This window comes from Syngnathus typhle, linkage group LG1, assembly GCF_033458585.1.
Source record: "Syngnathus typhle isolate RoL2023-S1 ecotype Sweden linkage group LG1, RoL_Styp_1.0, whole genome shotgun sequence".
Lineage (NCBI taxonomy): Eukaryota > Metazoa > Chordata > Actinopteri > Syngnathiformes > Syngnathidae > Syngnathus > Syngnathus typhle.
Window position 1 is genome coordinate 19,888,510 of NC_083738.1, and position 56,212 is coordinate 19,944,721.

At 41.9% G+C, this 56,212-nt stretch overlaps 3 protein-coding genes across 3 annotated transcripts; 2 read left to right on the forward strand and 1 right to left on the reverse strand.

Moving 5' to 3' along the window:
• The first annotated feature begins 7,336 nt into the window (after positions 1 to 7,336).
• Positions 7,337 to 11,438, forward strand: phox2bb (paired like homeobox 2Bb). Its single transcript, XM_061286156.1, has 3 exons — positions 7,337 to 7,685; positions 8,917 to 9,104; positions 9,502 to 11,438. Exons 1-3 carry the CDS (start codon positions 7,445 to 7,447, stop codon positions 9,949 to 9,951), a joined length of 879 nt encoding a protein of 292 aa, XP_061142140.1. The 5' UTR covers positions 7,337 to 7,444; the 3' UTR covers positions 9,952 to 11,438.
• A 1,091-nt stretch (positions 11,439 to 12,529) lies between these two features.
• On the reverse strand, positions 12,530 to 45,222 carry LOC133157562 (LIM and calponin homology domains-containing protein 1-like). Its single transcript, XM_061284198.1, has 25 exons — positions 44,923 to 45,222; positions 34,128 to 34,198; positions 33,203 to 33,272; positions 30,485 to 30,591; positions 28,941 to 28,971; positions 27,074 to 27,184; positions 26,103 to 26,301; positions 23,903 to 24,167; positions 22,167 to 22,299; positions 21,912 to 22,069; positions 21,127 to 21,598; positions 19,369 to 19,596; positions 19,064 to 19,172; positions 18,898 to 18,962; positions 18,740 to 18,827; positions 18,592 to 18,660; positions 18,371 to 18,399; positions 16,638 to 16,730; positions 16,382 to 16,519; positions 15,765 to 15,856; positions 15,383 to 15,514; positions 14,882 to 14,959; positions 14,464 to 14,572; positions 14,225 to 14,327; positions 12,530 to 13,973 (listed from the first exon to the last, which is right to left on the reverse strand). The coding sequence occupies exons 1-25, from the start codon at positions 45,010 to 45,012 to the stop codon at positions 13,948 to 13,950; spliced, it is 3,066 nt and encodes a 1,021-aa protein (XP_061140182.1). The 5' UTR covers positions 45,013 to 45,222; the 3' UTR covers positions 12,530 to 13,947.
• A 710-nt stretch (positions 45,223 to 45,932) lies between these two features.
• Positions 45,933 to 48,207, forward strand: LOC133163234 (transmembrane O-methyltransferase-like). The gene is made up of 4 exons (XM_061292926.1): positions 45,933 to 46,142; positions 46,961 to 47,247; positions 47,560 to 47,756; positions 47,839 to 48,207. Exons 2-4 carry the CDS (start codon positions 46,998 to 47,000, stop codon positions 48,166 to 48,168), a joined length of 777 nt encoding a protein of 258 aa, XP_061148910.1. The 5' UTR covers positions 45,933 to 46,142; positions 46,961 to 46,997; the 3' UTR covers positions 48,169 to 48,207.
• Positions 48,208 to 56,212: the final 8,005 nt, after the last annotated feature.

The following is a 56,212-nucleotide window of genomic DNA, read 5'->3' on the forward strand; positions in this document are numbered from 1 at the left end:
TTATACTGCATCTTGTATGCCGCCATTTTGGAGCAGAGCTCCCTGAGGAAATGTTTGCAGTCACACTGTTTTCCCCTACTACATGCACCCAGCTCCTTATTAGTGATGTGCCTGGTTCATGTCTTAACGGGCCTTAAGCAAATGAGCAGCGTGACGCCTTGTTGATGCAGGTGGAGGCCGCAGGCCAAATCAAGTGATCATATCCAAATATGAAAGTAATGCTGCTGGGGGTCACGCAGGTGCTTGCATATGATAATGCATCGCGCACGGAGGGAGGGCGTTCATACAAACATCACAAAGCGCCGAATAACACCCGACAACCTTGACATTTTATGATGGATGGCAAAAAACGAGGGGCTACTGTAATTGTGGCCTGCCCGGCTGCGCTTCCTCTTGGCGAGACCCCCCGCCTGCCCGCCCGCACAGCTCCATTAAAAAGCGCTCCATCATTCTCTGCGCCGCCTTGTCGCCTGCCGCTCAGATGACCATTAATCGCCTCATTCCAGTAAAGCCGGTCGCACGCACAAAAGGCCGCTGTCTGTCGCTTAATGCATGTGTGATTAAGCTTTTAGGCATTATTAGCCAGCAGGTCCTTGTATAGAGGGGCCACATGCCTTCAGGGGGCCCGCGGATCGGGTGGGAGGGAGGGGTGGGGTGCACGGCATGGAGAGGGAGGGAGCCAGTTAATGACACTGACCCTCACTTCCCCAACAGCTATTGAATTCAACAATAATAACGGGTCACGCGGCTGATTTATGAGGCCGCCGAGGCCTAATCGCTGTCGATTGCTCATGCGGAGGCGGGAGGGCGGTGCGCAATGGACGATAAAATATGCCTTGACCTCCCAGCGTAAAACTGATGATGCTTCAAGACGCTTTCAAAAACATTTGGGAGGGAATGTGTGGCAACAAGAAGGCAAACAGGACCCGCTGCCCTTCCCCATACATCAGCCCATATGCGCACCCCCTTCAGCATCCCCATGCAATGTCGTCAGCATCCCAACCAATTCATTTTAATGGGGCTTTCAAAATTAAATGTATTATTATTGTTATTGCTCACTTTATATCGTTATTCCTACAATTAGTACACCCCAGTCACTTAGGAAGCTATTTCAAACTGCGCACCACCATCTTAATGCAGTCGTTCAAAAACAGCAAAACAAAAATGTAAATATGTATGTAGTTAGTGATATTACAATTTGCGCACTTCCAAGGGTGCATGCACCAGTTGGTGAATTCTCGCAAGAGCGGAAAGTTTAAAGCCGTGCATCCCCTTCAGAATCCTGAAACAGTTCTTGAAAACAACAGCACAAATAAAAATGTGTCTTCCTATGTCCCGATTCTCATTCCAGAAAAATCGTTAAAAAATGCACGGCCTTCTACATCTTGGCACATAAATACAAATGAAAAGAAAAACTTTCTATCCTGTATAATTCATATTAGAATTTGCTCATTTCCAATAAAACAACAAGAAAAAAATAACACCAAGTAATATTGTTACCTCACTCCAAGTGGTGCGTGCATTAGTATGCGAGTCCCTTTTCCAAATGTTTCAAACTTTTTGTGTTCTTATTCTTCTCATATTGAATTATCATCATCATCTGTATCATTATCTTTGTCATTATTATTATCATTATCACAATGAGAGTTTCAAATAATCATTATTCAATTTGACGCACCATCAGTGGTGCACACACCCGTTTGTAATTCATGCTCTGAAGCAGTCTTTTAAAATTTTGACAGATGGTGCATGCACACTGCTTATTAAAAAAATAAATATCATTAAATTTGTACTCTTGTGCACCCCCTGAAGAATATTCATGCAGCCCTGTTGTGCTCGCACCACTTTGGGAATCATGGACAAAGGGTTCAGCCTTCAATACCCCAGCCAAAACATTCACCCCCCCAACAAAGAGCCACACTAACAGAACCGAGATTTTATAAAGGTCAAATATGTACGAGCTTAATCTTCTCAATTTGTGTATAAAATCACAAGGTGTGCACCCACCATGTCTGCGCCTCCCTGCACAGTACGACTATGCAGCAAACAAGGCACGGTTGTGGTGGAGCAGCCAGGATTGAATTACGAGTTTATTTACAAGCCGAAATCTTATGAAGGCCATCGAGCAGTCGCGTTAAGCAGCTGCCCGACCAAAACGATGACAAGCGCTCCCGATAAGAATTTAATCCCGACGATTTTATGAATCAAATTCCTGAACGCCGGGCAAAGAGATTTAATGATCACGTCTTTTTTTCCTCCGTCCAAATCGGATTTGGACGTCGGGTCGATGGGTATTTGCCTGCGTTAATGTCCACGTGGAGGTTGGAGTCATTTAGGGATTGATCCCCTCGGCCGTGCCAAGGCCACGTCGGAGGCTCGTACATTTCCTGATCTCATCCCTGGAATGAGATTTCTATGCTAATGCAGCAACCACGGGTCTTCTGCCTGGTCACTTAAAGGCTGATGGAGGGACAGATGCGCTTAGGAGGCTCCTGCTTCTTGGCCCTCGCACCCTCACCGCCTTTTTTATGGCCAATCCTTCGTATGGTCAGACCACTTCGATGAACCAAACCAAAATGGCCGACTTTCTTTTCAATTTTGTTTGTTGGTGCTTGAGACTTTTTCATGCGCGCTTTGGACAGCTATGTCCAGCTAATTTAGTGTTGATGGATAAAACTGGTGTCTTTTTTTTTTTTTTACATACAAAGCGCCGCAATTTGCCCGTAGAAAATTGGCAGAAATGATGGCTTCAATATTAAATGGCTGACTTCTTGTCTTGTATCGGTTCTTGAGACATTTTTTGTGTGTCCGATTATAATAACCATGTTTACCAAGTTTCATGTTGACAGCTGAAATTGTCTTCAGGCACTTTTTTTTCTCCCCACTGGAATTTTCCCGAAATAGCTGCTAAAAATGCCTGATTTCCTGGACATTTTGATTTGTGAAAGGGATTGTTTTTTCTGTTTTTTGTTTTTCCAAAGCTCTGGAATTTGCCTAAAATGCCTGCTTCAAACAAAAATAGCTGACTATCTGCTCAAGATATGAATCCCTAAAATTTTGACATATGACATATAAAGACATATAACATTCTAACAGGCTCGTTGCACCACCTGCCGCCTATGAGTGCATCTCTGCCATATTTTTATGCTGGTGTATGCACACACACTTATATACACACACACACACGCACACACGCACTTACACACACACACTCACACACACGCACACTAATTGAATTTTGGTCTTCTCCAGATGTCACGTTCCATCTGCATGCCGAGAAACACGACGTTTCTCGAACACAACTCGCAGCTACTTTGTTGTCACATTTGTCACTGAGTCTGAAACAAGACATTTTGTGTAGCTGTTGAGGGGATTTGTGGCATTAAAAAGCACATTTCCAATCAAATATGCAATATTTTATAGTGTGTGTGTGTGTGTGTGTGCAACCTACTATCAAAGACTGCCTTCTTGCTCTCTATGTGTGTACCAGGGCCTAAAAATTTGATTGTATGTCAAGTGGACTTGATACATGGACTATCTATCTATTTATTTATTCATTTATTTATTGTTTTTGCGCAAATAATGTAACCCTTTTTTTTGCTTGGTGTCCAATTGAGACATCAAGCTTAAACGTTGCTATAAACACACATGCACACAGATAGTGAATGGGAGGCCTTATCAATGATGACAATGAAGAGTGACAGAACGACCCCTCCCATCACTCGTTACCACCTCCCCAAAACATACACACATACACACACACGCACACACACACACACAACGGCATTCCTATGCGGCGGGCGGACAACGAGGATGCAGCATCAGAGTGCACCTCGGTCAAATTGAGGGGAGGTGCCAAGCATTGTGCTGTGATTTATTGAAGTGAGGAACATATTCGCGGGGCCGCCTTCCCTTTGACGAGGACTTGAATGTGAAACTTTAATGGCCACTACATAGACTCACTTTTCATGAGTTGCTTAATTAATGACTGACTGATGTCGAACATGACTATTCACTGTTTTTATGTTTTTCTTGTCCTTCTTTTTTGTACTATTCACATGGGGAAAGAAATCCTTTTATTCTTGAGCATTTTTGGTGGGGGTGCATTCCCCCGTTTTTCAGAATAGCTTTTCTGTTTTTTTCTATAAGATAAAAGATCTGTTTGTTGGAAATATTTTTTCTATTTTTCTAAATTTCTTCCCAGTTTTTTTTTTACCACGTTTTTTGGATTTCTTTCTGCTTTTCGACCCCCTATGGTTTCCTATTTTCCACGTTAATATTATTTAAAAACCGACAAAATCTTAAGACATAAAATTGCAAAAAGCACGATGACAAATAAAACAATCTGTATTTATTTATCGTTTTGAATGACAAAATATGAAAGCTAGACATTTGTTACTTGTTTTGACGTTTTTGTATTTCAGAATATAAACGATACACTATGTAGATTTTTTTTTAATTATTTGCTTTATATTACATTTTACTATAAACCGTCTCATTGTTTGTAATTTAAAGTACCGTAGTATTGACATTGAATATTTTTCTGTTCATTCAAATAATAAATATTAAGGTACAGTATACTTACATCTATATTCATTTACTCCAAATATTTTAGAAAGGCTATATTATCAATTGAAGCAATGACATCAACATGATATTGATCAATCTCGACAGACGAACACGTAAATACATCAAAGCCCCGTTTTTTGTTTTGTTTTGTTCATTGTGTGCCTTGTGCCGGTGTCCCTAATATTATGTATGACCAGTGTCCCTAATGTTATGACCAGTTCCTTGCAGCAGGCGTAAACATGGAAAAAGACGCTTTTTTTCTTTTTTTCAAAAAGAACAAAGAAAAAAAGAGCCGGTGGACTATAGACTGAAAGAATAAAAGAGAGAGAGAGCGAAAGAAAAGCAAGCTTTTAATTGCGTTTGGCCTTGTGCTTCCTTTTGAGCCTGATTCGATTATTTTTGGTGCTTTTCCCCCCTCTTTTTGCTGGACGCCAGACGCGTGGAGGGAGGGAGCTCGGTGTGCTCCATTCGGCCCTTTTGGCTTGCCGTAATTGAATTAGCTCACTTCTTGGCCATCAAGCACCAGCTTGTGTGCAGAAAAGCCAGAAAAAAAAAAGAACATTTCCATAATATGCTGTGCAAACAATAAAAAAAAAAAAAGCTAAAAAACCTACGCACAAAACCTACTGGGGGAGTTACGAGATAAATGACACACCCACACCCACACCCACACACACATACATACATACATATTACACATATATCTATATATCTATATATATACACATCTATCTATCTATCTATCTATCTATCTATCTATCTATCTATCTATCTATCTATCTATCTATCTATCTATCTATCTATCTATCTATCTATCTATCTATCTATCTATCTATCTATCTATCTATCTATCTATCTATCTATCTATCTATCTATCTATCTATCTATCTATCTATCTATCTATCTATCTATCTATCTATCTATCTATCTATCTATCTATCTATCAATCTATCAATCTATCAATCTATCAATCAATCAATCAATCAATCAATCAATCAATCAATCAATCAATCAATCAATCAATCAATCAATCAATCAATCAATCAATCAATCAATCAATCAATCAATCAATCAATCTATCTATCTATCTATCTATCTATCTATCTATCTATCTATCTATCTAATTATTGGATGGATGAATTAAATAGTACATTTAAAGCAAACAAACACGATGCACTTGAAATGCATTTGCACGACTGGCTTTTATGCGGGAAAGTGCTCTATTGAATTGATGGCGCATTTTAAGTGTTCGAACTTGCGTGAAGACAGTGAAATCTGTATTAATATACTCATGAAATGCGTGTCAGCATGATTATTGTTTGATTAGTGGGGTGACTGTTTACTGCAGCACGGGGACGCATAAAAGCAATAATAAAAGCAATTGAGACAATTTGGAAGTCGATTGAATCACAATGGAGACATTTTGATGTCTTTAACGACTATATAATTGGTCTTATAGTTGTTGTATGTTTTTTAAAATAATATATTAAACTTTTAAAGCATTCGTTGTTGTAATAGTTTCATCATTCACATTTCATGACAAAAAAATTGCACCAATGATAGACATTAACGAATTATGAAAGAATTGATAATAATAATAATTATTATCACTTGTAAATAGGCATGAATATTTCATGCCCCCCCCCCAAAAAAATGTACTAAAAATGTTCAAATAAAATTATACAAATAAATGAAATGCATTTACTACAAGTGTTGTTGGGGGATAGAATTGGTTTAGTGGACAAATAATGGAAAAGTAAAATTAATATTGATTTGAAAAACATCATGAAGTTTGTAGAACACTATAAATATTAATGATATTATTACTGGTGAAGATTTCAATAAGAATCTATTTGTATCCTTTTATTCATGAATGGTAATTGGGGTTCATAGATTGTAAATAAATCACTGGTGAAAAATGGCTCATTGACTGTCAGAATAGTGATGCCAAAGAAAAGCATGTACAATTCCTAAAATATGTTTCAGTATTTTTAATACCATGGCAATTACTCATATAGAATAGAATGCTAATATAATTCTATCCATGATCACAATATACACAGAAAAAATGGACTTTTGTGTCGCAACTCATGAAATATACACAAAACGACGACATGCTTGTGTGACACAACCTTGTTTTGTTTTTTGTTGGGGGGGGGGGGGGGGCAAAAACGTGACATTGAACATTTCAAGATGGAATCATGTGGACAAATATTCAGCAGATGAGCATCCTGTAATTCGCATTGGAGGCAAGAGAGAGAAAAATGGCGAAAGTGTGGCAAAAGGTTCTCAGGCTGCCTTTTAAAAGCTTGGGGCGAGCAAATTGCATCAGGGAGAATCGTCACCCAACTTTCATTATTTCCAAGTGCTGTGATTGAATTAAAGGGCAAAAGGAGGGCTGCTCTCCTTCTCTGCTATACTGCGGCGCTATTAAATTCTAATTAGAGATGCGGTGGGTGGGTGCGGTGTTGTGTGTGTGTGTGGGGGGGGGGGGGGGGGATCAATGATGCTGCAGCTCGGCCGGACGACGGGCCCAATAGACTGATGACTTATTGTCATGTAAAGCAGGGAGGCGGCAGTGGTAGCGGTGGAGGAAGAAGGAGGAAGGAAGGAGGCAGTGCGGCGTGCGCACGGCGCTGCTTTTGTTTCTGATGAGCTCGATATGCTCTGGAGACCTCCGGCAAGGCGGCTCTTAGGGGGCTTTTCACAAAACGCGCCTGGGCTGCTATAAAGGAGGCCACTTCTGGAGCGGCCGCCGAGCAGTCAACATCGAAAAAAAAAAATCCCTCCAACAACCTCCTCACACGTTCTCCTCCCTCTCACCCGCCATCATAAGCCGACCTGGGGTATCTTCAGCTTTTGGGTGCCTTCCCAAATGTATAAAATGGAGTATTCTTACCTTAACTCGTCCGCCTACGAGTCGTGCATGGCTGGCATGGACACGTCGAGCCTGGCGTCGGCCTACGCGGACTTCAGCTCGTGCAGTCAGGCCAGCGGCTTCCAGTACAACCCCATCCGGACCACGTTCGGGGCCACCAGCGGTTGCCCGTCGCTGGCGCCCGGTTCCTGCAGCCTGGGCACGCTGAGGGACCACCAGAGCAGCCCCTACGCGGCCGGTAAGGCGCATTTTCAAGCGTCACTGCTCACTCGCTCGCTCGCTCGGTACGGGGCCAAATTTGCGTACACAAATGAAGGAATTTATCGCGTTAGGAGCGGCTGCGTGCGTGTAATTTGGTTACGCGCGTGTCACACCCGAAAGCCTCCAACAGAATTAGCCCATAAGCTGCCGTAATGTGTTTACTTTGCGATGAGACGAATAATTAGATAACCAAAGAGCAAAACTCATTATTGGCGCTCAAATTGGGAGTCACTGTACTCGCGGAAGGCGACGAGTTTTGACAACTTACGCACGCTCTTGCGCACGGCGCAGCCACTCATTTTAGGACAGAGTTCAAGTACATTTACGATTAAAAGCGAACATAGACGATCACTGGACTCAGATTTGAACACACTTATTATTATCTATACTCCCTCAAAAAGTGGAATTAATATATTTACGTGGATGATTACGCACGGCATCGAGATTCATTTTGGACGCTATTAAACGACATTTACGAGCATGATCACGGACATAACCCCACTTCTGATGCTGTTTCATAACATTTAGCAACATCACAAGAGGTGATTACTCACGGTTTGAGGCAGAGCAACCGGACTCATTTGGAAGAGAATAAAATTCACCATTAAACTCTCTTTGATTATCACCACGCGGAGTTGAACATATATCAACACTATTACGCTGCTGAGTTAACGCACGGCAACCGGAACGATATCCGAAACAATTAAATTACATTTTTACAACTAAAAAAATACATGCAGATCCAAACAGAATCCAACTTTGGAGTATAGTTGAATCAATATCGCCACTTGACTATAACGCACGGTTATTACGCACAGAATGCAACCGAATTAACCTGCATTAACAATTAAAAATCCACTTAAGTGATCACATTCAAAGCAATTATATCACGTAAAGTCTCCGGTATTGTTTTTTTTTTTGGGCGCACAACAACCCGTATTGTTTGTAACGGATTTTAACTCTATATTCCCGATTGAAATCGAATCTTGATGACCACTCGACACAGAATTGAGTATAATCACATTTATAATGCAAGCAGTCAATTGAACAAATTGTCCACCATTTAGATGATGCTTAACGCACTAAACACTGTATTACACAAATGTTGCGAATTTTTTTTTTACAGAATCCCTGATATCACGATAGACCTACTGCAAAAAAAACAAAAAAAAAAACATGACGTCATTTTGTCCTCCTATTGTATGCAGTGCCCTACAAGCTGTTTACGGACCACGGGGGTCTGAACGAAAAGCGCAAGCAGAGGCGTATCCGGACCACCTTCACCAGCGCGCAGCTAAAGGAGCTGGAGAGGGTCTTTGCAGAGACCCACTACCCGGATATCTACACCCGTGAAGAGCTGGCACTCAAGATAGACTTGACCGAAGCCAGAGTGCAGGTAAACAATCACAAAGTCAAGAGCAGTAATGCATGCAAGTTAAAAATGCTCCAATTACGCAAGGTTTACTGCATACATTACGCGCAGGCATAAGACACATGCACCAATTCACTTTTTTATTTGATTTGATATAATTAACGATTAAAAACTCATGTTTTCATTGTATATTATTTAGCAAATGGGTTCCCAAACTGTTCAAGCTCAAACCACCAATTTGTTTTTTAAAAGACGCAAATATATTAAAATAAAGCACACACTTTTCTTTTTAAACGACGACCCCCCACTACCCCCCCCCCACACAAACACACAAATAATGTAAAGGTGCTTATAAATATTATTCCTATAAAACCCAACAACAAAACTACTGACTAATGACAAATTTGGGGCTGTTTTGAAGGTTTGGTTCCAGAACCGACGGGCCAAGTTTCGCAAGCAGGAGCGTGCTGCTGCAGCGGCCGCAGCCGCCGCCAAGTCCAATTCCGGCAAAAAGTCGGACCCGCGGGACGACGACAGCAAAGACGCCAAATCCACGGACCCGGACAGCACGGGGGGCCCCAACCCGGTGCCCACCTCTAATTGCGGTGGCCCCAGCCCCACCGGTGTGCAGGTGAACGGTGGGGGCGGCAATGGCGGACAGGCGGAGGCCGGCAAGGGCGTCGTGTCGTCCGGCATGGGGGTGGGGGTGACGGGCGTGGGGGTTACGGCACCGAGTCAAGGCTGGGCCACCGCCCCGGGGACCATCACCTCCATCCCGGACTCGCTGGGCGGGCCGTTCGCCAGCGTGCTGTCGTCCTTGCAGAGACAGAACGGAGCCAAGGCTGCTTTAGTAAAAAGCAGCATGTTCTAATTGACGTGCACACGCAGACTGATGGACACTGACAGTCAAAAGTGCTTTTGTTTTGTCTCCCTTTTGTGTGGCATTTGCTTGACAAAAATACATTTCATGGCACATTTGGCAAATTGTTGAAAGATTGGTGGGTCGAAAATAACACGACTGCACAAAACACCTTAAAATCTGGTTGTTTTGTACAAAAGAGCCCAAATTTGGATTGCTTAGTACGTGCACGCCCACGCGCACGAATTGGTTCCCTTTTTGACCCGTACTGGGTTATTTTTGACCCAACTGTTTTTGGACCGTTGGCGAGCTCACAGTATTGCATTATTCACAGATAATACAGTGCTTATACCCAACAAATGACAAACACGTGTCTGACCACGCAGCAGAGCAAAGTTTCATCAGGAGGCTGCATTTGGGAATTTTTGAGGCATTCAATTGACAGCTGCTTATTTTTAATAATATTTTGCATTTACTCGGGCTAGAGTTTACGACCAATACCGCATAATTTTTACCGCATTCATTTTTTCTGAGGTCGTGGACAGCTGCACAATTTAATGTCAATTGCATTTATCCGGGCTGGTTTACATTGTTGTATAATTTCAACGACCATGCAGTCACGTCGCTTTAGTTTAGCAAGAGCATGCATTTTGTCTGGACTATAATTTTGAGTCAACATTTAGGCTATTCAACAAACTGCGACCGATCCAGTTTAGCTGGACTATGCGGGCAGCCACATACTTGATCATTCATCTGGGCTGTTTTAAATTTTTGCAAGACTCACGGGCCAGCGCATAGAACGTGGACTTTACCTGTGATCAATTTCTGATGGGTTAATAAGTAAGTATGCGCCCAACGGCATAGTTTTTGCAAGAACCGCGACGACTATGCGGCCAACCACAAACTTTTCAAGAGCCTGCATTTCAGTGCAGGCCATTTTGATTTCTGTTATTTCTGACAGAATGAACTATGCGGCACGCAGGCTGCATAGCCTTATACAGTTTCCATGAATCTGAGCGAGGTTTGGACTTTTTGTGGGATTCAACCAGAAAGAAAATGATTTTTTTTTTTTTTTTAAACTTGATATTTCATCAAGTTTCTTTTATTGTCCACTATGAGAAAAAAAGGCACAATTACAGCAGCACCCCTCCAAATCCCCGCCCCGCCCATGGACATAAATCTATGTTTTGTGTGTCTTTCTATGACAGTGTGTTTGTGGCTCCAATTGTAAAGTGTTAATATGTATTCGCGTCTCCTAATAGTTGAATCATAGACACGTATAGTCTTCATTTTAAGTCGGATTCCCTAAGAATTTATTTTTGGTAAAAAGGGAATGTATGCAAATGTTGTATTTATTTGGATATAATTTGCATGTCTCTTTTTGTTTTTAAGTCTCCCACTTTGTTGTGAACATTGTTGTCTGGAAGGTTATTTATGTTATTAGGTTCTGGATGCTTATATTTAAGAAGGGAATATTTCTACATGTGCACATAGTTTTCCAAGGCATTGAAATGGTTGTTGATGATACAAAAAATAATAATAGGAAAAAAAATGGCTTGGTCATGTCTTTGTCAGCTTCTGTGGTGTGAAGAACGTACATGATAACAGTGGAAATGTTCAAGTTCCTGTAACAATTTGCGATGGGAAGTGATATTAGCGATATAACAGGTGGCGATTGTTCATTTTAGGTAAAGCGTTTTAATTAATGTAAAGGTTTAAGCTTGATTTTAGACAGAAATTAAATTCGGCCAGCAGCTATTGCATAACAAAGAAGCCAAAATTGATAAAAATCTGCAAAGGTTCACAATTTCATATTTCTATCAATAGGCTTGCAAAAATCAATATATATATATATATATATATATATATACATATATATATATATGTGTATATATATATATATTTTTTTAATTTAGAACAATCTCACATTTAAAAAGCATTTAACGTGATTATTACCCTTATCTGTGAGCTTGGTTCAACTGTGGTAGAAGCTAGGGGGTAAAATATACGAAATGATATATGATATATATCATATATATATATGATATATGATATATATCATATATATATATGATATATATGATATATATATATGATATATATATATATATGATATATATATATATATATATATATAATGATATATAACAATATATGAAATGATCTTACTAAAGGGAACAGTTTTAACTCAGGTAAAATTATGATATAATATGCAAACTGTGATGTAAAACATTGTAGAAACGAAATCAATTCAAAATTAAAATTACTTCGTTGAAAATGAAAGATTAACAAAGGTTCATATGGAGAAACAGGTTTTTGCACGACAGAAACTAGGGTAAGTTCAACAGGTTCTTTCCCGGCTGACCAAGACCTGATGGATGAATTAAAAATCAATTATGAAGAAAATAACTTTTTTTTTTAAATTAACCTTAAAAACTTGCCCCAAATGTGAAGAAAAAAACATTCAAAAAGACACCTCCTTGCACCCCATTAAAAACAAAGCGAATACTCACCTTTGGGAGAGCTGTTCCTAATAGTTTGCCTCTTGCTGAGAAATGCCTCAAAATCAGAAGAACATATCGACAGACAGTGACTTTGGATGGTTTTATTTATAAAGATACAGTCATTGCATTGACACAGTTAATGAAAAGATACATCGAAATATGGTGTTCAGGTGACTACTACAATAAATACACGAGAAAGCCTCTGCGCTAAAAAGAGAAAATGGAAAATGCTCAACAACTCCAGGAATTAAGCGCAGTGGCTATTGCTTTGATTTGTACATTTTTTTACAGTATCTTTTGGTTGTAGGCTTAAACGTGCAGTCTTTTTTGTTAAACATCGGCAGCACACTGCCCGACTCGCAAAATGCAAACCAAGCAAAAAATATATATATATTTAAAAAAATAAAATAAACAAAGTTGGCAAAGGTTCAATAGACTTTTCGCTCAGAGCCCCCTAGTTATTGTTGCTGAGATCAAAAAGTTTCACACAACATAAAGTCTGTGATGGTGGTTGACTGCATAGCGTAATGTATATTTTACATCTTTTTTTCTGGGCTAGTTTGGATTCTGTCTGCTTCTTTTATCTTTCATCAATTGAATATCTTCATTCATGTTTTTCATTACTCTGGGCAAGTTTCGACTTGTTTTTTTGTTTTTTTTGAGAGATGCAACCGACTGTGGACGACTACATATAGCTTTTTCCAGAGCCTAAAAAGAAAACATTTCCATTCAACCTATGTGTCACTATGCATTTACAAAAACTTCAGGAAAGCATTGTTCTTATTTGCTGCGCTCTGATTGGTCCCGCTACATTCCCGGGGACGCGGTTTAAGCGAAAGGTCGTATATTTTCCTCACGGACAAGAGCATTCTATCACTGCAAAATCAACGACGCGGAAAAGTGGACGACTTGCAATGAAGGAATGCGAGGACAATTTGGCCACTGATCGATCGCCTTCAAATGAAAATATTATGCTTTTTTTTTGTTTCTTTTTCTGTGTCGTTCTTTTGTTCCTAAGGCACATTAAAGTAGCGGATTCGGTTACTGCCCTCATGAATTACATTCAAAAAGTGTGTCAGTGGAAGCCTTGTGGATTATTATAACACATTTCCAACATAAGGTGTACAATTCAGTGCTGATCCAAAATAACAAATGCACCAATAGAGATCCAGTATTGTGCGTCGTGAAGGTTAATTTGCATCTCGTTTTGTCTGCTTTTGGGAGTGACATAAAATGGATGCCGCTTGGTGAAAAAGAAAAAAAAAAAAAAAGGAAACACCTAAACCAGATTAAATCCGATTAAAGTATGTATGAATAAAACCACACTTGATGAATGGTGATTCAAATAGATTGTGCTTCGTAAAAATGACAATATGAGTGAATGACTGTCCTGACTGTTGATACTCATATGGATGAAAAATCTTGGATTGACCCACGTGATGAATGGGGGTTGCACGGGAGGGCAGGGCTTGGCAGGTGATCAGGTTCAACTCGACTGGAGACGTCACAAGGTGGTCGGCTGACCGGCCGCTTGAGGGGGGAAGAGAGACCCACAAACATTCAGCATGCAGCAACAAACGGTGGAGACAGACGAGAAAAAGGAAACGGATGAATGCTAGCTAGACGACGGTGAATGTTTGTCAGTGATTCTCAAAATGTGGAGTGGTAGCATTTATTTTACAGGCACGTGTTCATGTTAGAGCTATTCGACTATGGTCGATGTAAATGTGGACAAAATCAAGTCATGTGTGTGTGAAGGATGTTTGGAGGGGGCAACTCACAGCGGGAGCGAATATAGCACTGGTGGCAGTTGAGCAGGCCGCTGCGGATCCGCACGTCGGTTCCTGTGGACATGTCTCCTAATTGCCCCTTGCAGACCCCGCACTGACCACAACAATAGTGAAATTAACATAATAAACACTCCCCAAAACTCGCTTTCTCAAAAAAACACATATATTTCTTTTTCACGTAGTTTGACCCTTCGCACATATGTTAACCTGGGGAAAATGTCTTCACTAACCTTAAAGCAGTCGATGTGGAAGTAGAGGCTGAGGGTCTCGATGATCATGGCGGCCCCTTTGCCTAGCGGCTGCCCGCAGCTGGAGCACAGCTTCTTGCCACTGACAGACCTATAAATCGCAATAACATCGGCAACAATGAGCCTACGTGCTGCTTCAGCAAGTCTAAAGACAAAGGCAGCTCGAGAGTTGGTACATTATTTGCTGGATTTCCACCAAGATGGTTTTGTAGGCATGTGTGTGTGTGGGCATGTTCTCTCACACCAAATCACCGAACATACCTCTCGGGCAGCGATATTTAATAATTAATGTATGTGTCCCAATACTTTTGTCCTCCTACAAACCTCATATTTGATCTCATGACAGCAAGCACAAGTACAGCACAAAACACAGGGTTGATGGGAGGCACAAAATGGATACCTGTTGGGTGGTGCGTCAACAGAAGGCGGAGGGGGCTTGGGTGGGCTGCGCCCAGCATTTACTGTGGCGGGTGCATTCCTGGAAAATGGACAGACTGTTGCGGCATTCAGCTGACAATGCGGCTGACTGCACAGCCTTGAAATGAGCCGCATTCATCTGGATCGCTTTGTAATTTTGAGAGATTCAAATCATAAATCATTATTATCTCGTGTTTCCAGAGCCTGCTGTTAAGTGGGTTGCTGAAAAATGAACTCGGACACGAGATGACGATAATCTAAGAGTGAGATGCTGCAATGATAAAAGCTTGAGGTGCCACCTACTGGCCAAACACAGTAACTGAAAGACTGCAGGTTACAATGAATGCCGAAAAAGCGCACTTCTGTTGCCATGGTTATACTCTCATCAATTTGTCAGACAGAAGGCAGAAAGCTTCTTTAAATGATAAGACTGAAGCTAATACATTTAAAGACCATTTAAACACACACGCACACACACACACACCTGCGTTCTCCTGCAGGCCGGACGGGCTTGCTGGCGTCAACGTCTTGCCGTTTCTTGACCGGGGCGGAGGTCTTGGCAGCCATTTGGTGAAGTTTTTGGCCATTTTTCACGCAGCTAGTCTGACTCACCGAGCTGTAGATGGCCCACATCCATGTTAGGGCTCTATTTTTAGGATGTTTCCTTCTACTCATTAGGTTGACAGATGAGCTGGATCTTAAACTTTGCATCAATATTACGTGTAAACTCGCAGATTTAAAATCCCTGGATGATTTGGTAGACAATCAGCTATGCATACCTTTAACAATGTCTCTTGTGAGTAAAGATCATGTTTACTGAGGAAAAGTAATGTTTTTTTGATGTATGCTTTGATGCGTCGACAAACCTCTTGGCTGTTCTGACGCTGTCGTCGGCGGTGCTGATGTCGCTCGTTTTGTCGTTCTCTCGCGGTCCACACTCAACCTCTCCACTCTCCAGCTGTGTTAGCCAATCAGAAGTAAAGACCGTTAGTTGGTGGACCAATCACAGGGGTTTTCAAATTGGGTTCAGGGGGGCTCAAAGATGCAAGTTTCGAGGCCCGCAAAACAAATAGCAATAAATGATGGGATTGTTTAAAAAAGCCCATACCTAACCTATGGGACAAATACTCCAGCCTACGTTAGTTTTTTGTCAATTGTGCTATCTGCAGCATACATGTATTTAGAACAAAAGGATCATCATTATTATAGGATTATGACTATTTGTAAAATTTATTGTCACAAGAGGGTGAGACTCCTCATCCCATCAAATCACGTCATTGTTCTTGAAAAGATTGATTTAAAAAAACACAATTGTTCTATTTTTCAACAAATATGTCATCATAAATTAATTTTTGGTAAGGCAAGACATTATAGTGTATATAGTGCATAGTATTTATATATAGTGCATTTCATACAGAAGGTATGCTTAATAATAACAAACTAATAATACATTTAAAACTAAAAAAGATGTAGATTTGATCACCGAATGTCTCTCCAGTTGCTCCTGTTTGCGTTCCCAGTCAGCAAGTGAGCGCACGATGGTGTCCTGGCACTCGGAAACCGACGTGGCGGACGATTGCGGAATCAGGCCTGTGACTGTCTCTTCCAGGATGAGACGTTCCTGACGTGAGGGTAGCGTTGGAACCGTTAAACAATCAAAGCCCATGACCACAGACAACGCGTCACATAAGGCTTGAGGAGGCAACTTTCATTTGGTATTGTCTAAAATGTGCACCCACCTCCTCATGGTAGCGCCTCTCCTCCTGCGCAACCTCCCTCTGGGCCGTCTCCCACTCCTCCTTGAGCTTCTTCTGCTCTCGCTGGTATTTCTCCTGTGTTACCGAGGTAACGCACCGCAAGCATATACAAATACAGGAAGAAAAGACATTGTAATTGATGTCGGAGGCATGCAAACATTGAATCAATTTTGGCTTGTCAGGAGTGAACGTAAAGAAAGAAAGAGGTGAAGAAGCAAGCAGGAGGTGGACATGCAAACAGGCCTCCGAGAAGAGTACCACTGTTGAAAATGTCGTCTTTTACAAAGTTAACATGGTGTCTGGAGGCTTAGAGGAGTTAAAGTGAAGATATTTCTGGGCACCTTTATCTCATTGATTTTTAAGACTTTGAATTTGAAACATTTCATTTAAGACACTTTAAGACTCCACTATAGACCCAGAAAAAAAGCTCCATTTTGAATCACACTGTCAGCTTTTCAAGAATCTATTCAAGAATTGATTGAAGTTTGAACTGCAGAGAGCGGTTTCAACTACTTGATTGTTAGCGAAAAAAAAGCATTATTATCAAAATTAGGAATTTACTCATTTTTTTCTATTAAGACTTGCATTGGAAGACAGAATCACAAAGAAAGAAAAACAATTACAGGGGATAACACAACCAGCACAGTAATGCACCACACATTCTTCCAATCATCCAAGGTCAGAAACCTTTCTCACTGAGCTGTGGAGGAGGGAGGGGGGCATTTAGCCAACAGAATCTCGCCCCCAAGCACAAGCCATGACAAAGCTCCTTGTGCTGCTCAAGGGCGCCCTCAACTGATGGCAGCGGCACATGAGCGGATGTTACGGTACAATAAACGTGCTGATCATCAAAATGGCGGCAAGCTTTTACAGGCGCAATGGAGTGTGGTTAACCAGCTTTATGACATATGACGCCTTTAAGATATAAACTGGTCTCACGGTTTAAAAGCAGCAGTGGGCAAATATAAATAATAAATTAATAATCATTAATTCTAGCAAAAACAAAACATCCCTGAGAGGGTAGCAGGTTTTTGAAAGTGTGACTCCCTTGTGCAAATAAAACCAAAACTGGCAATGAATCCTGACAGAGCTGGGGGTAGCCTCATGCGCCATGCGTTGCCTCGCTATCTATCCGTGTACCTGCAGCAGGCGCGCCTGCTCTTGCTGCCACCTTTCCTGCCGCTTTCGCTCCTCGGCCGGGTCCCAGGACCAGCGATCGGCCCGCCTGGTCTGAGGCGACACCGGCACTGAAACCTAACAGGATGCCCCCGCCCCAACCCACCACCGACAACACATGCATCCACAAAACCCAAAGCACCAAAATAGTCATGCACACGTCGAGCACCCTCACACAATCGGGAAATCACGCACACAGACATACAGAGAAAAAAATGGAGGGGAGAAGAGAGATAGTTGGTCTACCACAACAGCACTAGTCCAATGCTATCCAATCCACTCCTACTGAAGGAGAAAGACAGAAAAGGACAGCGGTGACCAGAGGTGGGAGGAAGTCACATATGTGCAAGTCAGAAGTAAGCTGAACCTTCATATTGCAGTCCCAAATTATTGGGGCAAAAATCAAATGGAGTCAAGTCATATCTCGAGTTAAGATAGTCTCAAGTCAAATCTCTTGATTTTGAAAAGCATCTGAGCACCATAAGAATCTGGACATGTCGACATAGAATTGTTAGAACAACAAAGTTGATTGTACTCACGTTGCCGTAGTGATCCTTCTCTCCCTTATCTGCAGATTGTAAATGTACAGCAACAATCAATGTGGCATATCACAATTTACATACATATAAACACAGCATCATTTGCAATTGAATACAAAAATAGCTCAGAATCATATAGATCTATATCATAATGCATTTAATAGTCAATTGTGTGTCCCAGCCCCTATAGTAAAAAAAAAAAAAAAAAGAAGTACAATTACCTGCAAAGAACTCGCAGCGTAAATTTGGGTTGCTGCTTGTCAGTGGAGAGCGAGTACTGTTTTCAACACCTTTGGGGAAATATATGGTTATAAAAGTAAAATGGACAAAAGCACTGATAGTTTAATGTATGTGCGTGTGTCGAGTAACCTTCTGTGGTTGTAGTTGGCAGTTCATGTCCAAAACTGGGACCCTCCTCTTTCTTCTGGTTTGTCCCCACGTGACTGTCTATGCCCGTCTAGCGATTTTACAGGATTATTAATCGGATAGATGGAGGTGTTGAATTTGGAAGGATTTTAATGGCTTACCACTGAGGTTACAGAGTTTGTGCCAAGCCCTGACTCACACGACGGTATAGTCTCTTGTTTGGCTTCTGCAAAGACACAGTAGTGATCATGCAAGTGTGATGTGTCTGCAATATGACAGAAACGCAAGTGTCCACATGGGGGCAGTAGAACAGCATGTGACTCAGACCTGCAGATGTTTGGAGGTGTGATGCTGATTGAGACTTTTTTTCCGCTAGAGCGACTGCTGACTGTCTTCCATTCTTTCTCTCAAAGCTCTCCTCTGGTTTCTGCAACTCCTAAAAAAAAGAAATATTTTTGCATCATTTAAAATGAGCATTGTAGTGAAGGAGAATTTACTGTAGCAGGCATTTTATTAGGTTGACAAAACAATCTAAATGTGCAGCCTAGCTTTTTAATATTAGTATTTGATGGGTATGATTAAATGTATTTATAGATTTTAAAATGGCTGGCAATTAATGTTTGTAAGTTTACCACTGGTAGCGAAGTAGGCCTGCTGGGTGGCGTTGAACACAGAGCGACTTCTTTGTCCTGGATGTCACCTAAAGCTGCCTCTACGTTGGTGGACGCCAGAATTCCTTTTGTCGCTGAGGCACATGGGTGGTGGGCGGTGGTTTGGGGCAAAGAGTACGGTAGGAAAACAGGAGAGGACTCTGATCCTTGACAATCCTCATTGCCGTTGACCCGCAGGAGTCCATCGGCCTACAACCAAATGGATGCTATGTTGAGAAACGTCTGTGCTAAGACGATACTTGGCAATGCATATAAAACACAATATAAAATGAAATGTGAATAAGCCCTACAAAATACAAATAGGTAGACACATATCAGTTGTTTTGGATAATGCAGCAATGTCACAAAGGTAATCTGAGTCAGATCTAGACGGAACTCAATATGAAACTACAACATCGGACCCAGCATACACAAAACAATCGACCGCTGCCAGTCTGAATTTGATCGATCCTTTGACAAATCACCTCGAAGGAGTTTGTTAAGTTCTTGAATTCATCCGACATGGCTGCACCAAACCAAAATGGCTGACCTTCCTGTTCAAGTTGGACATGGGTTTTGGAGCATATTGAGCGCCCCACCCCTCCAAAAAAAAAAAAAAAAAAAAAAGACATCATCTCATTAATAGCATTAAACAGTGGTTCCGAAAGGAGGTAATGAGAACTAGGACTGAAATGAATCTGTGGCTAAAACCCCACTTGTGCTTTCATTTGTGCTGGGCTCGGTACTATTATCTTAAGCATGCAAACCTTAGCAACAAGCGGGCCTCAAAGACAAAGAGACGCTAGTAATATATGTGTGAGGAGGCTCCTTGTGAACTTCCCAGTGAGTGCCCCCACTACCTCCCAATCCGCGCCCCCTATATACTACCTCCACCTTCTCATCCGTCTTCAAGCCGCTTGTGTGGGCCGTCTTTGTCCACTCCACACTGAGAGGGCCCGTTGCCGGCAACTTCTTAGGTCAATAGGGAACACAAGACTCCATTCAAAGTGGAACTGGGACGCTTGACAAGAAATTCCAGAGGAGCACTTGGCTTCATTTAGCTCAGTAGCGGCCATTGCTGCCTAACATTTTATCCAGAAAATGTTTCTTCCTGTTTTGAGTAAAGTAATAAATTCAGCAGGCCCGCAACCTTTGTGAGGATAAAACGGTTCAGAAAAACGATGGATGGATTTAAAAATTTTAGAGACACACGTTTGTCAAGTGTGAACACGTTTTCAACCTAAAACACTAATTTTAGAAAAAGATGTCTTACATCATTTTTGTCACCGAAACACCCACCTAAGCATTGTTTGCAAATCATAGCGATGGAAAATGAAATCATGTTCTACATTTGTCCCATGTCTGTAATGCTCTAAGATGCCACATGATAGCACCAAAGCCCTGAAAGATGAGTCAAAGTGTTGTCTGGGTGTTAGTGTACATTTAAGTGAGCTACAGAGGGAGGGTCTCTTGAATTCTTTCAATGTATGCATCAACCTCATAAAATGTAGTTTGGCGTCTCCTTCAACTAATACCACAATGATTTACAAATTTATAACGTTAAAGCATTCACGGTACAGGAAGGAAACATGAAACTTTGAATAACAGGTTCACCCTCCTAAGGCAGCAATATTCTTTTTGTGGTATTATTTTAAGCAGAATCTGTGTGGTTATTCCTGTGATTTAGATGGAAGAGACTTTATATTCACAAATCAAATGCTCTATTCATGTAAAACTAACCTTACTGGGACAGGGTTCCGGTGTAGCAGGCCAGGGCTGAAAGTAAGGCTCGGGCGTCAGCAAAGGCAGGGGCTTGGGCGACAGCGGCGGGCTGGACGGCGGCTCGGACGAGCGTGAGCGGATCTTTGGCCCTTGGCGCGGCGAATCTCTGGGCCACTCGTCGATTTGCGCCTCCACCGTGGACGTGAACCTGGGGGCTGGCGCAAACGGTTGCCGCAGATACTTCAGGAGGCCGTCTGGGTCGGCGTCCCACGGTTCAGAGGTGGTCGGCGAAGGTGTGAGGGAGATGGGGAAGCCGCAAAAAGACGGGTCTGCCGAGACGCTGCGGTCCAGGACCTTGGGCAGCTGCAGGCGCTCCATAACTGTCTCGCTGATGGAGAAGCGCTGGGCGTAACGCTGGAGGATGTAGGCCGCCTCCTCGGGGGTTTTGGCTCTCTGGTAAGCTGCCCGCAGCTCCTCCTCACGACGCTCCCTGTGGAGACCAATAGAGGGAAGCATGCTTGGAAGTCCCCGTTGTCGTGCAGAGCACAAGTTGATCACGAGACTAGTGTACAGTGTGGTCTGTTTGGTGTTTTCATAGACTGGCTGATTTGAAAACATGCGTTTGCGCCGTTGTGGGTGTGGACTTTGCCCATCCATGTGGCTCCCCTCACTCCCTTTAAATTGAGCGCTGGACAGGGGTGCCGTCTACATGGTGCAAGTAGAACATACTCGCTGGAATTTGGTGCGAAAGTACATTTATAGGGAACGGCAAGATCTTCGCTTGCTAATTATGTTGGACCTACTTGTCCTCCACAATCTCCTTGTAGGTCTTGATGCTCCTCCTCCTCTGCGAGATGCACTCTCCTCCGATCATCAGCTGCTCCATCAACTTCCTCTCTTCCTCCTTCTTGATCAAGTCCTGAGAAATGCTGCGTCGACGATTTTTCCACCGGGCCAGATCCTGCCGCACACGAATGATTATTGTTCACTTCATTTTGCTCCATGCGTGAAGGTCAGGTGTCCTGACACGACAGGGCAATGGCCAATATCTCACTCACATCTTGCCAGTGACTATCATCTTCCTTCATTTGGTTGTACTGATTGCGCATCAACTCATGACGCACGGGACTGTGCGGCGGCAAGATGGTGGTGTTGTTCACCTCGCCGCGCATGTCAATCATACTCATACTCCTGCGAAGGAACAAAAGAGAGACACACTTAAACAAACAAAAAATAGCACTTTTTCATAGTCTTTCCAGATTTCTCCCCAAACAGAGCATTTTTTTTCATTAGCATTTTGCAAGTTTTAATATTACTCATATTGTCTTGAATTGTAATAATGAACATAACCTTGAGCAAATAATTTCTATTTGATCATTATCATGGTACAGCTGCTATTTTGGGACCGAATGCATTCCTTCAATAAACAACAGGCTGGCAGATTTGACCACATGGAAACGCGATGACTTACTGTGGGTCATGTGACACGCTGGCAGGACACATGACAGCATGGAGAGACAAACAAACACAAATGTGGATTACTGAATGTTTGTCGAGTAGACAGTGACAAGAAATGGTCTGGGTGTCGAGATTTAGGGGGTTGAATGATGTTGCGGCAAACATTCACAGGGGGGCAGTATTATCCACGTGCAGACAACTGCTGCTGTTGTAAACGACAAGCATCACAAACCTTGGCAAAAAGGTCACAGCTTATGTTTGAAAGAGGGCACATGGAAATTTAAACACATAGTTGGGTCTTGAGTGCCTGTGCTCGCCCACTCATCAAATGTGAAAGTAAATAGACGATCAGGTCGGAGTCAAAAGGGAAGCAAATCTGCAGTCCTAGCTCAGATGAGTATACTCTATTGGCGTTAGATTCAGATAAGCGGCGACATGCACTCGATTGTTCGAGGTGGTACGATGTAAGCCCCCCTGCCTCCCTCCATGATGCGGCCACTGTCGTTTCCCGTCAGGCTACGGCCAACCTCCCAAGCTTATTTTGGACTTTCAGAGAGCTTTGCAGGTAGGCAGAAGGCCGGCTGGGAGAAAGTGCGCAGCTGTCCGGTTCAAGCATGGAGTGTGAACAGGGTCAGCAAAGGAAGCAGAGCTCATTTCCGTACATCCTGAGGGAGGGTCCCGTGTTCCCATTTCTGTGTGCACCGTAGTCCATGCATGTTATGCTGTGATTACCAAAACATTCCAACACACAGATTTGTATGATTACATTTGAATAAATATAAAGGGCCTTCACCATAAAAAAAACAAACATTTTTTTTCGTTGGATTGTTTTTTTTCCCGTATACAGGCAAGACTCTGAATTTTCTGCTGAGGCATAAAGTGTGACCAAAAAAAAAAAAGGAACTCTTTTGGGAGCTTCAAAACAGGTGGTGTAAAACTGGACTGTTATTCTTGATGCTTCATTTAAGCATTCCAACAACAAAGACACCCAGGAATGGTTTCAAAATGTTTTGTAAAGATGCCTAATTTGGGACTTCAAATAAGCCAAGCAGGTTCCTGACGTTACACTTTTGTAAAATGACACGTATTTGCTTGATGTGATACAACCGCATGATTGCATACACACATCACACTGTTTATGCAAGCAGCAGCTCATTTCAAAGGCAATCCCTACCATCTGTTCTGCAGACCGTGCCGGCGGGAAAAACGGGGCACATGGAACCACTGGCAATTTCAACAACAAGCCGCCGGTCAAACAAAGCGATACGTCTCATCTAAATACCGTCGATGACATCATCCGGGACGGTCACAAAGAAGCCTGTGAAGAAACACTCACCTCAAAGGTCTTTCTCCCCCTACAGGTGAGGTGGCCGTACTCCAGCTCTTGCGCTCGCCGTCATCCTTGTCGCCGCCGTTGTTCTTCTTGCGCAGCGGCGTCGGCACATAGTTGCCCTGGTTGCACTTGTTGGGCAGGTACTGGTTGAAGGGCATGGCGGTGCGCGGCTCGCTCACCGAGGTGCGGCGGGCTAACATGTCGTCCTTGTGGATGTCCGGGGTCTTGCGGTGCGGTGGGCCGTCTGACTCGGAGTCACTGCCCCGGCCTTGGGGAAGGGGGGGAGACAATCATGAGCAATGATCGGACATAAAGTATCAATACTTAGGTACAGTGGTTGACACCTTGATAGTAGATGAAACATTTCTTTCAAGTCAGTTCACAATATTGACAAAGCTATGGTAACATAGTTTTGATAGCATGAAGTCAATATCCAACTCTTAAAAAACATCAGACCTATTCTTCTCAGTACTATGACCTCATTTACAGTCACAAATTCCTTTGAAATCCAACAAATGTAAATATAAGTCTATGATATCATTTCATCCAACAAGATGAATCACATAAATCAGATAAATCACATTCTCACGTGGATCTCCTGCCCAAAGAGTATGATTACAAGCTCAACGTCTCCATCCCATTTTAGAAAAGGTAAATAAGACAGGTGACACCTAGATCGGCAGCAGGACTTTCCCTGCTTGTGTTAAAAGAAAGAAATCCTCCATGTTACATAAGAATCCTCAGCGTAAACATGGACCAGAGAATGTGGTGTTTACCATTCCTGTGGTGTGTGCTGGCATGCCTGAATATGCACAAGCAGCAGGTATCAAGAAAAGGTAAACATAGCGTGAACCAGACTTATTACTTATAAACTTATTACTTACACAAACAACTAGGCTTAAAGTTAACCCTGAAGCGTGGCGTTTTTTTCAATATTTTCTCAAAGTGACATCACATCTCTTGATTTAGTCTTTCCAAATGAAAGTATTGTGAGCACAAAGCATCTCATTCATAAATAGTATCAAATGACTACATAGGAGATTGAATGTCTTCCTTGAATTCAACTTTTCTTTCCATGCTCCTCTGAGGTTGCTTTACAGAGGCCAATTGTGAAGGAGCTTTGCTGCAAACGTTGGGACAAGGGAGGGGAACGTTGCCTCTTGCCTCCCAACCTGGACCGGATGTGTGTACACTAAACATGATGCTGTATATCGTCAGGTTGATGTTTGTGTTACCCAGCTACGAATGGGTTTGTTGTTCATCATCACGGTTCAAAGCCTTCCAGGAATGACTGCGTTCACTGTATCACTAAGAGTATTCAGCCTGGATTCTCATTCATTTTCCAGAGGTATCCAGTTGGCTGCATTCCATTTACAGTAGGTGGGCGCGTGCAGGTTGTCCGGCGATGCGTCGGCGGCTTGATGGAGGCAGAGCGTGCACGAGAGAAGAACTCCGAGTGGGTGTGAAACAACACTTCTTTCAACTGACTTGTTGTTTTATTGAAGTTAACATGGCACTGTTTAAGATGCTTTGTTGCTCATGGCTGTTATACTGTATGTGATTTAATAATTTAATAATTTAATAATTTAATAATTTAATAATTTAATAATTTAATAATTTAATAACTTAATAACTTAATAATTTAATAATTTAATAATTTAATAATTTAATAATTTAATAATTTAATAATTTAATTTTAATTCTATAAATTGCCTAGCACGTAATTAGACCTGTTTTAGCTTAGGTTTGTGTGACTAAAGTCGAAACAAAGATCTGAAATGAGCTGGTATTCTAAAAAAAAGCCCTTTGAAATTATTCAAAGGGCTTTTCGATTTAGCTGGGCGTTGTCCTGCAATAACACACAATGCAGAACAACGAGCCTCACAACGGCAGCGCAGCTGTGAAAGCACAATGGGCCTTCATTTATCTGCCTGAGGTACTGTATGAAAGCACCTTTCTACAGAGTTGGTGCTCTATTATAAATAGAGAAGTGGAAGCAAGTCACAATTCAAGTCCGCATTGTATTACTACTGTATCTTGAAAATGAAAATTCAAATGCAAAACATGTCAAGTCATGTTGTTGGAGTCGAAATTTTGTTGTGTCGCACGAACAGTAAGACCAAGTCAAGTTGAGTCTCAGCGCAAATGAAAATGATACGTAAATCGCTGCCTGTGAGACTTTGGGGTTTGTAGAGTTCCATACCATCGCTGCTGCCGCGGGCCACCAGGACATCCGGCGACGGGGTCTGTTGCGAGCGTGAGCCGAACGAGTCCAGGCTGTCGAAGGAGTCCTCGCGACAATGTCGTGGCGGGGAAAGCGAGTCGCTGCGCTCCGAGTCCCAGCAATCGATGTAGCCGCTGTCCCGAATGCTGCGTTGGGGGCTCTCTGCCTCCTCCGCCTCCTAAAATGTGCCAAGACCAAGATTTAGGGATGGGAATGCTAACATCAAGCGAGATAACAACAAACATGGAGCAAAAATGTTAATGAGGGAAGATCTTGACTCTCTGTGAACAGTTGCAGTGCGACTGAGTTCAACAGTTGCAAAGCGAACCTACAGCACAATGTACAACTGAATACAGATTCTAAAATGAAGTGCTAAAATTTGAACATACACACAAAATGGTCTCAATGTTGCCGCCAGAATACAGAAAACACAAATGCAGACCAAGAAGAATTTCACAATTGGACACTCTAATCAAGGACTTTTCCTATTGCTAAAAATATGCAATGAAATGTTACCTGGGCAAGCATTTTTTCTTTGACTATTTCGACACGTCCCACTGCGGCCATGTCGTCGTTCAAACCTCGACACCAGCTCTAATTCTCACTTTAACTTCACGTTCTAAAAATCTGCATTTGTCTTTTTGAAAAATGTCAAGCTGCTGATAGAAGGGGAGGAAAGGCCTTTCCTGTCCCACAAAAATCAAGAAAAGGGCCACGATTTGCTTTCTATTGTGCAACTGCAATTTGGTGCTTGAATAAAACTTCACATAAATCAAAAGCTAGCCACTAACGCGATGCAGTTTAAGCTGATTCAACAACCTGCACCAAATACAAATAAACCCAAAAGTAGCTACTCTTGATACCATCAAGGTTTTCAAGGAGGTCCAATCCAAACAAATATCATATCATTTTCAATGGCAAATCCCATTAAAAACAAGAGTATTCAATACCTTTCGCATCTGTGATAGCAGGCCCTCGAACTCCCTCAGGTCCAACGTGGGCCCGTTGTAGAAGGTACAGCTGTTGGCAGCCCGACCCAGCCAGTAGATAGTGATTAGAACCTGCACCAATCAAAACGGACATGGTTAAATTTATTGTATTGCCAGATGTGGCCTGCGAAGACAAATCAAATTCATGTCAGTACTAAAATTGAAAATTGCCTTCACTTTTAAAAAATAGAGCTATTGCTAGCATTTTTTTACCATTCATCTTCAAAACATTTTTTTTTCTTGTTTCAGATTTAAAAACTAGTTATTCACCAATTTGTTGTGCAGTCTATTATATAATATGAGGCGGTCATACATTTATTTGTGTTGTTCATAATGGCCCTCCTAAGAAAACTATGACGACGATGCGGCCTGCAACAAAAATCAGTTTGACGTCCCTGGTTTGTACCGTTGTTTGCTGGGGAAGGCATCAGAGCCCCAACACAAGTAGTAAGGATAAAAAAAAGCTTGGAATTTCTCTGGAAGTGCACACTGCTAAGCGGCAAAGACTCCAAGTGTGGGAGACCATATCAGCACGTAGTACGTACCAATACCGTGACGAGCCAAAACCAGGAAACAGTACAATATTGTGAGCTCGCTGTCCAGCTGCTTGTTTATGTTTCTGCCTGTCAAAATGACAGGAACGTGCTCTCGGGCAATATTTGCTGTCAGCCACAAAAAGCACGCTGGTGCTGGCTAAGTTCCAGCATGAGCTCATCGTGACGACCTAGTCATGTTTTCCGACAGAGATGCACTTAAAGACAAAACTGCCAATCGAGTGTAAGACGTCTGTATTTAGTTGCTCCCCACAAAGTGAATTTCACAAATATTCTATTCTAAAGTCATCATTTTGAAATCCTTTTAAAAACTCGTTCACTGACGGGGATGTATTTTCACCTCATTTAGGAACGAACTCAAGACATTCAAAGCCAGGTATGCATTTATATACTATGAAATAAATTCACGTGGTAGGTTATAGGGATGTTTGAAATTAGCTAGCAGTGAATCAGTACATAAAAAAACAATAAAGCAATTGTACAAATAAAGAGATGTTTTGTATTACTCATATACATCATGTTTATGTTTCCCGTGCCGATTGTTGCGTGTGACTAAAATAAGAATATAAAGCCACGCTGAGCTCTTATCAAGTGTGCTGTTGACGTGGACCGAAAAGATTGTGCCCATGTGTTTTTTTTGTTTTTGTTTTCCTTGGTTCATTTTGCACTGTCAAAGATATACATAGCTGCTCACATTGTTTTAGGTCTTACTTACAATGTGTTCTATTCTCTTCTAAATAATTGCGGAATCGGGTGCCAATAAGTCATTCAGGGTCCAGGAGCTTGTCGCGTTTCAGCGGCAAGGTTCCCGCCTCCCTTTTCAAGGCAGGAACAATGTCTTGGCCTTGTCGTGTTTGTGCAGGCGCTCTGTGGTAAACGCGACACGGCTTTGTATTGTCAAAAGTGAAAGGAGCGGGACCGCAAAAAGCATGTCTACCTTCCTTTAACCATTAGAAGGCCTTCAATATACTACACTGATTCAAAGTAAAAGACAATAACTGCTTAAGTGAAAATATATGATACATTTGACACTTTGAACGAGTCAATCTTTGAACACAACTGAAGCCTGAAATACACATACAGATATATACTTATTTTTTCTGTGACGTGACTTCACTGTTACTAACAGAATTGTTTTTCTTTTTTTTTTTTTTTTTACATTTCTCGTAAAAATAACAAAGACGTCACAGTTAAACCCTGGAGACGATGTTCCAATTGCATTGTTATGATGGTCATCAATCCTCATCATCTCAAAATCAAATGAAGTCACTTACATTTTTGATCTTTCGGCCGCAGTCGCTCCGCCTGTGGAGAATCACAAACAAAGTGTGAGAATGTGACTTCATATCAAATCAAATATAAAAGATCCAAAAAGTTGCGTGAATCGACGATCACTGTGAAAGAAACTGTAAGCACAGCTAATATTGTCATCTCTAACGTTATGTTTAGAACATTGGGAATGTTTTTTTCCAATCATGCTTTCCACTTTTCAGACCCTATTAGTTGGAACAAAACTCTGCGTGTGTGTGTGTGTGTGTGTGTGTGTGTGTGTGTGTGCGTGCGTGTGTGTGTAGAGGGCAATTAGAAAGAGGAAACTGTCACCTATCACAAAATGTATTTTGCCAGAGTGGCCCAAATTCTGTTTCCTTGAGTCTTCCCGGTAAAAGCTGTTTCCCCCGGCCTGTAAACACGCGAACGAAAAGCCTTCCTGTCATGACAGCTTCAACAAAAGCAGTGGAAACAACCCCGCAGTGATGTCCTCTTTTTAGGTTTGTTCTGTCCATTGAGACAATACAAACTTCTCATATGAGTCAAAATCTATTACCTGAACGGTGCGCTTTGTTTTCGTTTTGTTGAACTGTCTGCGTGTTTTTCAAAAAATAGATGGGTTCAAGGATGTTTTTTTTTTTTTTTTTTGTAAGGATAGTTAAGAAGCGTAGGCGAGGCTGTGAACAGAGACCGCCAGACCGGCACAAGTCAACAAGAAGTGAGCATTATCGTCACTCCCTGCAGCTTATCGCCGCTTATCAGCTGATTCTATTTATTTTGCCTTTATACAATCAAACAGGCAGGACAATGCTTACGAGCAAAGATAAAACAGAATCTACTTCCATGGGCATTCAAAAGGGAACTCAAAAGGGAAATACATTGTATGGCTTAACATAATATTTCAATTATTATTATAATTTTTTTTTTAATTCATCAATTCTTATCCCTCGAAGGAAGCAACCATGTTGGGCATCGTCCTGCTTCCACTTTTCCATAATCTTGACTAAAGCCTCAGTTGCAACATGATTCTGCCACAAATAGATTCCTACTAACGGATAAAATGTAATCTTATATCCAGGTGCATAAAAAGCGCAACGCCGGAAGCGTTTTGCTTTACCAATGCGTCTTCAACTTGATTGGAAACAAAACGAGTGACATGTTGAGCAAAAGAATTCCCCGTCTTGACAGAACAAGTCAGGCAGCACTCAACGTTGCACTGTTGCGTTAGGACATCTTTGCGGAATGACACCTTGTTGGCAAGTTTAATGACAACGCACGCACGCGCGCACCACTACATTCACAACTACAAACACAAGCTTTTGTCACTCGGCAACGCGATAGCGCGCACGGCTAAGTGAGCAGCGCGTGCAGTCGTTGTTATTCCATTGCATTGACTTGCACGGATGTATTTGTGTTGGCAGCCAACTGACTGATTGCCAGGAGGACACATCACTGACAGACCGACAGACTAAACTACTGCTAAAACAATTCAAGATACTGCTTGCTCTTGCTCAAAGTATTAAAATGGTGCACAAAGTGTCGGACTTACTTGGCAGCGGGGCGTGTAGACGTGTCCTGAAGGTCTCCGGGGTCAAAAAGTTGGCTTCCCTTCAGTCCCAACTCCTCACATCCGCGCAGAAACACACTCAAGTTGTCCTGTGTGTGGAGAGTAGACGTTCATGAAAGAGCTACTGTGCTGATTTGAACTCAGTCGTTCACCAAAACACTTGGCGCTGTATTGTGACAAGAAAGATGGCACACCAACACAAGCATGTGCATCAGTGCATCAACTTGCAGAACGGGGGATTGAAAGGGAAGCCACATTCATAATAAGTCACTGAAACCTATCAATTTTAATTTCCAATAAAGATATGTGACGTTTCGGCACGGCAGGGCGGCGCACTGGTTCGCCTCACAGTTTGAAGGTCCAAGGTTGAGCATGGCAAAGGGACGACTTACAAAAATAACTTTTATTTAAAATAATACAATACCCTTGCAAAAACTATTTTCTGTACGCATGGAAAGGTAGGCTAACTATGCGAAACATATGCAAGGAAAAATCTCTCCACCTTCGCCAATCTCGGACAGAATCTGTGTGGGACGCAACCTGAGCCGAGCTCTCCCTCCTTTTTCCCAGGTTCTCTCTCTCTCTCTCTCGCACGCCCTTGCTCTCTTTGTTTTCCTACTTTCTGTCAATCGCAGGGCTGCAGGCAAAGTCATTTCTCTCTCCATCTCAGGGTGTTACCGCTTCCTCTCCACCCTGATTTCTCCCAGACCGAAACGCAAATACAATGGCCTTACATTCAGAAGTCCGGAGTCAATTCGAGCGTGGAAGCTTTCTGATAATGTAAGTACACTTAAACAGGTGGAGAGGTTATCCACACAATCTCACGTACCTCCCTCCTTACTTTTACGGTAGTTTCGATGCCAGAACAAATAGATAATAAAATATAATGAGTGAAATGATGTGCGACTGATTTCACGGAGGTGTGATTTCAATTAGAAACACTCGCCACAAAACAAGGTGCAGCAGTCAAGAGCCACCTTCCCCGACCCCATCCCGCTAGTTTTCCCGAGCACGGTGACCTTCCAGACACCCGACTTGAAAAGATACACCTCTGTCTGTTTCCCGACTGCCGTTGCAGATTTTCAGGCCGCTGCGGCTCTACAGGAAACCGCAAAACTCCGATCGACAACTGAGCGTGTTTGGAGTAAGGATTGCCGAGCGTGAGGGGTCACACACACACACACATTCCGGCTCAGTAGGAATAGACTTGGACACAAGTTGGACTGTGTGCGAGTTGTAAACACAAGGCAGTGAGTGACCAACAGAAGTGGATTTGTTTTGCTTTTTCTATCAACTTAGTATTTGTTGTGTTTTTTCAGTGGAGCAGCGGTTGTCGCCTTCTCTGAGCCCTAAAAATACCACAAGGCAGTGCAAAATGAAATTAGTTATTGTGTGCAATATTAGGTGATACATCACCTTGTGAGTCAATGATTGTGGGCAAATTGGAGTGGATTTAATGTTAGTTACAGAGATTCTCCATCATAAGTACGTGCCCTGTATTCATGCACTTGTGGAGCATTTTTCCCCCCAAAACAAATAATCCGTAAACCAACAAACAACGGGCAACAAGCGACCTGAGGACGACGGCAGAGCTGCCAAGGCGCTGAGGTAGCTGCTCTAATTACAAAAAGTCCTCAGAGGCTTGTTTTGCCATTAGTCCCAAGCAGGAAGAGGAAAGGGGGAAGTTGCCTCTGTTTTATTATGACGGGGCCTGATAACGGCAGACCTTGTTTGTTTGTTTGTTTCTCACCTCCCTAATTGCAGCCCTGGACAGTGGAAAAAACAAACATGCCAAGGGATGTTAGGCATTATGATGCATTTTAAAGGGTGATATAATTATTGGTAGCGCGCTATATTATTACCTGCATGGAAACATGTAATCATTATGGTGACCCCGCTTGAGCAGACATCTCTGCGATAAACGTTACTACTGGTTAAGTTCAGCACCTTGCTCATTTCTTCCTATGACAGAGCAATAATGATGGATTCTATACAGAAAATGTCAACATAGAGTCACAAAGACAAAGTCTAAATACATCTACCGACTATACTCAACAAGAGTTGGTTAGTGGATGTGTTGTCGAGATTGAGCGCAACAGCATAATTGCTTGTTATGGTTGCAATGCACTAAACGCCTGTGGGGAATAAGGCCGGGTGTTTACCAGACACTCATAAAAAAAAAAACAGGGACGGCTCATTGACAGCCATTAGTGACGCCGCCAGATAAGACACTTCAGCCCAACCCAGATTTATTTGTCTACTGCATCATCACGGATCCAAATAACCAGGGCCCCCCTTGGGACATTTTTATTCAAACATTATTATTATTTCACAGGTGACCCCTTTTCACATCTAGATGGCAACATAGTCAAAACAAATCTCGGCGTCCTACAAAAGCAACAATAACCTTTGCAATGTGCATGCCAAGCCAGTAGTTGGGTGGCGGTGGCATTTTGTCTACAAACTGTCATTAGAGGACAATGTGGCTGTTCAATGAAACAAATGCATCTCCGCACATGCTATCGCAAATGCAACAAAACTTCTAAAAAAAAAAAAAAACAACACAAAATACCAAAAGAGGAACTAAACTTTGCCCAGATTAATTTTTTAAAATGTAACTATACCATCCCCTAAAATTGGTGGATTTTAAATCTAGCTATCTATCTTGCTACATCGAAGAATTGAGGGTGAATGACTTACCAGGCCAGCAATGGGTGTCGGGAGTCTGTTGATTTTTTTCACCAAGCCGGGTTTAATGGAGCTCAGTAACCTGATGAGGACAAGATGAAATGAATACAAATTCTGAACCGTGGAACCTCGCAGGATTTAGGATTTTTTTTTATTAATTCTGTCCAAGGAGATGAAAGTTGGTGCTCTGGCCCAGGGACCCCAATTTGAGAACCCCCTGCTCTCTCAGCCTAATGTTTCTTCGATGTGTTTTCACTGGAATGAATTGTGTCTCAGAGAGTCCTCTGATCCATCCATGGATAGCCTTGTGCTATTTGATATCGCTCATGGCATTCCGGCAAAGTTATTTTGTGATGAAAAGATGTCATTTTCTCATTAGGAAACTTCTTTTTCCCACCACATTAACTCATACAACTTCAATGGCTGGAAAGCCCTGATCGATTTCACTCTCCTTCAGCGGGGCCAGCAGAGGACTGTATAAAATGAAGGAGTGCAATGTCACAAATGTGCACTTTTTTTGCGTAGGGACTGCTTGATGATGCCGTTAGCCTCCTGTAAATGATGTGCGATGATGTTGTGAGAGGCCCTGTTTGAAGCACTGGCTAAGAATCAGTACAAGTTGTAGTAAAAGGTTTGATTTCTAAATGTATTAGTTACTTTACTTAGGTCAGGAGTGACTATGATCTTAAAAAAATTGCGCCTTCTTTTAAGTATTATATTTAAATGTTTCTAGATAAAAAAGAAAGGTCAAAATCTTGCATGGAAATGGAGATATGAAATATTGTCCACATCTTTCAGCCCTTTGGTCCACTATGAAAGACTTAGTACTGCTCTTAGAATTGGCAGTGGCTTCATAGTGCTAAGATTAAAACTAAACAGTGTTATCACACAAGGAGACATTTAAGCCTGACAAAAATGAAAAAGAACAACCACTTACTCGCATAGCAGGATTCCATTCTCCAATCCTCCCCTGAAATTCTTGTCACCGAAGCATCTGCCTGTCACCGCCTACGAGGGAAAACATCCGTGAGTCCAGTCCTTCAGCAAATATATTGGGCTATAAATCAAAAGCAATAAACATACTAAAATATGATTGATAACTTTAATTTCCGCTCTTTTGGAGATTTCGATTCCGGGAATGGCCATACGTCAAGTCCATCGCTGGAGAACGGTGCTGAACGCTAACGAGCTTGGCGTAAGCTCTAATCATCCTGACCAAATGGCCGTGGCGAGCTAATGTGTTGTGACAGCGGATTTATAAAAGGAAGGGGGAGAGTCCTCTTTGCAGGCATTTGAACTATATTCTCAAAAATGTGCAGATAAATAAAGAAAGAAATATTTTGATTTGTTTTTTTGCTATTTTGCAGAGACATTTTAAACCTCTTCAATGTGACTGTTGTCAGGTGAGCCACGCAGGCCGCTGGGAGGAATGTGCATGACTTGCTTGTTTTCACTGGAATGTCACTTGCATTGTTTCACAAACAAATAGTACGGGAACATTCTCCGCCTGACTTCCCTTTTAATTTCCTTCAATAGGAACGCTAACATGCTGAATTAAATCACAGAGAGGTCGAAGAGCACACCTCAAAAGTTGCACTATCAATATTGTCTTACAAGTCTCGGAGTACTGACTTGAAAACAAAAATAATAACTTTAACTCAAATATTTGTTCCACACAAATGCATTAAAACTTTATTTGGTTCATTTTGCAGCATTTCTAGTGGCTGCACATTTTCCACTGTAGCGCATGATGGATTTTTTTGGGCCAATCAGGTTTCAGGCTGTGTGTTGCCATATCAATCTAATCTGCTTGGAGGCCTGACATTCTATTTAGTGCTGGATCATCATCAAATCAAATTAGCAAATGCAAATCAACATTTTTTTGGTAACCAATGAGATTTTAGATTTGCCCAGTAGGAGTTCAAATGAGAGTATTTGTCATCTGTGGCCTTTGAAACATGTTTGTGATGAAGGGCAATATGCACACATTTATGCATTTAAAAATTAGCATCTCTGGTGAGAATTACATATGCACTTTATGTTAATATGTCATCATTGGCTAAATACAAATTTTGAGCTACTCCAGATGATATGTAGCACAAATGCATGCCAGTTAAATTGTTTTTTTTTTTTTATTGCATAGCGTTTTTAAAATTAAGGATGAGAATGGTGATGTTGGATTAGGTCGTGGAACTCTACAAACACTGTTAACGTTCAAAGCGTGGACTTTTACTTCGTATGTATTAATAACATATGTAGGCCATCAATAAAACATTCCAAAGCTCTAATACTAACTGAATAGCTTGCCTTTTAACAAACAAAAGTTGATGATGGTGACAAATTCGAAGAGATAAGACGGGATAAAAAGAATTCCTCACAAGTCAAATCATCCCTGGCAACGGATCACAAGCAACTTGACAAAATAACCTCCTGTTTTGGAACCAATGAAAACACAAGACTGTTTGAACTCAGTCAGCTCTGCCTTCCGGGCCCAGGGGCCTGGAGACGGAAAATTCTACCTGTCCCAAATTAACAAGCAATAAGTCAAGGTATGAAGGCAGGCGGATTGCCGGGCTAGCTAAAGCACTACTTGTTGAAGCCCAGAGGCGACGGACGCCTGACACACTCATTTAAAAGTTGACGGCTGGTAGTCGAGGATGGAGTAGACAAATAAAAGCCACGTGGCTGGCTTTTGTAGTTGGATGCATTCTTCTCTTACAGGATGTTTTCTCGAGCGGGTTATGTCATCATCAAGTTCAAAACACACGTGAGCCCGTCTTGCGGCTTCGCGTGCCAATAATCTTGTTAATACAATTTGGCAAGAGAGCTTAATCCGCAAATGCCTTTGGGTTCTGATTAGCGGGACGAAAACAACAATAGGGAAACAAGGTCCTTCAGCAAATATAAATATTGCGCCATATTTTTTAGGGCACAATACAGTGCGATTCAGAAACTACACATGACGATGAGAGATCTCTGGCCGGGGGTCCCGTCAGCAGGTTCAAGCTAAGGTCAGCGGTGGTATCTGCTGACAATACATCAATGCAGATCTTTTCATTAGCCATCACCACGGGGATCGCCTATTGTGCATCTATGAATTGTTACTTCAGCGGCTGGAGTGCTGGCATGCTGGCATGGCGGAGCGAGTGAATGCGGCAGCAAATATGCTGGACTTATTCAGCTTTAAAATACCAGGCACACGTAGGTTAAAAACTCATCTTAAGTCCTTGTCATAGGCTAGAAAGCAGGATGGCTTGAGAAGATTCTCTTTGCCTCATTCTTGAATTCCTCTTTAATTTTTTAACGAGTTTGCGCTTAATGTTGGACCGTGTACGTCTGGAGCCTGCAAGCCAGGTCACAACCTCACAAATCAGCACAATCAGTTCCAGACCCACCCATCATGTTCTGACTTTCACACACGGTTTATTTGGCAAGTTTTTGGAAGGAAGTCTTAAATCACTGACCTTTAACCGAGCCAAAGAACAAAAGACAGACAAATCATGGATGATCTCTGGTAATAACAGATAAGAGTATAATTGGCACCGCCTTACGCAGCGGAATCAAGAAAAAGACTAGCAATCCCGAAGTTGGACCACCGCCTCTGAGTTCTGTGTGAAAGACTGCAAGATGCAAGAGAGTTCTGAAGCTGATCCGTGAATTTCCTAGCCCCCGAGGTAGCATCAGAGGCCAAAGCGTTGTAGAAAGCCAGCACTGGTGTGTGAAATTTAACTAAGATTCACCTGTCCCCCCTTGATCAGCTCAGTTCAATCGAAGCGGATCGTCGTTAGACTACAGGCAAAGGAATTGTGGATTCGTTACGGCTTCTCATAAAAAGCTGAGATGGAATACTTTTGGTATGGGATAGAGTGTTACGCAATGTCTTTGGGCCCGCTAACAAAAGACTAATGCTGTTCTGAGAAAAAAAAAAGCTAAATCAGTTAGACAAGAGTGTTGGTCAAACCTTACACAACTACCCGATTAGTCATGCAGCCACCCTCTCACATGGACTTGTTTCATGGAAAACATCTCAATTAGCCTCTAGCTGCAAGCTTCCAGGTATGTACAACAAACTCATTGTTTGTGTTCAAGAATTCAGCGTTTTTCCTCGCTTAAACTCAAACGTTTATAGACCGAGTGTCTGGACTGCTGTGTTGCTGATGTTGTACAAATCAAATCATAAGTCGGAACCAGGCATAGTCCAACCCAAGGACTGACTTTCTGAATATATAAAAAATAAAAGATGCCTCTGAATTTGCTCAATATCATCATCTGACCACGGCATGAAAACAAACCGTGATAATAAGTGGCTGCTTTTTTCTTTTTTACTTACTTATTTTCCTAAGAGCTTTAAACGTTCAGAATTCCAACACTGGCTCCATTTTCTATCTCTGCCAATGCCCCCAAATTTCGATAAGCCACTCTGATTAAACAAGCCAAATTTCCCTAACCCTGAGCTAAATATTAGCGTTCCGACCAATCCTTCCTTTTTCCACCCGGATTAGACGATGGAACGATGTTTTTGGGCTGTGGATTAACCCCTCTCCTGGCCCGCCGAGTTCTGCTCACTTCCTCTGAACCCAAAAACGGGGAAAGGAAACAGTATTTGGCTCGACCACAAGCCTCGGCGGTTGTATTGGATTAAGTAGAGGGTGGCGACTTGTGCCAAAAAAGCCAGGGAAAAAGGGGCACAAACGCGGGGGGGGGGGACGATTAGATCCCTTTAAAATCGTCCGCCCAACGCACCCATCGAGGTCCTCTCAGCCTCTTTCTGCTGCATAAACGACGCCTCCTCAATTTAGCCAGCACAAATCCCCATCCTACTAACCCACATAGTCATCTTCCACTTACAGTACAGTTTATTTACAATCAATAGAGAGACAAAGCACAGCGTGAATATATATGAGAATATAGTCAAGGTGTGATTGCTATGCTAAAGCGTGGAGGCCCAGAAAAAGCAAAACAAAATATTGACTAGGTTGTTTCATTCACTCTCAGTTTCTCAGAGGTTTCTGAACACTTACATACAGCAGTTTCACATTCTGTTGGCTGTCATCTTTACACTACTTAACGTAAAGCTTAGCTGACTTAAACCATACCACAAAAGGTGAATAGTGACAACCCCCACCCCCAAAAAGCTTTGCGGGAACAGAAACAAAGAGCCTCCGTGTTGGCGGCAGCTTTTTCAGCTTAGCTTTCGAAGCAGAAGGACTTTTCAAGGGGGCTCCATGAGTCTCCAATATCCTGCTCGCTATGTTTTTTTGGGAGGGAACAACGAGCCACTGAGCACTCCAGAAGCCTCATTCAGAAAGACCGTGAGACGCCCCAACCTTGACTTGCTTCATCAGCCCCATTACCAACTCAGTCAGTGACCATAGACTGAAAAATATCAATTAACAAGATATGCTGTGATACTTAGAGGTTACTGAAGCAAAAAAAAAAAAAGTGTGTGTATGTGTCACACGTAAAGTACATTGAAATTGAAACTCGGATACAGGCATCCATTTTGCAGTGTAAATCCAACCAAAGGATCTGCCTCCAAATTCCAATTTTCTTTCTAATTTCTCTCTGTAACCAAGCGATGCCACTAATACAAATAAAATCCCAGCAATGGAGGGATCAGCAGATGTTAACGGCTAGATTCAACGTCGTGTCATCTAAAAGTAACAAAGACTCATGTAAACACGCCAAGTGATAGGATTGTGCTCTTTGGTCCTCACGTTCAGACTTGCTCTCCCCTCTCGTCACTACAAAGATGTGCCGTACTCGTCAGGGTTGAACGAGTTGGGAGATTCACTCACGTACTGTGTCAACACCATGGCGAAATGGGGGCTCACCAGCCTGTTTAAGGTGGCCTGATTGCATTGAAACAAATTCCATCATAACTTTGACAAATAGCGAATCTCCATTGTGTTTCTTTTTTTTTTTTTTTTCTAAATTGTATTCACCCGTATGAAAACGCTCCAAGCTTTGCGTTTCATGGCGAGTCATCAAACTTGCTGCCACAAGAAATAAGACAAATCAAAATGTTTCGGAATTAATCCATCTAATATGTCGTGGAAAAATATGACTATGTAAAGCGCAAAATGGTGATTTTACAATAGCAGTGTCAACGTTTTTATATTCTAAAAATGTGTTTGTAAAAATAAATGCCTCACCAGGGTCAATAGGCATGAGCAAACAAAGCACTGTAGTTTGTTTCCACCTTACCTGACACTGATTCCATGTGTCATTCCTGAGAATTTGGGCGTCCGTCAGTCCACGTTAGTGGTGAGGTCCCATTAAGAGACGGAAATGCTGCTTTCCCCACAAATGTACAGATATCCTTCCATTATGCCTCACCCTAGGGGGCTTCTGGATTTTAGGAGGAAAGGAATCCAAAAAGATCAACAGCAGTGCATTCTTAGAAGATTCAGTCAGGGTCAGTGCTTGTTGCTCACACTTTTCCCAAAGAGCTCAAATAAGATAAAAGTGAAATCTTTCCGTTTGCCAAGACAACAGTCTTCATGTTCGTGACGTCTTCATCGTGCTGTTTTCAAACATTCAAAGCATGTTCACCGTTATGCAAATAATGAAAGGGTAGGGAGGGTTTATTATTTACTCCACTGCAGATAGAGGGGAGCCTTTTATTTGTACAGATGCATAAAGACCCAACAGACCATTATATATTCTTGTACTCCCACAAAACGCAACAGAATAATGAAAACGCAATTGATAATATAAAATACCACATCGGGGTGAATTTCACTCATGGATTTGTTGCTCGATTCGATCTTGCTCGAGGATGCAGGCGGGCAACCTTAGGCTGTCACACTCGTGTCACGCACGCACGGACACCACCACAGCCCGCCCCCAAAAGAGGGAGGTGCAGCTAGATTAGTCAGGATTAGACGTTTATCCCCTTGCTACTAGCAAGAAGATGGCGATAACAGCGCACAAGAGGCCCACGCTTTAATGTAAGCCATTCCCCTCCGGGAGTTATTTGACACTCTCGACAAGAGGGAAGTGAGTGAGTGGGAAGTGAAAGTTATCCATTTGTCATGATCGCTTTCAGACTAGCGGTGCTATTCATATCACGGCGACAAAGAAAATCAATGTCTGTCATACTTGGTGTCATCATCAATGCTGTGGGTAAACCTAACTTGGAATTTAGCACAAAGAGAACTTTTGGAATTCTGTCCAAAGAGTTCATCATTGCTTTCACTACCCAATTTATCGGAGACTATTTGAATAAAAAATATAGGTGCCCAACCAGTTTTTAAACCAGGTCATGTGCTTAGCAAACTCTTGGCCATGGTGGACTTCCTAGTCAGGGTCAAGAGAGCTCAACCCGCGGATGTTGGCCCGCCTGAGAACAAGGTTGCTACTGTAGCAGGCCGACAAATACCGATGAGTGCATGCTTTTTGTTGTGGCTATCTCCGTGAGTGAGTTATTTTGTGCATGGATGAGCTTGGTGGAAAAGTGCCTCGCTCAGGCTGCCCAGCAAGTGTTGACAACTGAGAGATTTAAGCCACCGAGCAGGACGAGTCAGTACGCATTTCTATTAGTAAGACATCAATTAGTCAAAACATATCGTTGCATTCTTCAACAGGCTTCAATGGCGTACATGTACAGAATTTTACTAATATTATGCTAGGGGCAAAGCTAGACGAGCCTGCTGATTGGAGAACTGGCAATTGTCACCACTTCATAATACAAAACTGCAATGCTACAACGTTCCTGACTTTGTGGAGTATTTGGCGTCACTCTGTTTAAGTGGACTGAACTATGATCACACCGATCTTAAAAAAATAAAAATACACATCTAGGTTGGTCTACAGTGGGATGAGGGAAGTGTGCTATATTTGATTGAAGCACATCCGGAGTTGAATATTCTCAGATCGGAATCAGGCTTGGATAAAAATCTGATACAAATCTTGCAACAGCGTACAAACTCCAGACAGATCCATGTCAACAACTACTGTCTGAAGTCATTGTAAAACACAAAAGCGGTTGGAAGAAGAGCAGCTCAAAGCACAATCACTCACAGTCTAATCTCACACCGGTAGTGTGGCCTCCAGTGGGGTTGCATAAGCTCCCTTGGCAGACAAAAGAGTCCAGCTCCCCAGCGTCGCAGCTCAAAAAGTAGGAAACCAACTCAGCCTATGTGACCCAATTAGAAACATTCCCTGATGGGAGTCGGGAGCATCATCAGTCTCTGCCCTCGCTATCAAACAGCAAGAACTCATTTTGATCACGGTTTTATCAATCCGGCACCGACTCCTGGCTTCGTTCGACACGCGTCACTAAATGATGGTTGAGGAGTTGTTGATTGAAACCAAAACACAAGCAGTTTGTTACTTTTTCACCATCATTGCTTATTTGTGAAGGTGCAAACTGCCGAGCCCGTGACCTGCTCAGTACCGCTAAGCTATATCAACGGAATGGCAGTTTGATTCGGGAGTCACCCAAAGCGACCCACTCTTGCCTGAGAATGAGGGCGATCAATAGAGTGGAGGCGGATGGCGGGGGATTAGTTGAAGTGATAGAAAAAGGTGAGCCGCCCAGGAAAATGAAAGTGTTTACAGTGTACAGTGCTGCGAAAAAGCATTCCTGATTTCTGTATTTTTTGCATATTTATTGCTCATAAAGGTTTAATTTCATCAAACCAAAATTGATATCATACTGAGACAACCCAAATATTTGATTTTATTTACCAAGGGGATTTTTTTTTTTTAACCAAGTAATTGTCCCCTGGACCTAATACGAGTTGTGCCACACATGGCAGCAGTGACTTAAGTTATTTTATACAATCCTGATTTTGAAGGCTTTTGAGCTCAATGGAGGATTTTGGCACTGATGAAGGAGACATTCTCAACCTGGCCTAAAACATTGCCTGCTTGCAATTTGGGAGGGGAAATGTTCAACACTGTCCGTCCATCATCTTGGGGGGAAGAATGACAATGAACTGGGAATGACATCATGTGAGGATTCTGAAGTGACAGCAAAAGCAAGCTTGCTGGGATTTTCCGAGTCTCTTAATTGCAATTAAAACTTTTAAGAACCCTGCTTCAGATGATGCAAAGTGACAACATCAAAATAGTCATGTTCATGCAAGCCCTCGACGAGATGCTAATTGAGAAGTCAAGCGACGTAACCTGAAGGTCTTCCACCTCGCCTCATGCGCACTTTAGAAAAGACAAGACACTGCTACTGACAAGACGCTGACAGACAGCTACTTGAAGAAGAGAAATAGGTGTGCTGGATCACAGAACAAGTCCTCATTATTTAAGAATTCACCAATTTCCTTTTTTTCCCCCCCCTTCACAATTTATTCACTGAAAACCTCAACAGTTTTGGTATTCTTCCTGCAATGCCCTCGAATTCCACAAGCTACGAAAGCCTGCACAGGAATTGATATCCAGGAAGTATGTTGAAGTGATACATCTCAGCTCAGAGACAAGCTTTACTTGGTGGGATATTTACAGTTCAAAGTACAGATATGGGAAATTATAAACATTTTGGAGACGAGTGGTCCAAATACTTGACATGTTTTGCTAAATGCCGCACAGCTCGGCCTGTTTACAGTAGCACTGGTGCTAGCTATTGAAGACGCAACAGTTTTTGAGTGTAACCGAGGCGAGTGACGATGGAGCATCCGGAAAACGATCAACTATCGGGTCCTCATAAGATCCATGACACAACAGAGAGAAAATACTTGGCTGGAGCGACCGGCCCCTGAATGAGGAGGCCTCGTTACATTCATCTATTCATTCGTTTACAGCGACCTGCCTCCGATTCCCTCGGGTGAGCTAGCGAACGTTAGCAGGTGGCCATCGATACCGGCCCACTCCTTCCCTGAGGGGGGGACGAGCGGGAGAAGAACAACAACGTGGATTGCGCTATCAGTTACCCATTCAGCTGCGTGCACTGATCCCATTCTGAGTGCAGGTCAACAGATCCTTCCTTAGCTGTGGCCCCGCTTCATTGAGTCAATCACTGAAATGATGCATTTACCAGATATGTCAGCCTTTGTGTCATCCCACAAAGCTGCGGCTGCATTCCGCCCGACAAAAACAACAAAAAACAGATAACAAGCCATTCATCAGAGTCTTCATGCAATGCACTCACTGAGTGACAAGTCAAACGTGTTGAGTTGCTGTCACTAAAATTCTCCTCGGCGGGAAACAAAACGGCGCTTGTGTGCTGGCCTGGCAATGAAGCAAAAATCCATTCCACATGGTGCTCTCATTGTTTCGGCTGGCACACTTCAAATATGGATCATATCTCATTATCTTGGAGCCGCATCGCTCATTTGTGCTCCACTCTGGGATTATTTAAAAGCAGTGATGCACAAATTTAGGCTCCCGGACAAAATTGCAGTCTATTTTTATCGGGTCACGGAGGCTCTTTGAGTCATGTTTGTCCAGTGATGTTTATCCCTAATTTCTATGTAGATGTCATTATGTTGATAAAACATTTAATAAATCGCAAATTTACTGTGTGTAGTCCAGTGCTTCTCAAATAGTGGGGCGGGCCCCCCTGGGGGGGCGTAGTGCGATACCAAGGGGGGCGCGGGAACATGTTTTTCTTTTGGCTGTATTAGATTAAAGGGTAATTACACATCCACTGCAGTAGGTGGGGGTGGCGGTATCACTGGAAGAGTAATTGCTCTACAGCAGCACTTTGAATCTGTTCTGTTACAGACTAAAAAACACTGTTATTAATAAAGTTATTCTTTATTGTAAGTTGATCTCTCTTTTTTATTTATTTTTTGTTTTTCCTTTAATGTTAATAACATGGGGGGGGGGCGCAAAATGTTCTCTTCTTCCTAGGGGGGGCGTCACAAGAAATAATTGAGAAGCACTGGTGTAGTCTAATAAACCAAGTGTTGAATGTTAAATATTATGACTTAACCTATTATGACCCCTCCTGATAAACCAATTAGGCCAACATCCAAGTTTAGCTATTTTTAATGTTGTCCTCTATACCGCGATCAGTTTTCTTCAACTTTATACGCAAGTGATGCTGATTGATCGGTGGAACAATTACTTTCTCTTCCACTAGATGGCGGAAGGTACGATAAACTTGTTTCACCATCTTAACTTAGTGTTCAATTTAGTAATTTTGTGGGTAAATTGATACGAGCGCTTCATTATTTCAGTATGTATTCTTTTTATGATATTGATCAGATTTTAAGCCACATTTAGGAAAATGACTAACTCCTAAAATAAAGCTATCTGAATCAGTGTTGTTGTTTTTACCCATATCTGAATTGGGCCTCACATGAGCAAAACAAATTGGAATTTGGTCACTTGAATTGTACAGTGTAAAAAATCCTGCAAAACTCACCACAAAGAATAATAAGATCTACTTCTTGTACATATGAATTTTTGCCAAAAGTACACTTACCCTGTGCATGCACCTGTTGGCATTCATACAAAAGAATAATCTTTGTGTTCGACTGGGCCAGGTTTACCAATAAGTTAATGTGTACAACTAAACAAGATCATCATTAGTTCTATATTCTATACGTTTTGTGACATCATTTTTTGTAATGTAAATTTATGTGGCCTTGCTCAAATCAAGATATAAAATACGCGAGTTTTTTTTTCCCCAACAAATGTCAGCGTACGTAACCTTTCAACAGGTGACGAGGCGATGATGCTGCAAGGCGAGGTGATGCAAATTGCGAACAAAATATCAAACAATAAGCATAGCACGACACTTTGCCTGCGCCAAACGAGCAGCTCACCTCGATCCATTTCTGCGCCTCCCGGAAAGCGGACGCGGTGACCGGCTGATGATGATGCGACTGTCCGGTGTGTGCCACTGGACTTGCCATGCCCAAGCGTTGGTGTGACAGTTCTGTCAAAAAATATATAACAACCAAAAAATAAATCGAAGCTGGCCAACAGCGCCGTTATTCCAAATTCGTCGGCCTCCAACGGTAATGTCGCAGTAGCTGCACCGGCGAGACAGTCGAGCCACGGTGGCTCCCCTCCGGTTGAGCTCTAAGGAGACTGTGGTGGTGGGCCGAGCCGGCTGCAGAGGAGGAAAAGCAGGCGAGGGAGAGCACAAAGCTCGCCCCAGTCATCTAAAGTGGTTCCGGTAGGGCCGCGCACAAACCAAAGATAAAATAAAGCAACACGCAGGTGACCATTTAATGACCGTACTTCTTGGTGGGGTGACGTTTTAAAGACGTTAATAGCTGTTCACGGACAGGCTTAGGTCTTTGTAACGTGCAATTGGTATATTTATCGTGTGCTCTTGTGATGAAATTTAGAAAAGAGAATATAAATATGTTTCCGAGTGCAAAGAAACTTTGGAATCAACCAATTAGTTACGCTCGCCCTTTCCACGCGTCGTTAAGGATTCCCCCAAGCTGATTGGCTCACGATGGTCACCTGGTGTGGTCATGCGGTTTATCAATGTTTTGTTTTTTGTTTCTAGCAAAAGTGATTAGATTAGTTTTCACAGTTTCATTGAAATAATGACCCAAGCATGATGGTTGCATTCTTTTTTTTTTTTTTTTTAATGGCTGCGTAGTGCGTAATCTCAGGGATCAAAACGACACGCTCATTAGTGGCGTCTATTATTAAAATGACTCTTATTGTGAAATACAACCGGATTTGCCGGATCACTACCACCTCTTTCCGGCACCTTGATTCAGGTGGGCGCCGCAGTCTCCATTCTCCACACTCCAACTCCAACAAATAATAATGCAAAATTGTATTCAAGATCCTACGTTAATATTTGTGCCAATGCACAAAAATTGATTTTTTGATTATATGAAATGTCTCTGATATGTTCAATGGTGTTCATCTGCTCCACTAAGCGTACTGGATAACAGTAACAGCGTGTTCGTGTACGTTTGTAGGCGTGTGCGTGTGTCTGCGTGCGCGTGTGGTTACTTTTCCAGTCACCTGTTCCATCTGTGCTTGACAGGACACATACATACTCTGCACTAGCTTGGTAAGTGTATTGCAGCACTCGTATTTTACAGCTTTAAATGTATTTGAATGTGGATTTTTTCATGATTAATTGTATATGTAGCTCATAAAGTGTAAATGTGTTTGTTGATCAAAAAACGAACACATTTCCCTGAACCCTCTTAATTGAGATGGACAAATAGATAATTGATGGTTGTTTTACATTAATTGGAAAAACTACAGTAGCTGGTTTATTTAATACGTATCATTAATTTAATAAAATATGCATAAAAGTTTCTTTCTTTGCCTTAGAATTTAAAAATGGAATTGTTTGAAATTGTTCGTCGGCAGAGGGAGCCAAAGATGAATCTAATTCAAACAATTTAGCGCTTTAATTCCTCAGTTTTCATTTACTGTTTAATGTTTATTGTGTATGTATATTTTTCTATTTTAATACACTGACTGCACTTTATGCAATATACATTTTCAATATTAGTGTATTTAACAATGGAAAACAACCGCGACAAACTGCAAATTTCAAGCACCAACTTTCATTACAATCTTAAAATCTCCAATGACAAAAATAAGTCATACTAGAATTTTTGTTCATTATGATTGAAGTCATCCCGGGTCTTTCACAGAATTTCACAGTGCATTGGTGATATTCTGTAATATTGTTTTTGTGTTTTTCACAGATCTGAATATATGCCCCCGTGTATTATTGTATTGCTTTCTACATGTTTGCTGCATTGTTTGTGACTAATATAATAATATAATAAAATATTTGCACAGGGAACACTATAAACAAACAATAGAAAAGTCACTTCTCTGCACTATAGCTTGCCATTCATTCCATTGCAGGTTTTGGAGACAAAACACATTGCACAGTGCTGTCAAAATGGCCTCTTTACTGATGGCGGCATCCATGCCGCTGCTTCCCGCCATCATGTTGGCGTTGGATCGAGCGGCTAAATCATGTCGCGGCATAGTGGCTTGGGCACTTCGGCTGTTGCGGGGCCGCACCTGCGCCAAGGACACGCACGCTTTTGTCTTCTCCAAGTGCATCCACGGCAACGCCGCCAGCGTTCTGGAGACCTTTGACATCCATGCAGGAACGCATGCCTCTGCCGCGGTCGGCCCGCTGATTGGTCAGTGTGTGTCTACTAAAATGCTAATCCTAATTTCTGTTCTTGTGCTCAAGGTCTGTTGTATAAATATTGCTTTAGTGCCACCCCATGGCATCTTGGTGCCAATGGGGATAGTTGTGGAGCCTAATGTAGTGCTTTGGCGCCATCTTGTAACAACTATAGCCTATATTAAAATATCTCCGTTGGGGAAGATCTTCTTTGGCACTTGAACCCTGGCGAGAAGTACAAACTGCTACATTTTGTTAAAATTAACACATATATTGCAGTAGTGATTATGCCACACCCCTATTTTAAAACTAATCTTCTCTTCAGGGCAGGCCTTGGATGAAGTAGTCAAGCGCGTCCGTCCTTCTCGGGTGCTCGAACTGGGCACGCACTGTGGCTACAGTTCAGTGCGCTTACTGCGTCTACTGCCTCCTGATGGAAGGCTCCTCACGGTGGAGCAGGACCCCGCGGTGGCTGACCTCGGAGAGGAGATCATTATGGTGGCTGGCTTCCGTCACTCTCAGGTTGGAAATTCAATCTTTAAAACGGTAAAGGTCATGATTTGTCTTTATGAAGCAAAAAAAACAAAAAATGCCAACTATGTAGTTTCAGGTGTTGACAGGCAGCTCAGATGAGACCATCCCGACACTGCGCACATTTTTAGAAGCAGCTCCTGGGGCCAGCGACACCTTCAACCTAGTGCTCATGGACCACAATCCCCAGCAGTATCTTGTGGACCTTCTGGCTCTGGAGAGCCAGGATCTGCTCTGCCCCTCAGGCTGCACCATTGTTCTGATCATCAGGAACCAGAAAAATAAAAGTCTGGAGGAAGTGAGAGAACTGATTCGAACGAGACCAGACTGTTACACCATTAAGTCGCAGGTTCACGGGATGGTGGAGCTCTTCTTCCAGAAATCAAGCGCCCAATCACAATAATTGTCTCATCTAAAATGGCTAATAAAAATAAATGGTTTAGTTTCTTTCTTTCTGTTGCTGCAATAACACAAAACCTCCACCTGGCGACGCCCTCTGCCTTGACAAAACTACAACGTGTGCGTTTTGATTCGGTGATAGCCGAGCAGTAACTGAAACGTGAATGGCGTTTGTTTTGACAAATGTCTAAAACTATTCGTGGGGGAAACCATGTATTAAATGTTGTTATGCATACAAATACGTACAGACACTTAAAGACTTCCACATTGCATGCATATTACATGCATATGGACATACATGTATACTGTATAAGCATAAATGTACAGACAAACACATCAAATACACACTGCATATATACATAAACATCACATTCAGTGCGCATCAATTCCACACAGACGTGTACATGTAACTCACAATCGTGTTTGTCTCTATACACATTATCGCCACCTACAGGGCTGGAAGGAAGGACCACTTGTCACCTCGTGATTTCTCAATTAAACCGAGGTGGATGGGGTCTGCAAGTGCCATCTGCATGTTTGCTATTATAGAAAACTATTACTCCTATTATATATAGAGTGGACGTATATTGCTACTACTATTTGCTGTTTTAGTTGACGACAAAATGACTGCTCCTTCCTTTTTTCTTCTTATATGCATTCTACACACACCTGACGCATTGAAAAACATCCTGTACGTACATTAATAGAAAAATGTATGCGTACATGTGTGGGAGATGAACCGAGTGACCCTAAAAATCTCAACTCTCCTTGTGACCGCTTGATAAAAACGCTCGCTGGGTTCTCCTTTTTAATCTCGTGGAAAGATCTTACAACGTCAAGGAGCCCTACCACCCACCTCTGATCTCCGGCTTAAACCTGCACGCGCACACGCACACAAACGCACGCTCCCTGCGGAGCAAGGCAAGATGGAGAGAAAATAGACCTCCCACCACGCGGCATTTTAAGAGGGTTGAAACCTCTCCTATGTAAGACCTACGCCTCAACATATTCTTTTCTGTTTTTGAGGTCAGAAGCGGGATGTCGTCCATGTGTCATACTTTTGATCAAAATTGGACGAGCACCCATGCTGCCCTTGGACATTTCATTATCCAATACCAATATCAATCAAGTGGTTGACAACACAAGGGTAGTCTGAAAAAAACTCTCTAATATTCTTTTGGGTGTCGTAAGAAGGATGAATAGTTTTAACACACAAATCCTTCACTGATTACATTTTTTTTTTGCAGCATCTGGTCTTGCAGCAAAATGCAGCATCGTGTCTTAAAGAAGCACCTGAAAATATTGATTCGTGTCATTGTTTCCCATTTTTGTACAAGTTGTACTTCGGCTATTGCTCTGTTCTGCCAATTAGTTGGGGTGATTGACAGTTGGTGGCGCAGAGGGCTCTGCCCTACATGGGATCAGCGAGGGCTCTGTCTCAATTAAGCACTTGGTCGCACATGGGAACCTGATCCGATATTTATAGAATAACACAGAAGAGGCTAACACCCGACACGGGGGTCATCGTCAGGTTGTTTGCAGCTGCTGCTCAGGGACGAGGAAAGGGTCACCAAGTCCACAAACCGAGTAGTTTTAGGAATCTTGTTGGAAAGAAAATCAGACACCAGTTTGAATGGCTGATATTGGGCAGGCATGTCAATCATAACAAAAGTTTTTTTTTTTTTTTTTTGCCTACGATCATAGCATCAAAGGTTGATAATTACGAGGATTATTGGAAAGTAGGAACATTTTTGCCCCTGATCCCAGTTTGAACAATTGAAACGGGTGGACATGTTTACCATAAGAGCACGCATGAAAATTCTCAAGAACCCATGTCAAAAATGGATCAAAAGTTCAACCATTTTGGTCAGAATTATATGTAAAAAAAAACTAATCCTCTTGCACTTCATGGCCATAAATCAAAAGTTGTCATAATTAATGTTATTTTACATTCAATTAGCCCCTCCCCCTAAATGCCGTCTTGCCTCTTGGTGAATGCCACCTCCATCAGCGAAGCAGGTGACACAATGGTCATGTCCATACCTCCCCCAAACACCCCTCAGGTATTTTTCTTTCTTAGCCCCCTTCCTACAGCATCCCTGTGGGAGGGCTGTGCACAAATCCAATGAAAAGCAAAAGGCATTCATATTTGGCAGCGCTTTTGTTTCCTCTGACAGCCTAGTGAGGAAAAAGCCCCCCTCTGCAATAATGAATTGGATTAGATGTGCAAGGTATTAGGAAGATGGAAGGCGTGGGCAGCATTGGGGGGGGGGTTCTGAATTTGGACTAAGTGGTGTGGCTGATTAAAAAAATATTTTAAAAAACAGCATAAAAGTAGTAAATGTCTGAAAGCAACAGTGTGAGAAAACATTTGTAAGAAGAAATCTCTATTTATTTCATGTGTGTCTCTGTGTGAGCGCAGGATTATGCAACACAATTTCTTCTTTTGTGGTGTTTTGGTTGCTAATTGGCCTGTGTATGTATAGAAATACATGAATACAAAACAACCTAAAAACGTGTGTATTATAATAAAGTATAGCGGAATTGAATACAAACAAAGAACGTGAGCACTGACACCTAATGTGAAATACGACAAGTTACCGTCCTGGCTGGCCCCACCTTTCAAGAAATGATTTGTGGTTGCCGTGACAGCAAGAGAGCTGCCGTGGACCTCCTTCGAAGCCAACACATCGTCTCTGCGATGTAAAGCTCCTATTTTAAGGCTCAATTAGGACACAATCATAGCTATGCATCATAGTATATCCCACACACTGCATTGTATGTATGCTTGCATTATACGTAGCTTTAAATCCATATCTGAAATTGATTAAAAAACCTGATGACCAGTAGTCATCCTGATCCTCCCTCATTTCATTACGTTTCTTTTTTTTATTGCTGCACTTTTATATATTTGTGTTTGTTGTTGCGTTTTATGGGGTTCAAAATTGTCTTTAGACAATAATAACATGTTGTGTGCAGTGCAGTGGTTAGAAATTGATGATTTATTTACTACAACTAATCTGTGTTCATCTATTGCGACATACAGTATAGTGGCTAGAAGAACTATTAAATTCTCTTCCACTAGATGGCAAAAAAAGTACGTAATGGTTTTTATCAATTTACTACATTAATCAAAAATGATAATCACAATTTCCTAATTTTATACAGCATTTTTAAAAATGCATGTTTACAAAGTGCTTTGACAAAACAGGAAAATATACATATGTAAAACAAAATAACATACTCTTCTAAAAGCATGAAATCCCAAACAAACAAATACAGGAGCACTCTTTCAATTGACTCATTGATTGAAATAACAAAGTAGGCTGCATGTGGTCTCTGTGTTAGAGGTCAAACACCACTCCAAAAGCAAAAAAACACTTCTTTGTCCAAAGGAGACGCCAAAGACCTCCTTTTGGACTTGAGCCGAATGTCAAGATTTGACCCTCAGGATGCTCTCCTGAGGGGAGCGCCTCCTCTCTGTGAAATTCAAAAAGGTCACAGCGGCGGCAATAGAGAAGGCGAGCTGCTTCTCGCTCCTGAAAAGAACCCAGAAGAGACCAGGCGAGGGGCCCATATGGCATTCGAGCTTCTTGTGGTGAGAAGTGTCTTGAAGCAGGTGTAAAACACATTCTTCCAGCCTCCTCAAACAATTGTGTTTTACTTGACTTCTTGGCTCAGCTATTTAAAACAGTCACATTGACTTAATCATATTGCCCTTATGGAAGCCATAAATTCAAAAAGCAAATTTGCTTATTGGTGGGTATTTTCTAAGCATAAACTCACTTATACAACTTTTTGCCATTTTTTCCTCTCAGGTCATCAGCAAGAGAGAATCTGGTGGCATCTTGCTACTCAGCAAAGTGAGTTGAGGAACATCTTGTTGCATGTCTACACAAATCTTTTGTTTTTATGACATTCCCTGTAATATATATCTTCATGTGTAAACAAACAAAAAAGGCAAAACACATGGATTAATGGATTTGGACCCAACTTTTGTTACATCAGCTTCCACTACAAAAAAAACATTAGTGATGGAGTTCCTTATATTGCAACACTTGGAGGATGAAATGTGATTGGGCAAAAAATTCACGACATACATATAGTGAGAGCAGAGCATGAGAAACACGATTAGATGAAGAGAATGGACTGTTGGGAATACGTAAATAAATACAATCTCAAAGAACAAATAATGCAGCTTTGGTGCAGTTGGTGCTTTTTCTAGCGTTAAGGTCATCAGAGAAGTCCCTGAGTGCTTATCGCTGAAAAATGTGATCATGCATTCTGCAACAACCCCCGAGTCGCCCTGGGATAATGAGCTCCTCACCACTAGACGGTAGGATGAGATTCTGCTGGTTTTGTTGACAGTCAGCTGCTGTGGTGTGTTTCCCGCAGGGGCTGAGTTGTTACTGGGAAATAAATCCTTTAGGCATCACACTGAGAGCTTCAGGTTTGTTTTATATTTCACCTTCAAAAACAACTCACAGGGAAGGAAATCTTTGTAAAAGCCTTTACTTCTTTCTGTGCTTTATAGCCAAGCAGATCACGAGGCCTACTTTGCATTATAGAAACATTTCATGACGCGCCATCTAACACAGAAATGTCATAAAAAGTATTTTACTGGTCATTGCAGAGGTTGTGGGTTTGATTCCGATACAATGATTTCATTTTAAGAAATCCTTAACATACTGCAGTTGAATGTGCCATGAGGTCACTCATGTATAATATTGTAATTCTGCAGGCAGGCTAAACAAAACATTATGCAAATGCGTCGCAGCCTCATCCATTAATATACTCACACCATTAGACTGCACACACTGAACAAAAGCAAAGTGACCTTGGCTTTTTGTCAAAAAAGCTCTCATCAAAAAATTTGATTTTTGAAGAAACTACTTGACTCCTTTTTTTTTTTTACGTAGTATTTGTTTAAATCAGCCTCTGACTCCGTGTGTGCGTGCAAGCTCGCGCGTTGATGTGTATTTTGTCTGCACTTCCATTAAAATATTTATTGTATGCATGTTGGACCCTGAGGAAAGGGCTTGAAATTACCACACTCACCCGTTTAATTGCCAGAAAGGACATACACACGCACGCACACGCGCTTTGGGTTGGAGATGTTCCCTTTTTCTTATTATTAATGAGCCAACCGCAGTAGTTTGACATTTTAGGTTGGGCCTGCACATGCAAATGAGGCTGCAAGTTCCACAAATGAATGCAAAGCAATGTTAGGACTTAAAAAAACACATCAACGAATTGTATAGAACATTATATGTATATGGTCTAAATATAGTACATTAGAATTGAATAGAACATTAAAAAGTTAGTGTTGAAAGCAACATAAAATCTGATAATTATGATATGGTAGATTGGGGTTGTATGGATTTTATTAGATACCCTACAATGATGGTGAAAAAAACGAGATGAGGAGGATTGTGGTGAATGTAATAATATGTCAGCCGTCACGCGAGTGGTTAAGCTTGACGAACTGGCTGCTTCTGATCCGCCCTACTTTTTGGCTAAAGTAAATTGGCAATGCTGATAAGCTTTTCGACGTCAAATCAGCCGTTAAAAAACAGGATTTGGAGTCTTTTGTGTGCCTCCATCTCAAAAGAGGGAATTTGCTTGGCATGCTCCTAATGACCCCTCAGCATGCCAGCTCCTATCGATTTACTAGTTCTCGACTGATTTAGCTGCACGATAAACATGCGGGCCATAAAGCGGGACAATGTCCTTGAGTTGTACAGAACATTCAATATGGTGTCAATATTACATGTTCAAGTTGTATAAAAAGTAAATCACGCTGTAAACATGATTCATTGGAATTGTATTGACCATATTTAATAGAGTTGTTCAGAGCAGTAATTCTCAACTGGTCAAAGTGTCGATAAAGTGATTTGCATAAATGGTATTAAAAAATTAGTTAAAATTTGCCGGGGCTTCTTAAGCTAAACAGTACTGACATATGACATTTTATTGTTACAGTCATCCATGTTAACAATAACACGTGTATTTTAAAATGTTAAATCAGGTGGGAATCTGGCACAGTACAGTTCTGTAGAATGTTAAATGTAAATATGGCATATATATTTGCATATAGCATATGGCGTAAACACGATACGCTATACCACTGTTATCAAACATAAGGCCCGGGGGGCAGATCCGGCCTGCAACATAATTTTATGTGGCCCGCAAATGCAAATCATGTGTCAACTCAATGGTTCTTATTAAACTATCAGAACTGTAAATTGTCTTCCTTTTAATAACAGTGAGATATTGTAATATTTTTTGTCACAATCCCACTTTCAAAATAAATTAGAAAATTGTTGAACTTTTTATCTCTGGATTCTGTTGTGTGTATGTGCTAGTATGAGGGGCCATCCATTTTATTGGCTCCATGAAGGAAACCATAACTACGCTGTGGCCCACAACAAAAATGAGTTTGACACCCCTGCTCTAAATGGAGTTGTATCGAACGAAATATGGTAAATAATATTTGGGTTTTTAGGCCAATTAAATCCGTTTGAGTCACATGGTTTCACAACATCCTTGCTAGCAGTAGCCGGCTATCTATTTCCCAATTGACATGAGGTTTCAGTAGGTCATATCACTGCATGCTATTCCTCCATTTGAGACATGCTTCCCCTGATAAGCCTAATTGCCATCCTCAGCTTTCCCCCAAATTCTGCTGTGCCTGCCTGGATCCTCCATTTGTCTTTGTGTAATGAAATCCCCTGAGCCCCACAAGCTGCAGATCTACACCCCCACAATCCCCCCGCATTGCAGGAGCTATTAAACACAGAGACACAGGTCGGTGTTTCTCTCTTATCGCCAACCTTGTTAATCTCGGACCTTTTCCACTCTGTGGTCCCGTTGTGGCTAAAGGAATAACCATAAATCAGCGAGACACCCAGAGGGATTTTACAGGAAGTCAATGCAAGCCGAGGTACTTAATTTTTTGGGGTTAGTCTGTTGCTTTGCCTTTACCTTAGTTGAGTTTTTATCATGAACCCTGCAATTCTGCAGTTCGCTATTCCCACTTGTCCGTGATTTATTTGTGGAACCGTTTCAGAAACGCTCAAAGATGTCACAAGATGCCACCAAAGCCCTGCTGCCTAAATAGGAAAGTGCTTCAGTCATTAGTGTCAAGAAAGTATATTGAAATATCTTGACAGCTAGACTTTTACTGAAATTGTACATTTCCTTTGCAGTCAATAGAAGGATCACAATGATGACGTTTAAACCTGGAACAAATGAAGTAACTCAACATTATTTGTTTATGAAATGAAAACCTTTTGGAAGACCACCAAGGATTTCAATAATCTATTCATTTACTTCTCAAGCAAAGCCAGGATGTCCTTTATGATAACGCCTGACAAACAGTGTTGGCTCATCATAACCAAGATGATGTCATGATGAGGATTAGCATTGTAGCATCTTAATCCATTGAAAACAAACAAAATACACATCCTGCTGAGTATGATAGTTGATGGTAGCATATGTATGACCTCTGTGAACAATGAACGCTTCCTTTCTGACTAGAGAATCCCTTTAAGCAAGATAAATGATGCTGGGAGTGCTGCACATTGATTCAAGCCATCTGGACTGCACAGGATGTGAGCATATATGGACCAAGTGATCCAAAAAGACCCACACTCCCGATGTTGATATCGGGGGGGTGCTGTACTGGCCTATGGACATTTGGGAACTTCTGACCGCCAAGCCAAGCCAATTCTCAACAAACAATATGGCCGACAACTTTGATAAAGGTTAAATAAATAAACAGAAAGTCTTCCTTTTTTAAAAAAAAAATAGCTATTTAAAGCCCATACTGAACATTTTTCTTTTGAGAGTCCAAAACAGACTTTGCAATGGATTGTTTTGGCACAGCAACCTTTTTGGGAGTGTTTACAAAGTGTGTGTTTCAAGTGTTTATAGGTTTGACATGATCGAGTGCTCTAACCAGGATATTTACTTGTCTCTTTCTTTTGAAATCCAGTCGAGCGGCACATGCAGGAGTCACGAAGTAGCCATCCTGGGTTTCAGCTTGG

What these genes read in the sequence shown, in the direction of transcription:
- phox2bb (XM_061286156.1), top strand. Translation starts at nt 7,445, where the DNA reads ATGTATAAAATGGAGTATTCTTACCTTAACTCGTCCGCCTACGAGTCG. An exon ending in GAGCAGCCCCTACGCGGCCG is followed by an intron (nt 7,686 to 8,916) that starts GTAAGGCGCATT and finishes TATTGTATGCAG; the next exon opens with TGCCCTACAAGCTGTTTACG. An exon ending in TGACCGAAGCCAGAGTGCAG is followed by an intron (nt 9,105 to 9,501) that starts GTAAACAATCAC and finishes GCTGTTTTGAAG; the next exon opens with GTTTGGTTCCAGAACCGACG.
- LOC133157562 (XM_061284198.1), bottom strand. Translation starts at nt 45,012, where the DNA reads ATGGCAAGTCCAGTGGCACACACCGGACAGTCGCATCATCATCAGCCG. An exon ending in CGACACCCATTGCTGGCCTG is followed by an intron (nt 30,592 to 33,202) that starts GTAAGTCATTCA and finishes CTCCACACACAG; the next exon opens with GACAACTTGAGTGTGTTTCT. An exon ending in ATGATAGTCACTGGCAAGAT is followed by an intron (nt 22,070 to 22,166) that starts GTGAGTGAGATA and finishes CGTGTGCGGCAG; the next exon opens with GATCTGGCCCGGTGGAAAAA.
- LOC133163234 (XM_061292926.1), top strand. Translation starts at nt 46,998, where the DNA reads ATGGCCTCTTTACTGATGGCGGCATCCATGCCGCTGCTTCCCGCCATC. An exon ending in CGCGGTCGGCCCGCTGATTG is followed by an intron (nt 47,248 to 47,559) that starts GTCAGTGTGTGT and finishes TCTTCTCTTCAG; the next exon opens with GGCAGGCCTTGGATGAAGTA. An exon ending in CTGGCTTCCGTCACTCTCAG is followed by an intron (nt 47,757 to 47,838) that starts GTTGGAAATTCA and finishes CCAACTATGTAG; the next exon opens with TTTCAGGTGTTGACAGGCAG.